The sequence below is a fragment of the Astyanax mexicanus genome, chromosome 1, assembly GCF_023375975.1.
Source record: "Astyanax mexicanus isolate ESR-SI-001 chromosome 1, AstMex3_surface, whole genome shotgun sequence".
Lineage (NCBI taxonomy): Eukaryota > Metazoa > Chordata > Actinopteri > Characiformes > Acestrorhamphidae > Astyanax > Astyanax mexicanus.
The window spans coordinates 132,748,295-132,820,383 of record NC_064408.1 but is presented as its reverse complement, the minus strand read 5'-3'; the positions used below and the strand labels follow the sequence as shown (position 1 = coordinate 132,820,383).

The 72,089-nt window shown below is 37.5% G+C and overlaps 1 protein-coding gene and 2 long non-coding RNA genes across 6 annotated transcripts; all 3 read right to left on the bottom strand.

The window, feature by feature from the left end:
* Positions 1–23,838: 23,838 nt before the first annotated feature.
* Positions 23,839–24,316, bottom strand: LOC125785763 (uncharacterized). Its single transcript, XR_007428116.1, has 3 exons — positions 24,204–24,316; positions 24,037–24,114; positions 23,839–23,917 (listed from the first exon to the last, which is right to left on the bottom strand). It is a non-coding gene; the product is annotated as an uncharacterized LOC125785763 (long non-coding RNA).
* Positions 24,317–29,924: 5,608 nt separating this feature from the next.
* LOC125785701 (uncharacterized) lies at positions 29,925–31,504 on the bottom strand. The gene is made up of 3 exons (XR_007428033.1): positions 31,332–31,504; positions 30,432–30,649; positions 29,925–30,320 (listed from the first exon to the last, which is right to left on the bottom strand). It is a non-coding gene; the product is annotated as an uncharacterized LOC125785701 (long non-coding RNA).
* A 200-nt stretch (positions 31,505–31,704) lies between these two features.
* LOC111188805 (uncharacterized) lies at positions 31,705–46,641 on the bottom strand. 4 transcript variants are annotated; one of them, XM_049469181.1, is made up of 12 exons: positions 46,340–46,641; positions 39,393–39,552; positions 36,398–36,516; positions 35,754–35,846; positions 34,260–34,436; positions 33,803–33,931; positions 33,623–33,670; positions 33,413–33,538; positions 33,155–33,325; positions 32,664–32,710; positions 32,060–32,370; positions 31,705–31,882 (listed from the first exon to the last, which is right to left on the bottom strand). In XM_049469181.1, the coding sequence occupies exons 5-12, from the start codon at positions 34,398–34,400 to the stop codon at positions 31,863–31,865; spliced, it is 993 nt and encodes a 330-aa protein (XP_049325138.1). In that variant the 5' UTR covers positions 34,401–34,436; positions 35,754–35,846; positions 36,398–36,516; positions 39,393–39,552; positions 46,340–46,641; the 3' UTR covers positions 31,705–31,862. The 4 variants fall into 4 exon arrangements, with proteins under 4 accessions (XP_049325138.1, XP_049325136.1, XP_049325137.1 ...); XM_049469179.1 differs by having other exon boundaries at positions 39,393–39,536; XM_049469180.1 differs by lacking the exon at positions 36,398–36,516 and having other exon boundaries at positions 39,393–39,536.
* Positions 46,642–72,089: the final 25,448 nt, after the last annotated feature.

Below are 72,089 nucleotides of genomic sequence, written 5' to 3'. Positions count from 1 at the left end.
AATGCCTGAATAAAAATACTCACAAAGCTCTTCTGGATATTTTAACTACTGGCAGCAGCCTCAGAAAACACTCCTCTGATGGGTGATATTTACTGAGGTTAAACTCCTCCAGCTCTTCTTCTGAATTCACCAACACAAACGCCAGAGCTGACCACTGAGCAAGAGAGAGTCTGGCCTGATGAAGACGACGGTCACCTCCTCTCAGGTATTTCTGCACTTCCTGCACTAGAGAATGATCATTCAGTTCATTCAGACAGTGGAACAGATTGATGGATTTCTCTGGAGATGAGTTCTCCTCAATCTTCTTCTTGATGTAGTCGATGGTTTCCTCATTGCTGTGAGAGCTCTTCTTTTTCTGTGTCAGTATGAATCGTAACAGAGTCTGGTTAGACTCCAGTGAGAGACCCAGAAGGAAGCGAAGGAACAGGTCCAGATGTCCACTCTCACTCTGTAAGGCTTTATCCACGGCACTGCTGAGGAAGTCATTCATCGATGTCCTGCTGAAAATCTCAGATAGTCCAGTGGTTTGCTGTTCGGGGGTTTGCATAGTCTGATCCTTTGTGTTGAAATAGAGAAATGCATATAAAGCAGCGAGGAACTCCTGAATACTCAGATGTACAAAGCTGAAGACCTTCCCCAGGTCCAGCAGTTCATGTTCCTGTCTGAAGATCTGGGTACACACTCCTGAGTACACTGACACTTCTGTAATATCGATGCCACTCTCTCTTAGATCTTCCTCATAGAAGATCAGGTTTCCTTTCTCCAGCTGCTGGAACGCCAGTTTCCCCAGAGCCAGGATACTTTCTGTCTGCTGAGGATCAGAGTCACTTTTCCCACTGTACTTCTGGCTCTTGTGTTTGATCTGAAAGATCAGGAAGCGTGTGAACATCTGCGTCAAGGTTTTGGGGATTTCTCCACTCTCAGCTTCACTCAGCATTCTCTCTAGAACAGTGGCTGTAATCCAGCAGAAGACCGGTATGTGGCACATGATGTAGAGGCTTCTTGAAGACCTGATGTGTGCGAAGATTTTTTTGGCCAGGTCCTGATTCCTGATCTTCTTCCTGAAGTACTCCTCTTTCTGAGGGTCATTGAAACCCCGCACTTCTGTTACCTGATCAACACACTCAGGAGGGATCTGACTGACCGCTGCTGGTCGAGAGGTGATCCAGAGGAGAGCAGAGGGAAGCAGATTCCCCTTGATGAGGTTCGTCAGCAGAACATCCACTGAGGTTTTCTCCTCTATTTCCACCAAGTTCTCATTGTTCTGGAAATCCAGAGGAAGTCGACACTCATCCAGACCATCAAAGATGAACAAAGTCTTGTAGCTCTTATAATGTCTTGGTTTTAAATCTTGTGTTTCTGGGAAGAAGCGCTGAAGAAGATTCACCAGACTGAGCTTTGTCTCCTTCATCAGATTCAGCTCTCTAAAAGGAAGTGGAAATATGAAGAGAACGTCCTGATTTACTTCTCCTACAGTCCAGTCCAGAATGAACTTCTGCACAGACACTGTTTTTCCAATTCCAGCAACTCCTTTAGTCAGTACAGTTTTGATGGGCTGGTTCTGTTCTGGTAAGGGTTTAAAAATGTCGTTACATTTGATTGGTCTTTCCTCTGTTGGCCTTTTCCTGGATGCAGCTTCAATCTGCTTCACCTCATGTTCCTGATTGATGTCTCCACCTCCTCCCTCTGTGATGTAGAGCTCTGTGTAGATCTCATTCAGAAGTGCTGACGTTACCTGACCTGAGATTCCTTCATTAATTCTCTGATATTTTTCCCTCAGTTTGGATTTGAGCTTTTGTTGACACGCTGGGGCCAATTCTGATTACAGGGAAAGACAATAAGGAAAATGTAATCAGCTGTAATCAAGCATTAAAGACACTGTAGAACAACTCTGTGATACAGTAAATAAATAATTTCATAATAAAGATTGCAGTATGTTGTCTTTTATACTGCAATACATTTTTTATTCTCTTTGAAAATCAGCTCTAAAGAAATAAATTAGCACCAGGTTGATACCAATAGTAACTCTTACGGCTCTCTAGTGTGTTGGCGAGGTCTGTCTGCTTCATGTTCCTCAGGATATGCAGTGTGATCTTCAGCACCCCCTCCCTTTGATCATCCTCCACCTCTCCCTCAGAGCATGCTGGGTAATCTGGACTCAGGAGTCTCTTGAATGTGTTCAGCTCGTTTTTCACTAGAGAGATAAACTTCTGCTGCAGCTTCTGATAAAGAACAAACATCACAGAATCACTAACGCTGTTACAGTGCAGAGACAGATGATCTGAACAATCTGAACATCAGAAAGAGATCAATCTGAGGAGGGGAGGAGTTATAGATGCTCTGGTCTTAATATTAACAATATTACAGTTATGATAGACCAATTACGAATGTTCACCTTAAAGTGAAAATAAACTGAAAAATAAAAGAAATCAGGGAGATCCCAGTTGTATATACGGTTTAGGACTAACCTCGAATATTTGTTCCAGTTTTTCCCTGTTTATTATTTTCTTCTTCTTTCTGTGGACAAATAGAAAATCCACACTGTAATCTACAGGAATAAATAAGCTGATATAGCAGCTCACATCTACACATACAACTGATATTTATTATAACAACTACAATAATAACAAAAGCATGAATTCTCATTATTATTTCTGGATGCATCTTAGAAACAAGACAAGATAAATCAAATAAAGAATACCAGACAGTAACTGATCAAATATATGAAGTTCATTTCCTAAAGGAAATGCAGAATGATGGCACAGATTACATGGTTTCATCTGATTTATAGGGTGTTGCTATAATATAGTTGTTGGTTGCTAAGGTGTTGCTATACTGCAGATGTTGGTTAAGCTGTTCCTAGAATGCTGATAGGCTGTTCCTAGATGTTGCTATGTTATAGTTGTTTGTTGATGAGGCGTTGCTGTGAGCTCCAAGTGTTTACTGGATTTTGTAAAAGATGAATGTTGTAAAGAATGAATGAGTGAATGGGTTAAGGAAGACAGCCTACAGAAAAAAATGTGATCATATGAGGACCCAGCTGGCACTTAATCGGCTTCAATGTTGAAATGTGGTTAAAATATGGTTGAAGTAATGTCTGTTTTTGTTTCAATGTTGAAACAACATTTGATGTTAAATAGTTCTGCAATCGTTAAAATTGTAATGTTGAATCAACATAATATCCTCAAACTTCTGCCTTTTGAATTAACATTTTACATTTCATTACCATACAATTTCAAAAAATGGTTAGATGGAGGGATGAAAAAGTGGTTTTACTTTCATTTGCAGCAACTGCTTTTTAATTTGGCACCAATTCTTCACCATATCTGGGGGAATGTTCATGTTTTATTAGTTTTACTGTTGGGTTTTTGAGATTAAATGTTGAATCAGATTGGTAGTGGTGGGTAACATTCTTTATACTCAGCTTTACTACAGTGATGTTTGTTTATTGTTAACACTGTTAACTAAAAGATTTTCTCATTTTAGTGAGCTATGGTTAATTAAAGGTTAAATTGCCATATCAACATTCATTCACTTTTCAAAATCAACACCAAATGATTGAATGCTGATTCAATATTGAAATGCCAGCTGGATGAAAATGAGTGAACATATCCAAATGTTCCAGACAAGAAGACATCACACAATCAGACCAAACAATCTGGACTTAGAACAAATGTTGATATCTCAAAAACTGCAGGACAAGTTATGCAATAAATATCCCAAAGTAAAATACAACCCCAAATTCAATAAAGTTGGAAAGTTGTGTGAAACATAAATTAAAACAGAATATGATGATTCACAAATCCTTTTTAACCTGTATTCAACTGAATTCACAACAAAGACAACATATTTAATGTTCGATCAGATAAAATTATTTTTAGCAAATTTGAATTTGGTGTTGCAACACGTTGTAAAGAAGTTGTACAGGATGATGTTTATCTCTGTGTTTCATCATCTTTTTTATTTAACACTCAATAAGAGTTTAGGAACTGAGGACACTGATAGCTGAACTTTGTAGGTGGAATTCTTTCTCATTCTTTCTTGATGTAGATCTTCAGCTGATCTACAGTCCGGGTCTCCGGCGTCGTATTTTGAGCTTCATGACGCTCCACAGGTTTTCAGTGGGAGGCGGTTCTAGACTGCAGGCGGGTCGATCTAGAACCCGCACTCTTTTACTATGAAGCCGAGCTGCTGCTGCTGTAACTCCTGCAGAATGTGGATCAGCATCGTCCTGCTGAAACAAGCAGCAGGACGTCCTGAAAAAGACGAAGCTCAGACGCAGCAGATGTTCCTCCAGAACCTGGATGAAGCTTTCAGCATTAATGGAGCTTCACAGATGTGACGGTTCTCCAGGTCATGGGTTCTAACTCACTAACTCACCCCCACACCATCAGATACGCTGCTTTAGAACTTTACTCTGAGAACAATCCGGACAGTCCTTTTCTTTGTCTCAGTCTTTGGTCCAGAGGACACGACGTCCATGATCTCCAAAAATCATGTTAAATAGTTCAGTAATAAAAAATCTGCTTTAATATTTTATTTTTGAGCCAATATTAAAAGCAAAAAAAAGAATCTCTTTCAAGTTACTAATTTGTGTTTTTATGAGTGTTACGGCATTTTTAGGCTGTAATGGTCATCTCTTTCTCTCTTTCTCTGGGAAGCAGGTTTAGAAATCCCAGTTTCAAACTAAATAGTCTATATCATGTTATTTGATGAAATCAGTTAAAACCGTTTTACACAATAGAGCTCTCTCTTATTTAGCTTTTAAAAGGCCATTTAAATGCTTAGTTATGGTTGTTCTGCTGTTTTCCTCGGGTTTTGAGTGTTCAGCTGACTCTAAAGCGCTGACTCAGCTCTCGGTCGGTCCGGGTCTCTGTGGTGAGACAGCGTGCGGGTGGGGGCGGGGCTTTTAGAACTAAAACAATGGAATGTAACATGTTTCCAATATCGTGCAGCCCTAGCCCCGTCTCAACTTCTCTGGAACATGTTGCAGCATCAAATTCAAAATGAGTGAATATTTGCAAAAAACAATAAAGTTTATCAGTCTGAACATTGTCTTTTTAGTGTATTCAGTTAAATATAGGTTGAAAAGGATTTTCAAATAATTGAATTCTGTTTATATTTATATTTTACACATCATCCAACTTGATTGGAATTGGGGTTGTAAGAAAAAGTATACAAAGCAGATAACAATATAGATATATAGTAATTTAGTGTATTTAAAAAACTAAACATCAATCTCAGAACACAGATCACCTTACTGTCTCTATAGACCAGGGGTATTCAAGAAAACTGTGAGGAGGTCCAGTTCAAATAAATTTCCTCAAGCAAAAGTCCACAACATCGTCTATTTGCAGTATGACTATATCTGAATAAATTGTGTTAAAAAAATACAGGTTAAAATCATTTGAAAGAAGTTTATTAGCACTGAAACACAGGATAACATTGTGTGGCTGCAGTTTAAAAAAAAAACTAAATTATGTATTCAAAAACAAAAAGTGCTTACTGAAAAATAGCAGCTTCACTTTCCTCTTGATTGAACAATCTCAACATTTCTCCTCGACAAAACATTCTCCTAACACCTTAACTATTTTATGTATTCAAAAACAAAGAAAGTGCTTAAGAAAAAATAGCAGCTTCAGTTTCCTTTTGATTGAACAATCTCAATATTTCTCCTCAACAAAACAACTCTCAAAACACCTGAACTATTTCTCTTACAGATTTCTCTTACATCTGTCTTCCCCCAATTTCCCCTGCTCAGTGTGAGAATTGAGCTTTGGCTTGCCCTGCCAACATTTTAGATTCGGTTCTTCGGTTTCGTGCTCGCGGGTGGAAGAATGAACATGTATGCATCAGTCCATTCCGTGTTGAACGCTCGATTTTGGCGTCTACTTTTCTCTTTTTTTGAAAGCGTCATAGTGTTTGCACCTCTTCTGACTGTAATTCACGTCCTGTCTTCCTGTATCATCTCCCTGCGTTTCTCGCTTCAATCGCTTTTCCTTGTATCACACTGCGTGGATGTCTTTGCCTGGCTACAAACCTCGGCTTCGGTTTGCTCATACAACTCGCTCTGAGTTCAAGCTGGCGATTTGATTCGCTAGTTGAACCACGTGGTTAGTATGACTCGCACGCGATTGGTTTGTAGCTTCCAATCCTTGCTCGGTGCAGTGCTGGTAAAAGCACTTGAGTCAGATAGGGAAAAAATAAATGCTCCGGTTTAAAATTAATTCTCCCTTCAAAGTTAAACAATATTTTAACAATTTATTCCGGGTCCGGATGGGATGGCATATGGGTCCGTATCCGGACCGAGGTCCGCTGGTTGCGGACCACGGCTATAGACCGTTTCAATGAGGAAAACAATAATAAAGCTCCTGCACATGTCTGTTCCTTCCACACTTCCGGTGGCGCTATTTTCAACTATACAGCTGTCAAAATGAGAGCGTATATTTCACAAATCTCCCAAAAACAGAGCAAATATACGATCAGAAATTAGTAAAAAGTGATCAGACCTCTTTTCCTGATCCTTTTGATAAGGATCTTTCCTCTGATTTAAAACGCTTGATAGAGGTGATCTATCCAGATCTGATCACTACCTTGTTGAAACGGAGGCAGTGAAAGAGCATTTAATTCATTTCTCAGTGTAAAAGTTGTGAATATTTGTTCCTGTAGTAGAGAAGCATCACTATGGTGAGGTTGCAGCGAGTCAGACTCTCTCCAGCACGAACTCTGCATGATTTATAGATCAGAAGGAGGGAGGAGTTGTGAGCGGACGCTGTAACTGCAGGCAGGTCAGCAGAGTGAAAAAACAAAGCAGGCGTGTTTACTATGGAGGACCAAAAATGACATAAATATAAATAAATAAATGTTGAAATAAATAAATTAATAAATAAATAAATACATGAATAAATACATGAATAAATAAATGTTGACATAAATAAATGCACATATAAATGAATAAATACATTTATAAATAAGAACTGTATTTATTAATTAATTTATTTACCTATACAATTATTTGTGCATGTATTTATTTATTTATTCACGTATATGTGCATTTATTTATATATTTATTAATTTCAACATTACTTTATTTATTCATTAATTTATTTATATCTTTCTACAGTTATATGTGTATTTATTTATACTTATGTAATGTTTGGTCCTCCATAGTTTACTGGTTTAAAGAACAATTTGACCTGATTTTCAGTGTTTGTGACTCTCAGATTAGGTGAAGTTTGAATTCATGTTAAATTAAAAAGTTTCGTCCACTGTTTTAAACGCTGTTTACCGCTGAACGGAAGTGTTCTAGGAACAGCGACGTCACTTCCTGTGCTCGTGAATATTCCTCTGAAACGGTCTATATACAGATATATGTGTAATTCTCCCCCCTGTAGCTGATCCTGTAGTTTAGAGCAGCGATTAAATAAATACATTGTTTTTTTTTAAGCGTAAAATAATTAACGCTCCTCTGATTTTGTTCTCGTATTTTATATTGGAAAAAAGAGACAGAGAGACGCGTGCAGCATTCTTGCTGCCATGGTAACCACCATTCGTTTGCCGGTGTTGTGCCGTATTTAGCACCCCCCCTCTCGAGAGCGCGCACTCACCTTTCTCTTGACTTTAACTTTACTTAGAAATACGTGGAAAAATGGAAATACCCAAGATGCACCAAGGGGTGGGGATTTCTTCACAGCTGTTGGAACATGCCCAACTGTCTCACTGACTTCCACAAAATACAGGTTAGATAAAAGCCTCTTGTTTTGTAGTTTTATTTAATTTATTGTATTTCCCTTTATACCTGCAGTCAGCACGGTCCTTCTCAGTTTCTCACTAATGTTCTCTGAATACAGAGATATGCTGACAAGTAAAATAGCAAATGATATTTAATTTTACTGTAGTAACTTTTATACATGTAGTTGCTTTAAATTCACTTTGCATGCATATGTATGTGCAAATGTGTTTTTGAGGGTATTTTTCAAAAATAAATTTGTTTGGTTTATATTCTATAAAAAGTGGGTTGTGATTTAATGACCATGAGAAAATTTGAATCTGTGAGGCTTTGATGTTTCACTCACTGTGGGTCAGAGGTCACGGCTTCACCGCTGAAGTTACGAGGATGACCCATGGAGGCGTCACTCTTCATAGACACTCCACTGGGTTCTGGAGAAGCTCCTCTCTGGGTTTCAGTTCTGTTAACATTAAACACAGTGAAACTCCAACACACAGCACATCTTTAATAAAGATCAGGAACTGAAGAGCTTCACTCTCAGAACAGAACAGTAGTTTAGTGCAGTGATGTACCGAGACCCAGAGCTTCCTCCTCCACTGCTGAACCCTGGAGGAGGTTCCATGGACCAATCACTCTTCATAGACACTCCACTGGGGGCTGGAGATGCTCCTCTCTTCTTCCTGTAAACAGATCTTCATGATGATCCATGATGAGAGTAAAGTGTGGAGTAAACTCATTCACAGGTTCCACACTAACTTTTTCATAACTGTTCCAGAAGCTTCCCAAAGCTTTCTGAAAATCCCTCGTCCAATAAACACACATCATTTTATTCTTTATCAAAACTGCTGCACAAATCTGTAACTTCATAAAGTCATCCTCCATCATGTCTGGATTATATTGAGGATGTGTTTTATATGTATTTATGACCAGCCATCCCATTAATTCTAATTATTACAGTATTATTACTTAAAACAATAATAATGAATAATATTACAGGTGCTCTTCAAGAGTTCAGTGGTTTTATTTAGTAATGCTTAGATTTGTTTTATTTCTGGTCTGTTTACAACCAAATATTTTCAACAAATTCCTGCAGTAATATCATTTTAAATTAAACATGATTAATAATATAATATGGAAAGTTGTTTCCTCTGATTTTCTTCTTTAATAAGACTTTAAATTGTGATCTATACATGAGGTAATGTTTAAATATAGTGGATTTAACCTGAAAACAGATGTATTATATGTTCAGTAAAAGAAAGGTCAGTATTGTCAGAATGTTACACTGTTCTACAGGTAGGTGTTTGTGTTTGTGGTGTAAATGTGTTGATTAGAGCTGGATAAATGATGTTTATTAAGAGTCACTCCTGATACGAACACTGTAGTTCAATGGACATACGCCTCCCCAGAACTACAATACCCAGCATGCACCTGACAACATCACGTGTTCAGACTCAGCCAATCGCTGCACTTTCTCACGCTCCTCATCTCCGGAATTTTAGAACTGAGTTCAGCTGTTAGTAATTTGTACGTGTATATAAACCCATTTGTTGGTATTATTTTTCTTTAAGTATTTCACTGTTGATCCAGCGACAGACTGAGCGTTTTCTTTCTGATTGTATTTCTGTAAATGTATCTTTTTTTCTCGTGTTGAACTTCGTCTCTTTTGCTCTGTTTTTACTGTGTTTTCTGGTGGTTTGGACTGTATTTCTGGATCAGGATTTCTCTTTTATTAGAGTTTATGTCTCTGATGTATGGGTTTATTCTTACTCTGGTTTTGAACACTGCTTGTATTACGACTACACGTTTTTTCCTTTAGTATTAAAGCCTCATCTACTTTTTACCACACTGATCTGAGTTCAGTCTGTAGAGTTACAAAAACTCTTGTGTTTATTTTCCATGTTCAGTTTCTCTGCAGTAAAAGCGAGCGCAGCTTTCTCCTCCAGCTCCGCTGTGCACACGGCTACCGTAATACACGGTTTATACTCTCACTAAAACTTTCACACAGATTCATCTTTCTTTTCTCCAGCAAATATGTTACTTTTATATTGTTTACATCTGTTAACATGCTTGACATATTTTTATTTTATATATATCGTTATTAAGATCACTATCATTATAATTATTTTACACAAGCCTGATTTTCTGGTGATCCCCCCTATGTGCAGATTATTAAATTAGTTCATTTTAATTAATTCACCTGAATTATTAATATTTATATAATTATTTACCATATACTTTTTTATAAAGAATGAACTGATCCGTAGGGACTGAAAGTTCTGATTAAACTAAATATTAATTATATTTATAATAACTGAGATAAAGATAACTGATGGAGAGGAATATTATTTGAACTATGTCAGGATTTCTGTATTAATCTGCAGGTGAGAGATTTTGTTTTTGCTAGTTTGTTAAATGATTTTCTATGTTTAAAAGCAGCACAGGGTTCTGACTCTGGTTCAGGAGAACCTCGGTTCTGTGTATTTAAATCAGTAAAATTTGTGGAACACAGGTCCAGGATCAGAGCTGCAACCATTAAAATATAAAAACTACTTTACTAATAAAATCTATCAGTTAATTTACTCACTTTAGGACAGAGGCTCCTCCTCCACTGCTGGAGTTCTGAGGATCCATCATTTACTCTTCTTCATTCACACACAGCTGGAACCCCTGAGAACAGATCAGCCATTACAATAAAACCACTATTCTTACAATAATAACATTATAATCAGAACTGCATTAAACAATTCCTGATAAACAAACAAAACCAACAAAAACAGGGAACATTTAATAACAGTGTGATGTAACCTCATTACAGATTAACTTAGATTACAGACATTTACTGTTTTATAATTACTATAATTTAATTATTACTAGTAATATAAAATAATATAAACATTATTTAAGTATAATATAAAACAGCAGGATTAAAAACTCTAACACTAAGTATTTATATTAATAATGATTAAAATATTACTATTAATAGTATTAAATAAATGTTATTTAAGTATAATATAAAACAGCAGGATTAAAAACTCTAACACACCACGTGATCTTGAGCTCCGTTGCTCCCCCTGCTGGTTGAACAGCGCTACTGCATATAAACACGCCTTTATAGCAGCTCCGTGTTTTTATCTCCCCAACAGATCAAAGCCCACATTAAGCAGTAATGCGCTTTAAACAGCATAAACTACACTGTGATCAATAAATATCGATCTATATCTGCGCATTTCTCTTCAGTTTACAGCATTATTGATCTGTTACAGCTGATTGTTCTCCAGCCGGTCTGATCTAGACCAGGTCCAGGTCTGATCCAGGCCCGGTTCAGATCTCCATGCTGATCCTGGTTCTTCCAGTGGAATCGGACACTGAGCTGAGCTTAAAGAACCGGTTCTGGATCTGAAGAACCTTTAGAACCGGTTCTGACTTTAAGCTACACGGTTCTGTTCTACATTCTCTTCAGTTCTGAACTTACCGAGTGAATCCGGACTTCTGTTCTCTTCTAATGGAGGAAACTGAACTTACTTTCACTTTCTCCTTCACTGCGTCACATCCCGCCTACTCTCTCTCTCTCTCTCTCTCTCTCTCTCTCTCTCTCTCTCTCTCTCTCTCTCTCACTCTCACTCTCTCTCTCTCACTCTCTCTCTCACTCTCTCTCTCTCTCTCTCTCTCTCCTCATGCGTCACTAACCCCCCCCCCCCCCTCTTTCACTCTTTTTATTTTTAATGAATTGTATAATAATAATAAACTGTGCACAAATAATACAATATACAAAACTCCAACAGTCGCTCTGTGTCGCTCGTGCAGCAGGCGATGAGTCGCTTGGGGGCGTGTCTCACTCAGAACGAGCTGTCGCTGGTGGGCGTTTTCCAAACACAGGCACTCAGACAGCAAGAATACAGAAACAGCCTGTCTACACAATTCTAAAACATTATACACTCGTACAAACGTTTCGCATTATTTAAAATGCACGTCATATACATAAAAATGATGATCTATTAATCTCCTTATGTGTTAAAACATTTATTCATGTAAAATGTGCTGTTAAACCTGGCTTTCAACGAATGAGGTAAGCCCTCTGCTCCGAACACAAAAAGCTGGCACTGAATCTGCTGATTTCTTTTAACCAATAAGCAGTGTTCCCTCAAAAAACGAAACAAATGGAGGGAAACTGTACTACATAAATACCAGAGCCATAGAGAGAGAGAGTCGCGACAACGGAAGTTCAAAATCCTTGATGGTCACGTGATTCATGGAGATTTCAGATAGTTCCAGGAAGTTCTTGGTGGGCAATTTGAGCCCATAAACACAGAGACAGAATTGCGATTTTGGGGCACTATATAAATAATAATATATAAATAATCCTCAATAAATTATCTATGTATAATGAAATTATATATATATACATATATATATATATATATATATATATATATATATATATATATATATATATATATATATGTATATATATATAATTTCATTATACATAGATAATTCATTGAGGATTATTGTGACCATATATTGACTTATTTAAGGCTTATGTTATTCTGTGTGAATCCAATATTGTAATCCATAAGAGAGTTTTTATAGGCTAAATTTTTATGTTAATTAATATTAATTTTATGACACTGTGCAAATGCAGTCGCTACAAGTAAAAGTTTAAGTTCAAAAGAAGATGGAGAAGTTTTGGCTTGCAGATATTAAGAGTTTACTGCAAAAATAATGAAATCAAAGGATACAAACATCAGCACATATTTTTAAGTCACCACCTGAATATTTCATGCAGAATTATTTGGATTAAGAAAGAGGAACCACATTATTTGCAACAGCTTTATTATTTTTACAACAAACATGAGATGATATATAACTTTAAAGACTGATATCAGAATATAGAGAGGCTACATACAGAAAAACAAAGTACAGAACACATGTAAATCAACTAAAGGAAAATAGTACATTGCACATGTAAATCAACCAAAGAATCAGCACAGATTACATAAAATGGGGTTTACTTGTGTAGTTCGGAAGAATGAACCCTGGGGAATACAAAAGCAGGAAGAGAATAAGAAAATTGAGACATGATTGCATTTAATACATGAATACAATTAAACATTTTGGAAAAAATTACCTACATTTTATTATTATTATTATTATTATTATTATTTATTTATTTATTTTTTTTTTTTTACATCCTGTTTAAGAAAATGAAGACAAGAAAGATGATTGTATTAAAGTTGTTATATTTTGTATTCATTATTTACTTATTTTATATTTATATAAAACAAACAATAACACACACTTATATTTATTGGGTTTGTTTTTGGCACACTATTACTAGTGCATCTCAGAAAACCTAAATATCATGAGAATTTTCTATCATAGTTTAATTTAAAAAAATCTGTCAAATTTTATAATCACTACATATAAAGAGACATATCCCAAAACTGTTTTTGTTTTACTTTTCTAAAAGCTCATGAAAAAAACAGAAATAATAAATCCCTAAAATATTTCATTTAAAACTTAAAATATAAATTGTTAGATGTGTCACTGTAAGCATAATTAATACAAAAGATGACTGTTAATTAAACAATATTAAACATTTCCTTTGAGATGCACTACTATTAAACAGAACTAATTATGCTATCTTAAATTATACATGCATTGGAAAAGTGTTTTTTCCCTACTGTTGACAATGTAGCCTATATCCTTAATCAAACATATATAATAAAATAAATATAGGTCATATCACCTTAAATCATATCTCTGTTAAATTAGTAGTTACTTAGACAAACAGTAAGATAGCTAGTTAGCGTTAGCTACCTGAGCAATAGGTAGCTATCATTTAGCTAAATTCTGCAGTACTACTTAGTACTTAGTTTCCACAGTAGTCTGTATTTACTAAGCATTTATCTCTTGTTAGTGTTTAATGTTCTTTCTGAAATGAATATAGTTAAGCTTTATTTACCTAGCTAGTTAGGTTAGCATGGTCTACCTGGATATATAAGATATTTATTTAGTTAGCTTAGCATGGTCTATTTGGACATATAAGATATTTGCAATATTTAGTTAGCTTAGCATGGTCTATCTGGATATATAAGATATTAAGGTATTTAATTAGTTTAGCATGGTCTATCTGGATATATAAGATATTTACAATATTTAATTAGCTTAGCATGGTCTACCTGGATATATAAGATATTAAGATATTTAATTAGCTTAGCATGGTCTATCTGGATATATAAGATATTAAGATATTTAATTAGCTTAGCATGGTCTATCTGGATATATAAGATATTAGGATATTTAATTAGTTTAGCATGGTCTATCTGGATATATAAGATATTGATATATTAGATATTAAGATGTTTACTTACTTAGGTTAGCATGGTCTATCTGGATATATAAGATATTGATATAAAAGATATTAAGATGTTTACTTACTTAGGTTAGCATGGTGTATCTGGATATATAATATATTTAATTAGTTAGTTTAGCATGATCTATCTGAATGTATAAGATATTGATATATAAGATATTAAGATATGTACTTAGTTAGGTTAGCATGGTCTATCTGAATATATAATGTAGCCCTGGCTAAAAATTAAAAACTCTAGTTCTAAAATAGAGATACTAATAAATACAGTAATAAATAAAGCCATATAAATTTATAGGGATGGTTTAAAAAAGTACTAAAACGGTTAAAAATAGTCATTATGTTGGTGTAAATAGTTTAAAAAGCATACGAAAGCAGTACAGAGTAGATATTTTATTTATTTTCTGTGTTTTTGCACTAAGGTCACTTAAAAGTGGTTAAGGGAGCTACTCAGGGAGAAGTGTACAGGTGAGGGGTGGAGTACTGGATTGGGAGGAGCCCGCCGACGGGCCAGAGCGAGAGAGCGAGAGAGAGGGAGAGAACGGCAGCGAGGCAGGAGTAGCAGGCGAGGAGGAAAAAGTTCCTCACTGGGTGAACTAATAATCAGTATTAATTGCTCACTCGGTAATTTTAAGGACAAAGACGTCCATACTGAGCGGGTTCTAGTAGATAAAGCTGGGAAAATCTCTCTAAGCAAGTTCTTCTGGCCCGGTTAGCTTAGCCAGCTCGGCTAAGTATCTAGGTAGCCTCGTGTATTAGCCTGCTCTGCGCTAGCTCCTAAAGACTGTTCTCTGGACTGGCTCTGGACTCTCTCCCGACTTCGCTGGACACCAGGACCAATAATCCTGCCACCAGATAGCGCTTTGAGTCCCCGCGCGGCTCAAAGTTCCTCTGGCTCCGAGGGAAAACGCTCCACGCGGCCGGACCCCGTGCTCTGCTCCCGTTCCGATTCACGGACTCTGAGGTACTCTGAAACCCTTTGTTTTGGCTCGTTAGAGTGAAGCGGCCATTAAGTTTTTAGGCCACAACGCACGCCAGCATCGAACCAGGCCTGCACCATTTTGTTTTGTTTCTTTATTCTGTGAATTTGAGTGTATTATTTATAAGTGGGCCCACATATTTAATTTAAGGTGGTAATTTATTTTATAAGCAAACTATTAAGGATACTAAGGTTAATTTCTGTTTAAGGGTGTAAATATATCACTCAGTGTATTTCTAAAAGAGAGAATAAGGGGTAAATTAACTAATTCTAAACTAACATCGAAAATCCTGTTCCTAAAATTAATCCTAAAATATAATTCTGAGCTACAATAATCATTAAATAATTGGTAATATTTGGTTATTGAAATAATTAATAGTAATTAAATAATTTGGGTACTGTATAAAATCTGACTTTATAATTGGTGGTTTAAAAGTTACACTTGGGTATTTTTACACTGCATATTTGTACTATTGTTTGTGAAGAAAGGTACTATCTAGCTCTGTTTAAAAAGGATATAACTATTGTCAGTTAAAGCCTGCTATTTATTTGTTTTTGGTTTAAAGCACCGAAAAGGACACTCAATTCTTAGACTATTTATCCTCTAATTTTATACACTCAGTAAAGTACTGGCTATTTTGTATACATCTGTGTGACTGTCCTTTTTGTTGTGTATTATACTTTTAATTATTTTATTTAATTTACATTTATTTACTTTATTTAATTTGACCAAAATAGAGACGGAAAGAATAGAAAGAACTCAGGCCCTTATTTCTTTAATTTAACTGGGGATAGGGGTTACATAGTCTAAAAGGAAACCTGTATTAATGTGTAAAGTACACAAACAGAGCATATTAGCAATTAGCAAGAGGAGTACCTTCAAAAAGGAAACTTGAAGACCAAAATGGGAAGTTATCGATTTAGTGTGAGAAATTTATGTTACTCACCGAAACACTTGTGTAGGTGGTTGAATTGAAGTTCTTGCCAAAGGCTTTCTTTTTCCCCACTTTTACATGAGTAATAAGGACAGTTTGCCCAATCACCAGTGGCACAGTCGCTGCCTCCCTCCAGAGGGATACTGTGGCGGTGTCACCATTTTCCTCAAGGACAATATCCCTCACAGGGATGCAGCCATCTATTTGGACCTGCCGGGGAGTAGTCAGCTAAATAGGAAAAAAGGGTGGGTAAAGTAAGAACAGAGTACAGATAAAAAGATATTTATACAGTATGTTTTCTCCTGAAAGGCTTTGTCAGTGTATTGATCATTTTTGTTTTTTTTTCCTAGAACATAATTCTGATCTGAAATGCATTTCAATATATTTTCTCATACATCTGTGTTTATATTCAATATAAATGTATAATTTTTTCATCTTTTTTCACAGTAAAAGTGAGTTTACATTAGGGAGCATGAGCAAACTAATAAACCAGGTAAAATCATGATACTTGCCGAAACAATTTTTCCTGATACGGTTAGGTATCCTTCTTTTTGGTACAGTCCCGGGTCTTTCAGGTCCCCTTTTTCAGAGGACGGCATGACGCTTTCTCTTGCGAGGCGAATTTAATGTTCTTGCACCGTCAATGGGGTTATTCGGAACACCCCTGCCCCATATCCAATGAACAATTTGGGGTAGAGGTGGTCCTGCTTTACTGTAGCGTTCTTTATAATGTACGTCTCCCCCTCCTTAAATTTTGAAATTTGGTCCTCTTTAAGAGGAACCAAAAAAACTGCTGTTCCATCAGTAACAGAACACATACACTTTTTTTCTGTATGTGTTATTTTTGCTGTGTCTTCAGCAAATTCAAATTGAGTGGCACGCTCTGATGTTCTAATTGAGATACATTGGACTTTCATCATTGAACAGGATGGGTAGGGTTGGAATTTTTTGTGCATTCTGTGGAAACAAAAAACATGAATTATCAATTAATGTAAATACGTTTTGTTTATATAAACAATATATACATGGTACATACACTGTGTGTGTGTCTGTGTGTGTATATATATATATAGATAGATAGATAGATAGATAGATAGATAGATAGATAGATAGATTTATATTTTGAAAGTGATAAGTTATAGAATGTTTTAAAAGAAGATATTTGTTTAATTGAACAAACTGTAAAATAATAAAATTATGTACATATCCAACTCAATGGTTTCTGTTAAAAAACATGTATATATATATATATATATATATATATATATATATATATATATAGAGAGAGAGGATTTTTTAAAGGATTGTTTTAACAGAAACCGTTATGAGTTGAATATGTACATATATATTTTTTTAAATAAACCGAATGTCTTCTTTTAAAATATTTGATAACTTATCACTTGTTGCAAGTTCAAGAACATAATTATAATTGCTTTTAGAAAATGTCCAAAGGGAGGAAACTCTACACTGTGCTGCAGCTAAAAAAACATACTAATACATGGTGGATCAATTATTATGACTTTTTTTATATAGTTTTGTTTGTATAAACAATATATACATAGTACATACATTGTGTGTGTGTGTGTGTGTGTATATATATATAGAATGTTTCAAAAGAAAACATTCGGTTTATTTACAAAAAAATGTACATATCCATCTCAATGGTTTCTGTTACAATATATATATATATATAGACAGAGAGTGAGATAGAGAGAGAGTACCATTATAAGTTGAATATATACATATTTTTTTAATAATATTCTATAACTTATCCCTTGTTGCAAAATATAATATTAGGATAAGTACTGACTACCATACAAGTTCAAGAACATAATTATAATTGCTTTTAGACCATGTCCAAAGGGAGAAGACGCTACACTGTGCTGCAGATTCTCATTATTAGCTTTAAACTAAAATGAAAATCGTACTAATATGTGGTGGATTACAGGAAAAAGACATTTAGCTAGCTTTATTCATCCCATTCATTTTGGACTCGCTGGCTCCATCTAGTGGCGGGCCTAATTTTATGCAGCGTCACAGATGAGCATGGGCAGGCCCAAGCTAGGTAGCGACAGCGACTGGATTGGCTTTCCTCTGACCAATCACAGCATTTTACAGACCCAGCCTGATCTATTTATAGCAACAGTGCTAGAAAATGGAGTCTTGTCAGAAATGTTCTGGTTAGCACAGATGCTAATAAGAAAAAAACTGACTAGTTTTTTAAGCTAAAGCTGTTAAAACATTCAGTGTAAATGACTTCATTTATTGAACATTACTGGCTAACACAACAATAATTCTAGTAAAATTAGTAGTAGGAAAATGGATGTGATAATGTTAAACTGACCCTTTTTTGGTATGACTTTTAAGTTGTTTGCCCGTGAGGTAAATTCATGGATCAATGTTAGCAACTAAGCTAATGGTCAGGGTCCCACATTTATTACAATAATAAGTTAGTAAAGCATTTATTTTTTATTATTTTATTTTACTTTATTATTATTATTATTATTATTATTATATATATTTTATTATATATATTTTTTATTTTACTCATAGATTTATTACAATATTTAGTTAGTAAAGCTATGTCTTCAAAAACAAAAATCACTATTTTTATACACAAATTGTCCTGTTGTATTGCTGTATTTATTAAGGCATTAGCTAACTATTTTAATATGGTTTAACAATAAATATTCTATTATATATTTTATTAAAATACTTGAAACAAATAAGCAAAAAGACTGACTTAACTTTTAATTTTCCCCTAAAACTTCCTCATTTAAACCAACACTTCAGTAACCTTCAACACAAATCTGAGCAATTAATGCATTTTCTTTAGTGTATGTCTTGTATGTCTTGGACTTGTTAGAGATGAGAGAACTTGACAGACTGACCCACTGACCCACTAACCAGAGGACTAAATGACTGAGGTAGAATCAGTTCTGCAATTCATAATGTATCTTAAGTGTTAGGGTAAGCACTCTAAACCCTATCCCTAAAACCCTAAGCAACATAAAATAATAAAAAATAAAAGAATAAAGTAAAATAATAAAAACTAAAAGCTTTACTAACTTTATATTGTAATATATATATATATATTTATATATATATTAGGGATGGGGGATATGGCCCTACAATAATATCACAATAATTCATGGTATTTTAGCGATAATATTCTTTGAGATATGACAAAATTGAAAAATTAAATTTTATTATTACATACAATATGATGGGGAACACCTTGAGATATTAAAAATACAAGAATTTTATCAGATTTGTAACAGAAGTCAATGATCCAGAATGTCATTACGCTAATAATGCACTCCAAATATCTCCATATATGCAGAATTAAAGTAAAATAAATGCTACTGGACAGACATAATCTGTCTCTAGTAGATATATAATGAGAAAATGAGACCAGTGTGAATTTTCTTTAGCTAAAAACAGCAAAAAAAAAAAAAGTAGAACCTTGATGTGATAATTAGGGGTGGGTGATATGGTACGATATTTCAGGGTATAATATTGTTCACGATATTCAAAAATATCGTACCTGTAAAAATAGTTGGTACCACTTTAAAATAAGACTACGTTTTTAAAGGGTTTATAACATGTTTACAATGAGTTTATTAATGGTCACTAATTAGGTTGTAAATGCTATACAAATCATTAATAATCAGTTATAACACATGCGTAGAAAGGGCAACAATATAGATGGCTGTGGGTTCACTATTCGGCAAACAACAGGTCATTGTAGCCCTTTCTATATATGTGTTATAACTGATTATCAATGATGTTTAAGACATTTACAACCTAGTCAGTAACCATTAATAAACTAATTGTAAACCATTTATAAACCCTTCATAAAGGTAGTCATATTTTAAAGTGGTACCAAATAGTTTTAGCATTACAGATATATATATATAAAAGGAACAAAAATTAATAAATATATATTAGAAAACAGTAAAAGTACATCAATGAGTCGACACATAGTGTACTAAAATCTCGATAGATCAACACATTCACAACCCAGAGAGAGAGAGAGAGAGAGAGAGAGAGAGAGAGAGAGAGAAAGAGAGAAAGAGAGAAAGAGAGAGAGATAGAGAGAAAGAGAGAGAGAGAGAGAGAGAGAGAGAAAGAGAGAAAGAGAGAGAGAGAGAGAGAGAGAGAGAGAAAGAGAGAGAGAGAGAAAGAGAGAGAGAGAGAGAAAAAGGCAGTTGAGGGAGTGAGGACCCTTCAGACTTCATCCAAGCAGTTATACATTTATGCAAATGACATGTGATTGCTGATGTAATCATATTGATAGATTGTGTCCAGAGTCCAGTTAACAGCTTGTTGTCCAGTTTTAATGACGTGATCAGCTCCAGCCTGTCTGAGCAACAGGTTCTCATCATGGTGTTGTTCAGCTCTGTGTCCTTCATGAACACAGCAGACAGTCCTTAAGTGTCCTAAAGTCTGTGAGAAGAGGAAACAGAGGAAAAGAGTGGATGGAAAGATCTTCTGGCCTGTGTAAGTCTTTACTCCGTGTAGAACAGGCATGCGCTGGATATCTGAGGAGAGGTTTCCAGCACTTCACTCAGAGAGCTTGTTGTCTCCTAGTTCATATGCACTGGTCCCAGAACAGCAGAACAGCAGTGAAGCTTCTCTGCCGCTCAGGGTCACGTTCTCCTCACAGCTCTCACTGTTGATGAAAACACTCTGACCTTCCTGATTCCTGAAAAAGTACAAACAACCTCCAAAGCCTTGTGTCACTGTGACACAGTTACAAATAGAGCAAAGATCGTAAAGCTAAATTATTAAGTGAACAGTAAAAATAATAACTGTATATATAAATGTATAAAACAATTAAGAATAAGAGTGTGAAGGTGTGGTTATCTCCAATCACACCCTTAAATATATATATTTATATAACCCACATATCACACCACATACCCCACCATTTAAACCCCACATACATGCCATACTACGTCACACACACACTACACCCCACACTGCACACCCCACACACATACCACACCACCCACACTAGCAACTGTCTGTGAAAACCTTAGCAACCAGTTTAGATAGCAACTGCCTAGAAAACACTTAACAACTTTTCAACGATATTAGCGTACTTTTCCAAGCCAACTTAAAGTTGGTTCAGGAACTTTGCCTTTTCTAGTTCTGGTTTTATTCTTGTTAATATTAGTTTAGGTCATATGTTCCATTCAGGTGCAGTTTTCAGCTCTGCTCTCTTCCTACAGAATAACTTAGTAAACCTTATTGCTATTCTGAGGTGAATCCATGTTCCTATTATCCACATACTTCTTCATTATACTTATTTAATGCCTTATTTACCTTGTTATGAGTATCCTGTCAATAATTGTGTGTTATTTTTGTGTTTCTTAATATTTGTGACAAACACGGGAGATCCCTGACCTCATGCAACCCTATGACCCATGGGATTCAAACAAGACTGTGTTTTTTACCACCTCTGATAATTAATTAACACAATTCATTGTCTTAGTTGACCAATTAATGAACTGAACACGATAGGGTTAATTTCCCCCTACAAAATACAGGTTAAAAAAGAATAATGACTTTGCTCCAGTTCCTGAAGTAAATCTTGCAGGTGGTTCATTAAGGTCACCTCCAGGTGTTCCTTATTTGACCCCTCCTCGCTGAACTCTGCCCGGCAAACTGACATGACAAAGTCTGCATCAGCCTGACACAATAAATCAGATGAATTAGTAAAACAAAAAATGTAGAGACTTGTTTTTCTACATGACTTTTTCTTGAATACACCGCAAGTTAAGAGTTAACCGATAGTAAAAACAATATTTAAACACATCTGTTGGTACCAGGCAGTACCAACATTTAGTGGTTCAATGAGTAAAATGTGTCAATTTAGAATAAAAAAACATGGACTTACAATCATTTCTACCCCAGGGGTGAAAAGTGGCTGGCAGATATCAGGGTATTTGGCCATTAGATCAGAAAGCCCATACAGCTGCAAACCATTCCTTACCTGCCGCAGTATTGGGAACAGCTTCAGGGTTGCATGGAGAATAACAGCACTGTTTTGAAGCAAAACACAAAAATCACTAAAGTAAATCTAGATATTTCCTGAAAGAAGCAATAAATGTAAAACCTTAACAAGTATTCAGAAACTATGCAACAAAAAATGATGTAGTGTAAAATGTGTGTGTGTGGGGGGGGGGGGGGGGAGTAAATAGTCAATCAGTTACTTTAAATTCAAATACTGACTTTAAATTGACAATTATAAATAAAATACACGGATTGCTTTGCAAGACTGCTACTGAATCTTCCATTTTTTTATCCGATTTTCGATTTAAATCTATTTTTTCCCTACTAAAAATAAAATAAAGATGATTCAAAAAATGGTTAAAAACGAAATACATATGGTCTGTAGAAAATCACTCTGATGGTCTTACCTTGGAAATAAGCTCAATATGTTGGTCATCTCCCAGAGCAGTTTTGTCCAGGTCTTCAAATTTCAAAGATCCACTGCACAGAAACTTGTAGCACCAAACCGCTAAAACATTTGGAGCCGGTCCACCTTGCGCCAGGCTGACAGCCATTATTTCTCCTATAGTCCTATAAAAAAAAGAAGAAGAAGACCAGGAACATTTAAACAATGACATCCTAGTGCTGTGTAGAATATATAAAATAAAAAATGTGTCTCCAAAACTATAATTGAAAAAAGAAAACATTAATGTAATTTAATTTAATTTAATTGGGTTTCAAACAATTATGGAGAATTTTATTGGCCCATTTACCATGACACCCAATGTAAAAGGCAACTGCTAATTTTAAAGATGGACATACATTTTTACAGCAATGATAATACAGTATGCATGAGTGTACAACACATACTTAAAGTGGTCTAAATCGGAGATTGAATACTTCGGCCTCTTGCCATGTCTGTCACCCTCGAAAAAGCGCTTTTCAATGCCTTCCATCATTCCTTCAACCAAAGAATACAGAGAATAATTACACATGATTACACATTCATTAAATCATCTATGTAACCTTTGCTCACCTGACAGAAGCTCTTTGCGGAGCGCCCCTGTGTCTATCCCAGCCTCACCTAAAAAGACAACTTTCAGTTGTTTTGCTGGATTTGACTTTTTTTGTCTTTGCCATTGAGAAAGGACTCTCTCTAACATATTATGCCGGGACACTGTGATGTCAAATGAGTAGCCATCTGTTGTGGACACTGCAGCTGTAATGGCCTGGAGAACCCCTTCAAGACTAACACACACACACACACACACACACACAAATACCATACCAATCTACCAATCATAAAAAAATAATCATGTTATGTAGTACAGATTAAAAAATTACAAATATACCTCTCACTTTCACTGTTACACTGTGATTCCCCTTCAGTGATAAGATGTGTGTCCTCCACCCTGTTACGTACATAATAGATAACCACTGGTTAGCTTTATTTAAATTATCACATCCCTGTGTTGTGTAGAAAATATACTATAAAAATATGTATCTTAAGAACTGAAATTTGTGTCCTCCACCCTGTTGTTTTATACGTTTGTAGAATTATTAAATCATCAACTAGAACCCTGAAAGGCCTGTGTAATCACAGTTTGGCAACATACCTGATTTAACACATGCTTTTAATTTCCAGAATTAGTGAACCACCAAACTGTAATGATTCTGATCCTCCGGGACCAGAGGCAAACAAATATTGCTATACTTAAACATTAAGAACTGGATAGTTCTTTACAAATATATAAACATAAAAAAATACTTAAAGGGATTTTCTTTTTTTAAGATTTATACATTAAACAAACATTTTTAATTTGTCACCTTTCACCACACAAGCTAGCATGGACTTCCAAATAATCCAATGGGAAAATCATGAGGCACACTGGACATGAGCCCTGAATAGAAGATATCAATATTACCTCCAGTGAAAAACAAGAAATGTACTACTTAAAATAGAATGAGTGTAATATCTATTAAGTAAGACCAATTGTAGGAATTGCATAAATGCCATTACCTTAGACACAGATGTACTGTTACTATTGGCTGCCACAGAAGAGTTCACTCCAGATAATTCAGACATATCACAGGAAGGCTAAAATGAACATACAGTAAAGAAACATAATTAAAAATAGATCACAGTGGTAAGTAGAGTATTAATAGCATTACTGAATTTATTCTTACCTTTCTGGATGTACTTGTACCAGTGGTTTCCACAGAGTTCACAGAGGAGAACTCCCCAACAATAGACACATCAGGGGAAGACTAAAAGGAACAGACAATACAAGTAAATATTTGTCAAAACAATAACATTGTGTCTAAAATAATTAACAAAAAAAATATTATTTATTGAACAAAGGCATCGCTCTTACACAACAATCATCGTAGAGAGAGTCGTACTCTGTGGATGACCTGCCAATGCAACATGATTTAACATGAACAGACAAAATTTGCAAAGGCGTAGACAACCCGCAGGCTTGGCAAGTTGCCTTTGGCATCTTCTGGAATTCATGGGCATCAACAGGAAGAGGCAATGTGTCTAGTTCCTCCTGGAGTGGAACTATGTACAAAGTGTTTTTACCCCCTCCACTCACAGATCTTAAATACTGAGTATTATATCCCTCAGCTTCTGGGGGACGACTGTAAGTTTTCTTTGTCCAGATCCACCTATGAGGAGCAATTAAGAATAATTAAAAGATTGGAAATAAAAAGTAATAAGAAATAAAATCCGTGAGAGCGCACCTATATTTTACACCTGAGCAAATAAAATCCGTGAGAGCGCACCTATATTTCACACCTGAGCAAATAAAATCCGTGAGCGCGCACCTATATTTCACACCTGAGCAAATAAAATCCGAGAGAGCGCACCTATATTTTACACCTGAGCAAATAAATCCGTGAGAGCGCACCTATATTTCACACCTGAGCAAATAAAATCCGTGAGAGCGCACCTATATTTTACACCTGAGCAAATAAAATCCGTGAGAGCGCACCTATATTTTACACCTGAGCAAATAAAATCCGTGAGAGCGCACCTATATTTCACACCTGAGCAAATAAAATCCGTGAGCGCGCACCTATATTTCACACCTGAGCAAATAAAATCCGAGAGAGCGCACCTATATTTTACACCTGAGCAAATAAAATCCGTGAGAGCGCACCTATATTTTACACCTGAGCAAATAAAATCCGTGAGAGCGCACCTATATTTTACACCTGAGCAAATAAAATCCGTGAGAGCGCACCTATATTTTATGGAACGCCCTTTGGGTCTTAACGTCTACATTGACGTCCGTGTTAACACGTCCAATTTGAACGTCTTAAGACGGCAAATCTTACCATGTTAACACGTTACTTTTGGACGTCTTAAGACGTTTAGATGATAGTACTTCCATACTATTGGTTGCCTCAAATGTACCCACCCCTTGTTGATGTTTGCGTTGTGGTCACGTGGGCTCTACGCTGTGGTCACATGTGCTTTATGTTGTGGTCACATGGGCTCTACGCTGTGGTCACATGGGCTCTACGTAGGCTGTTTCTGAGGATACGTATCCATCTCGTGTCTTATACGCAGCTGTGAAGTTGTAATCGGAATGGTCCATGTGTGCCGGGTGGGTTTAATGTGAGAGTAATTTGGTGGAGTACAGAACGAGATGGCGTCCCGGAATTTTTTGAACGACTGTCGTAGAACGTTTTTAGAATGTACCCGAGTTTTATCGTCGGATGACCAGCAACTTGATAATGTTCAGCCTGTTATAACCAGGTAACTTATTCTATCAATTATTAAGTTATTTGCTATAGTCTGGTGTCTTCACATAAATGTAGTGAGCGATTAGCAAGGCGAGAACTAAGGTTAGCAGGGAGATAAATAATGATGATAAACGGACACTGATAATAATTTGTAGAGAAGATACTTTAATTATTATTTTTGTATTATTCTTAATGACGTTCATTGGTTTCTCTTGTTAAGAGGCATGTAAAAACATTTGTGTTTTGCTGTTTTGTACATTCCTATTCAACTTAAGTAAGTACTTGGGACAGGCTTTTAATTTTGAGCTAGTCTGAGTCTGTTTTAAGTGTTTCATTATTCTTTATTGTTCTTGTTGTTTATTGTAATGCAACTTGCACGTTATGTTGGCTCTGTATTGCATCACATTACAAAATTGTAAAAAAAAAAGGGAAACGTTAATTTTTGATTTCCAATACATTATATTATTTTCTACAAAATAAATTATGATTGATTTTTGGTCTTATGTTTGATGAGGTCTTAAAAAGGTCTTTTACTATTTGTGCGCCGGACTTTTAGAATGATTCAAGAACCCAGTTTTAAAGTTAATAATTTTCAATTCTGAACCAAGTTCATCAACACACAAACAGAAAGAAAATTATTCATATTAAAACAGTGAAATTGCATCTCTTTTTATTATGTGACTAACAGATTGGAGACAATGGCCTCGAGCATTCGCTGGGCCAGTGGGCGACTCATTGAAGCCGAAGTGGCTGATGAAATGATTGGGCTCATCAATGAGTTAATTCAGGAAGCCAGCAATCAACATCAACCTTGTAAGTTTAATTGTCAAATAAAACAGTTGCTATTTAATTAGGTTTTAACAGTGTTGTGTTAAAATACTCTCCAGCTGATTTCATATTTTTTTTCCAAGATCAGTTTTCAGGTTATAAAATACTAAAAGACAATTTAAGTAAACACAAATGCAGCTTTTACATGATTATTATATTTACCATATATAAAAGTTTATTTAAAATGTATAAAATGTGAAAAGGCTACTTCAAACTTTAAATGAAAAGGCTAATTTAAACTGTTTGTGATACCATTTGCAGTAACATTTGTTTGCAAAAAGTATTTGTGTATAAATTATTCAAGCAATATTCAAGGCATTCCCATACATCCCACAGTTGGGTATATGAAATGTCAAAGCAAATCATTTTACTTAGGCTCATTGTTTATTTAATTTGTTCAATTATGTTTAATTTAAAAGTTCTGAAGATATTTTTTTAACTTTTCTATGTTTTTATTAATTCTATACTATTTTGTCTTGGACTACAGCTTTTCCTGGTTTCACTGTACCTCGAAGGGCAGGACATGTGGGAAGATCAGTGTGTCAAATAACACAACAGCAGCTGCAGATGTTCCTATCATTTAACTTTTCTGGCAAACAGATTGCAAACATATTGGGTGTATCAAGAAGCACAGTGAAGCGACGGTTAAGGTATGTCAATTGGTTATGTTCTTGATAAAGCACTGAAAGGAAAATATGTGGTCAAGAAACATTTTGTGAATTGTTTTGTCTACAAATTACACAACACAATGAACACAACATTTTGGAACTGCATATAGAATTGCTCACTGGTGGGTGGGGGTGTAGAATAACATGCTTCCTCCGATATATATGAAGACAGCCACTGTCTTGAACTATGACTGATGCAGCATCATGTAATGCTAATTTTTATTCATATAACAGCACATTTACTAGCCATTTTTTGTAAATGCATTTAAAATATGTGAATGAGTTCTGTTTGTTTTGGTAAATGATTCATTATTTGTTCACTGTAAAGCAGTTTATTGTATTGACTTTTTTTTTTTTACTGCAGCACAGTATTAAAATATGTCTTTTCCTTATCATAAATCCAATCTGCATTCTTCTGCACTTTGTGTTTGTAGACAGTACAATCTATCATTTCGGGGTCGTTACACAACTCTATCAGATGAAGCACTTGACAGCAGTGTGCTGGAGATTGTCTCTGCCAATGACGAAATAGGACCTGAAGCTGTTAGGGCTCGGCTTGCTGGTGAAGGCATCCTAGTCCAGAGACGACGTGTGCGGCAAAGTGTAATCAGGACTAATCCTGAAGGTGCTGCTCTTCGGACAATGTCCCACAGGCTTCACAGAAGAACATACAAAGTGGCAGGACCAAATTCACTGTGGCATGTAGATGGAAATCATAAACTCATTAGTAAGTAGCAATAGAAACTTTTTTTTTTACTTACTGTGATTTGTTGGCACCAACTGTGTCAATACCCAATGTAAAGCTACCTATTTATTTATGAAGATTAAGTTCAATTGAGCAATAATACATTCAAGGTTCATGCTACAACGTGTAATATTGGCACTGCTGTGCCACGGTCATAGTTTATATTACATGTTATAGCATGATCCTTGAGTGTATTATTGCGATTATACTACAGTTCCATTATCTCTGTTTATTAAAAATTTTTTTGACTTAAACAGGACGAAAAGAGGTTATAAACACTCCATGAGTTAAAATAGTTCTATTGCTGTGCTGTTTGGCTTGTAAGCGTTGAATTGTTGCTAGGTTACCTGTATGTGCCGTATTAATACATGCAGAGCTTCGGTTTCAGTGCATTACAGGCTGATCATGGCACTCATAAAACGCTTCTCAGCCAATCACACTGCATGGTCGAAATTAACTGTGGTATAAATTGAACGTTAAAAATATCCTAAAGGAATAAAATCACAACTGTTTACCCTTTGCACTTACAATGCTTTCCATGTTGATTGGGTGTAAAAATGTGTTCGTCTTAAGTGATCTTGGGGGACTGATAAGGGCATTATTTTAAGTGTGAATTCAATGCACTTTGTGGTTAACTCTTAATTTAATGTGTTTTTTTCTGTCATTCTCCTGATCTTTTTTAGGTGGAGAATTGTGATCCATGGAGGTGTTGATGGGTACAGCAGACTTGTGGTTTTCCTACAAGCTTCAAACAACAATAGAAGTGACACTGTTATGGACCTGTTTATTGGAGCAGTCAGCCAGTATGGTGTCCCTTCAAGGGTCAGATGTGACCATGGAGGGGAAAACAATGGAATGTGTCTCTTCATGGATATCTTCCGAGGCTCAAGCAGGGGAAGTGCTTTACGAGGGAGGAGCACTCATAACCAGCGCATTGAGGGACTATGGAGTGATGTGTGGAGAGGTGTTACAAACGTCTATTATTCATTGTTTGCATGGCTGGAGAATGAAGGAAAATTGGACTCCAGTAATGAAATGCACATGTGGGCTCTTCATTTTGTTTATCTCCCTCGGATAAACCGTGATCTCAGATTGTTCATTAATCAGTGGAACCACCACAAGCTGAGAACTGCCCACATGTCACCGCATCAGATTTTTGTGCAAGCTTGTTTGTCACAACATTTGCAACATCACACTGGCATTCAAGGCCTCTTTGGAGCAGATGAACAGCCAGAAGCGGAGGGCGGCGAGGCAGGGGCAGCCGCAGCGGAGGGCGGCGAGGCAGGGGCAGCCGCAGCGGAGGGCGGCGAGGCAGGGGCAACCGCAGCGGAGGGCGGCGAGGCAGGGGCAGCCGCAGCGGAGGGCGGCGAGGCAGGGGCAGCCGCAGCGGCGAGGCAGGGGCAGCCGCAGCGGAGGGCGGCGAGGCAGGGGCAACCGCAGCGGAGGGCGGCGAGGCAGGGGCAGCCGCAGCGGAGGGTGCCTGCCTTTGACTGGCATCGAACAGTGGATGTCCCTGTGAATCGGTTTATACTCAATGGAGAACAATTGGAACACATCAGGCAAAACATAAATCCTTTGGGGGGTGCAAGAGACAGTTTAGGAACTGATATTTTTGAACAGATACTTAACTACCTGTCTTGAATACAAATGCCAATTGCTCTGATCCAGTATTTTTAACTTTTTGCAGACAGACTTCAAAATGTTAAATACCCATGTTTGTGAATAAACACGCTCATATCTTGATTAATGATAACTTTTAAGAATTAAACAAATTCAAAACTGTTAATTGTGTAACTTATTTCAGGGTGCCAGGGTATTGAGAGATTTAATATCAATTTGTTCTATGATTGTCATGGTAATTCTTTGTAGATGGCTATAGGAAATTCACATAAATGAATAAAGTCATTACACACGTTTTAGAATAAGCAAGCACTCGTAAGGTTTATTACTGACAAACAAACCAAATACAATTTAATATATAAAATACTTCAAAAGCATTCTGTAAACAAAAACAAGTTTTAGAATCACTTGGAATTATCAAAAAAATTATTTTAAAACTTCAGGCCTCCCCAAACTGGGAAGCACAGCCTAGTCCAAGCTCCATGTTATTTTTGAATTCAGTGTAAGTCTGGCCTACAGGTAAGTGAAGAACCAGTGAACATGTGTTGGCCTTTGGAAACCTCGCTAGTCCATCATCTGGGTGCAAAAATGCCAGCTCTGGCTGCATTGGAAAACCCACTGCTGGGATTCGTTGAAGGCCAGTGGCAAAAATGAGCACATGCTCAAGAGTTATTGGATGGGCAAGTCCACCTGTATAGCAATACCAAAAGAATGCATCATAGCAAATAGTTGACTTTATGAAAATAATTTTATACACACAAAAAACACATTTTCTGTATCATCTGGCAGAGATACTCCTACCTTCAACCTCTAGGAGCCAATCTTTCCAGAAGGCAATGGTCCTGGCTTCCAACCGCCTTCGGTTTGATGCTGGCAAAGATCGACACCTGGCATGGAAAAGTTCCACAATATCGCTGGCCTTCAGTGGCGTTGGGTCGTAAAGAAAGACTTTTTCAAAAGCTTGAGGGTGTGAGGTTACCATCTAAAGGACCCCAAGTGTAGTCAGTCCATCTTTAAATCTGACACCAAAAAAGAAATAAGATTACAATCTGAATTGAAGTATTTACATTTTTACTCTGGTACTGATTTTTATCATTCATAATTAGAGTAAATGAGTTGTTAAAATTATGTAATCATTTCAAATATTAACAGAAGGTGAAATGCATTCCAAGGCTCATATGAACTTGGTAGTTGTCGACTAACCTTTTCTGCTTATTATCAAATATTGTGAACTTGATTTTTACCCATTATTGTCTAGCCTATTCTATAATTTTATAAATTATTAAAAATCATTCATTGTGATTTCCAGATATTTTTTTTGCATATGTGGAACAAACCACCATTAAAAGATTTTGGAAAATCTGGAGAAATCTCTGTATGTTAAACAAAGCCGTAAGCTATCCAAACCATTGTTTACATTCACACCCTTCTGCATCCCCAAAGGCAAGTTAAAATTAACAGCCAATGCAGCCTTTCAGTGTGATTAATTCCGCTCTGTCTTTAATTCTGAAAGACACTCATCCCAGTCTCTCTGTGGCTACCCAATCATCTAACTCACTCTTTACAAATTAAACAAAAAATATTGCAGCATTAGATCTCTTAATAAATAATATATATAATTATATAGTATAATATACACTATGCTATCCAAATACTATACAACCTCAGTTTCAACATGTGAAATGAATACTGAGTACTTACTGTGTGAGGGCTGCATTGATTCGGCCTTCACAGTAAAACTGAAGAACAGCTTCCATCAACTCCTTCCTGTGCTCCAAGGATCTGAGGTGCCGTAGAGCTCCCATCAGCGCCAACTCTTCAGCAGTTTCACTAACAGCCTCCCTGGCATCATCAAGCGTATCTGCACTGTTTATCTGGGGGTAAAAATTAACACTAGCTTTGATATAGTAAATTAGCATCCATGTTAAAGCAAGAACTGTTAGCCAACAATGTTCTTCATTAAATAACTTTTACCAATTGAGGACTGATCTCCACGGCAGAACCTTGGACACTAAGTATTATAAAACAAAAGATAAAAATATGTTACATGTGTTTACTGATCCGTAAACTTGCCTTCTCCAGTTTAGCTCTGAGACCATGGTCTACCACGTCCTCAATGGTTGCTGGGCCAGATGGTAAACCAAAGACTTGGCTGAAAAGCCTTTTTGAAAAGAAGTTAGGTGACACTCCCCCGTGGATCAGGCAAACAGACAACATCTGTCCCACGTTTTTCTAGGTGTTGGTGTGAAGTGCTGCATGAGAAAAGTACACTGAATGATCAACCACAACAATTGTGAAAAAGTCGTGATACGCATGCGTAATTTCAAGAGGCTTAATTTTCTAAAAAGTTAAAAACCATTAACTGAATTATACAAGGAACTTTTAAATAAATGTACGGATTTGGTTATTTTGCTTGCATTTAAACTTACCAATGCTGTCAAGTGCAAGGGTGCGTTCTTCTGGAGGCCCTTCAAATATTTGGTGCCCTTGTAGTTTTCCCATAAGCAGTCTGCAAAACTCTCTGGTAGGCCCACCATCATCTACGGCCCCTTCTCCTCGACCATCCTCATCAATGAAGACGATGTCTAGTTTTGACTCAGGGTCAAAGGTTGGCCTGTTGAAAGCTCTTAGAGCACATTCAAACTCTTCATCACGAAGAACGTTTATTTGATTGGCAGTAGGAGCAAGATGGTGAACCCTTGCCTTCAGAGTCTGCAGTGCAGCAGCAATGTCAAAAGCTCTGCATAGGGGGTGGGGAGTGGGGGCGCAGAAGAAATGTCTCTTTTAATACATACAAACAATGTAAAATGCAATATCAATTTAATGCAGGCATTATATATTTATTGTAAAAATTGTTTTTCCATACAGCTATGAATTACATGTAAAGTGGCACATAATAAAGGATGTGATTTTTAATAGCAGCAGGAGTGGGTAATATGAAAATATATACTGCTATACTATTATAATTGTTAATGCTAAATGAAATCAAACTCTGAAAATTAATATACAAGATGTTTGTGTTCAAGTACTTACTCTTCAATATCCTCCTGGTCTGGGCTTGATGGACTGAATGAAGGACTCTGGGATGGAGAAGGAGCAGGAGAAAATATGGGGGCTGGGATGGGTGAAGAGGGGGCAGGAGAACAGGTGGTGATCGTGGTGGGTGGAGAAGGAGCAGGAGAAAATATGGGGGCTGGGATGGGTGAAGAGGGGGCAGGAGAACAGGTGGTGATCGTGGTGGGCGGAGAAGGAGCAGGAGAAAATATGGGGGCTGGGATGGGTGAAGAGGGAGCAGGAGAACAGGTGGTGATCGTGGTGGGCGGAGAAGGAGCAGGAGAAAAGGTGGTAGATGGTGCAACTGGGTATGGGCCACATGCTATGGATGAATTTGATATAATATTCTGAAATGAATTGATAAACAGAGTTAACATATGAAGGCTTACTTAAAATGGCTAAAAACGATACAACGAATACAGTAAACATAACGATCCCCTCGCAGAGAATTACATACAATGGGAACTCACCTCCACTTCATCCCCTGACATCCACAGAATGTACAAAGTACACTGTGCAGTGATTCCATTGTCTGCTAGTGAACCTCTTTGGGTACTCAGGATTGAGATAGGAGACATAGCTTTCTGGAGTGAAAATATTTCACTGGCCATGTCTACATTACCTGCAAAGGCAACTAAATCCTGCAAATTCAAAGTATATACATTTATTACTTATAAGCATGCAGACAGCTGTGATCTCTGAGGAGAAATATAATAAGGGGAACACACCTGAAATAGCTGACTTGGTAGGAAGCGCCTCCTTTTTAAGCCACCATCAGGATATTTAAACTGAATGACCATCCCATTTTCAGGCTCTGGTATGGAATCAATCCATTCATTTCTTGTATTTATTACCTAGACACAAATAATTGTAAATGTAAGTGATTGATTTAAGGTTTTAGTCTTTATAGGGCAATACCTATTACTTAACTAACTTACGTGTACTCTTCTTAGTTCACGCTCCAGGAGTTGCCTTCGCCTTCTCTCCTAATGTAAAATGAAACTTAAGTTTAAGTGCTAAACAAGAAGGGATTCTCACTGTCTAAACTTAATTTTGCACATTTAGAAAGTGTAAGTTAAGTGCGCAAGTTGGTTATATGATTGTCTGCATTTTCTTACCCTTTCTCTGTCTATTTGCAGAGAAACTTGATACTCTTCATCCTGTTGGCAACGCAGGGCACGCCACTGCAGCAAGACTGTACTTTCTCTTGCAACAGACTGGTTGTCATCCGGATCTATGAAAATGTCCTGAAATTATAGAGGATATAGCTTATGTACAGAAAAGCAAGAATTATACTGTTATGCTGTTTGATCCCCAATTCACAAAATAAGGCTTCAAACTGATTTAGACAAAAAGCATTACTAAATGCTTTTTAGTAATATTAATTACTTAATATGTTTAATATATTATTGGTTTAAAATAAGCATTAGATAGAGGTCATGATTTGGGAAAATGTTTTGATGTCATTACCTTATTATGCCTGAACATTGAAAGAACCCCCTCTTATTGATGTTAACTGTGAAAGAACTGACAGTCTGTCATAGTATGGATTTTAACCAAATACCCTTCACATACCTTCCCTGATCTGTCTTGCTCCTCTTCATCAAACCCATTTTGCTTATCCTCCTCCACCACCTCCAAGTTTTGTTCCTCTTCCTCCAACCTGTTTTGTTCTTCCAAAATGTTCTGGTTTTCCTCCAGCATTCCATCCCCCATGCCGTGGATATTCCTGACCTCTTCTTCCCCATTTTCCTGTTGGATTAACAATGAAAAAACGCAATCCAAAATAATACAAGTCAAATGTGTTTTTACTTTTTTACTTTTATATTAATGCAGACAATGCAAAACATTGCACACATTTCAAAAGGCATGGCTGCAGAAAAGAGGGTATAAGCACTTGACTGGCCTGTCTACAATCCTGATCTGTCCCCATCAGACAATGTTGCACACATTAGGAGGTGTTTGCAGAAAGAATGGGACAGTACAACACATGAAACAATTTCATTACTTTTATCCTCAGGTACAAAGACATCATTTAAGTGTTGTGATAACAAATAGCACCACTACAAAGTGGTTAATAAGGTCAAACAAAAAAGATCATTCATCGTGTATGTTTAAGGTGGCAGTAAATTCAGGATTTTGTAGATAAAATTATATGAGGACAAATTTAAATGCCTGCAGGTGTGAGGTTTTGTAGATTGAAAAGAGGCAGTACAGTGTACAATGCATCTTATATGATGTGTGTAAAATAGTTCACAAAGCAGATGTAGAGTATGGCACGATGCAGTGGCAAAAATCCCAATCTGCAGGGAATTTTGGTCAGGTCTGTGGCCAAAACACCAAACTGATGGACAGGGACTACTGACAGATTTAACGGCTTGTGGACCAAAACTGCCGTACTTCCAGGCAATAATTGCTTCAAGAAGTAAATGCAGATCCTTCACAACCAATTTCTGAAAGAACACTGTAGAGAAATGCATACCATGTAGCAAGCTTAAAACTCACTAATGGACCCTGTCAGTCAGTTTCATGTTTTGGCCGCAGTTCTGACAGGAATTTCCAGTAAACTGGATTTTTTTGCCACTTCTGGGAGACCCATATTATTGATTTAAACAAGACATTCACATGTACCACCTCTTCTCAATGTACAATGTATAGCCTGATCATTTTAGTACAATGCCTTCTGCAATGGCCTGAAATAACTATTACCCTCAACAAGCAAGGTGACAATTTTTTTTAGTGTCCCTATCGTTTTTAAAATGTGTTGCAGAGTTGAGGTGCAGAAATGGTGTGTATTAAAAATTAAATGAATTTGACAAAAACATGAAATTAGGTTAGTTCTTTCTACACTAAAACAAAAAACAAAGTAAGCATAGTATTTTAAACTGCATGTTTCATTTAAGTATAAAGCATTTAAAATGCCCTGGAATTTGACTCAAGTGACAGTATCATACCATTTTTCTGATCTTCTTAGCACAGAACAGGCTTTTATAGCAGCCGGACAGACTGAAGTAAGCTCCAGTCGGTGGATTCTCCTCTGTCTGTCAACTCTGAAAAGGCAAAAGTCACCTTGTACAGCAGGAAATTCTTCTCTTATTTTTTCAATAAAAGCAGCTTCTGGCATGGAGAGTGGCACTACAACTTTTTTCACTGTTGATCCCGCTGTTGAGGAAAAGATAAAAACATAAAGGTTGAAAACATTTTACATTTAATTCATTCATTATACTGTATATTGTCTCCTGCATATTAGAAAGCTGAAATTTGAGACAACAAGCTAATACACGATTTCATTGTTTCTAAATAAATCTATAAACATAGTAGCAATTGTGAACACATTCGTTTGGAGAATCCGGTCATAGTCTTCAGAAATGCAGCATTTCTTTGTGATAAAGCTCCTTAAAAATAAAAAAGCTACCTTCCTATGCTAAAGAGACTCATGTCTGTTGAGTCTCAAAGCATTACATATGTCCAATTATCAAAATGTGAAATGCAAAAAAGGGGAATGCTGAATAAATGGAAATGAAACAAGTAACATTTTTTCTAAATAAAGATGCTATTCCTTACTTGAACAGCTTGTCAGTTAATTCAACATGTCTGACAGGTATAAAACATGTTATACTATATGGAGCCCATCTCAACATTCAGGTTCCCTTTTAAACAATTTTAAATTAATCTTGTCTTTACCCCTGTCTAAGTCTGATCCCTCAACTTACGCCTTGGTATAAACAGTGTGTCTTGGCCACTTGGAAGAACAGCCAATCTTATTGTCGTCAGCCGCTGTTTGGCTGGTCCTGTCCTCCTGGGCTCCTGATCTCTTCTAAACTCCCTGAGTCTTTATGAGAAAAATCACTCAAGTTAGATCATTGGAAATAAAACTATTTTCACCAAGTTTTTACATGACGCATAACGGAGGCTTTTTATGAAATTATTTCTTCACTAATGTAAAAACTGAGCTAAACTTTGTAAGTTTGTCACATTTGGGGTACAAGCCAGCACTTAACTGAAAACAAATGCAGCTGCATAAAATATGAAGAACAACATTTTGTAATATGGATTTGACTAGGCTCCCCATCCCCAAGCACATGTTGCACCCACAAGGACGTGTTAGCTTGCTATGCTAAGGCTCAGAAAAGTGGCTAGGTTAGAAGGTCTATTTACTTTACATTATTGTGCTTTATAACTCCATGAATAATATACATATATTATTTGTTCTGCTTAATGTATTCTTTTTTGCAAACAAATAGTAAAATTCTTACATTTAATATTAACAATAAATAAATAAATTATATTTCAGTAAGATTAGATTTGTTTTCTACAGGAACAAATAATACCTGCCCTTGCCTATGTCACATTTAGGATTAAACTTGCACTTGCATTTCATGTCAAACCTATCCACCAAACCTGTGTATTTTATTTTGACAATATATTGAAATGTATTGTATCTTTTGCATCTGTGAAATCATACAGATGGAACACTGTATTCAAACTAATATTGTCTATATAGAATCTCACAATACATCGATTACAGCAACTTCAGTCTGTTCTTAAATATTGCCAATGACTTAATGACTGGCTTTTAAATCCCATAAAACATCCATAATCACAACTTCATTCTGATCTAAGACACGTGTATCTACCTGTTACAACACCTGCCAACTGGTACTAACACAGTTTAAATCTAGTATATTGTGGACATTTAGAGTTCTATTGTGGTATATGAATTTAAATCATATTACATCAATCTGATTCCAGTGTAACCCCTGTCTGTAGCATTTGATCCATATGTATGAATTGATTTGATGTAATCTAATATTTCAAGAATGGAATTAACTTAGAATGAATATTATGAAATTTAATAAATAGATTAAAATGGATTAAAGTAGGAGATAACTCAATGTCATAATACCACCAAAACTGCCTGCACTATTTATTGGTGCTATTTGGCCTGACTGTAGTATTTATCTGTCTAAACGAAAAAACTAATCTTACAAATGAATCTTCAGCCTTTCTAGGGACTATGACTGAACACATGATTCATTAGTGCAAATTTGTTTACTTTTAACAAACTAAGCCTACATAGTGCAGCCTCCACCCAATGAAACTACCAGTTTAGATGGTGGGAGATTTAAAAAAATATATACACATATATTTTTTTTCAATTTGAAGATAAGACCTAATGTTAGCAAAATTTTAGTTTACAAACCTTAGATTTAGATTAATTCATTATGCCTATTCCCACTTTATAGGTAATCTCAATCCTTGAAACACAGGTTAGTGATTCATGAGGGATATCAATAAGCTTTTTTCACGCAAGGAGAAGGGGTCAAGTTCCGGGCGAGGTGATGGGTAAACCAATTTCCGGTTTGGAGCACCGCTACGAAAATAAATGGGTTTTATCACTCCTATTTTTTCCCCTGCAAGACGATGTTGCCAGAACCGTCGTGGAACTATCGAGGAACTATCGAGCAAAACTCCTTAAGGGATATAAGTTCTTTTTCGAGCAGTTTAATTTTGATTATAAAGGTAAATGGCTCCAGTTCTGTAGTTGAGGTTAACCAAGTTAGCCTCTTAGCTCCGTGCTCACTTAACCTTCTAAGTTATCATTTAAGCCTTCATCAAACTGTTTGTATATCTTATTGTTAAATAAAGTATATAGTTTATTGTACTATTACAGGTGCCTGCATTTATTGTGTCTAATGATTTTGTGTGTTTAGTGTCCAATGTTGGTGATAAGGAGATCCTTGTCTAGGTTAGGTCTAGGTGCTACTGGTGTTCTGTCGAGATGTGCTACCCATCCGATATATGCTTCTTACAACCAGCGCGCCCGCACAGACCTATTTTTTTTTTTTTTTTTTACGATTTTTCAGTTTATGTTTATCTACAACTCAGTCATCTTTTGTCAAAAGTGTGAATAGCAATTAACACCAAAAATAGCAATAATAAGCATTTAAAATACAAAACATATTTATCTAATCATGTCTAGTTACCTAAACATTACTTTTGGATACATTAAGTTATTCAGTTGTTTAGCTTATCCAAATATCCTTTTGGAAGCATATTTATAAAAGTGTGCTTATGTTTGTATTTGTAAATATATGTTAATGGGAAATATAGACTAAAGTAGCACGATTAGACAGGGTAGCACAACCGGTCATAACACCAGTCCTTAAAGAAAAGCGAGGAACCACATAAGATATTTCGGATAGAACAGGTCAGCTGGCTCACGGTTACAGCACTGCAGTTCGCCATTTTAATTTCCCCAAATATATTTTTAATACAACCTGATGGTCTGTTGATTTTTATATAGTCCACAACACACACATTTTGCCGTCACGTGGATGAAAGGAAAGTCATGTTTTAGAAGAATACACGTATGATGTGCAGGATTAAGCTAAATAAAGTGGAATTAAACTGGATGCGGACTACAGCTGATGTTTCTGAGTACTCTGGGGTACATTTTTGTTGAAGTATTTTGCGACACTATATCCTCCTTATTAGAGTAAGCCAAGTATCCTCTTTAATAAAACCCTTAAATTGTGGTACCAAACTACACTCCGTGATTTACCTTCTGATGCTGCAGTTCGGTTTGTTTAGTTCAGTAGTAAACATCCTATTCATCTTATTCTACTTTAACAAAGAGATAATGTTTACCTAAGGTAACGTTAAAGGATATTGTTCCTAGTAAGTTAACCCACAAACTTAACCAACCTGTCGACCATTGTCCCAGAAGTGGAAGGCCTGCCTTCAGTTGCAGATGCTCGATTAACAAGCTGTTGAAATCGATCAGCTATTGCTTGAAGCCTCTGCTGATTCATTTCTTCTGCGCCAACGCTGCGGCCAGGGTTGCCAGATCTTGAAACACAAACAACTAGAGCTTTAAATGAGCACAACTCTGAAATATTTACTGGCAAATGTAATAACTACAAATAACACGCTGCTTCAGTTAAAGGAATATTGAAAACTACATGCACTGTAAAAAGTTTCCACAATATTGTGATTTTCTATTACAGTGAATTATTGTAAATTTACAATCTCTTATTGGCAACTTTTTTGCCATTAACTTGCTGTAATAAATACATTATAACACTGTAATCCATCTTAACAATAACCAGCTGTAATAAACATTTTTTACAGTCTTTACCTGGCAACTCGAGTTGCCAATAAAAGATTGTACATTTACAGCAATTCACTGTAGGAGAATATTACAACATAATACTTTTTTTGAACAGTCAATTACTGTAAAATAACTTACAGTACATTACCACTTTTTCCAGTAGGTAATGGTATGAATGCATATAAATACTGTAATTATTCTTTACAATAACTAGCTGCAACTCTTTTTTTCCCCCTGTCTTTCCCTGGCAACCCAAGTTGCCAATAAAATACTGTAAAATTGTTAATAATATAAATCTTGAAAAAAAACAGCTTTTTTCCATATAGTTAGAAGAAATTTAAAAGTACAAATAGTATTTCAAAAGATAAAACATACAACATTTGTTCCCATCAAGTATTTATTATAAAAAAAGTCTGTCACAATATGTACCACTTTTAGTTTCATTCAAATTTCACAGTAATCTGTATTAGAACATTGTCAAATGATATATATTTTCCAAAATACATTTGTTTTCCCATATATAAAATATTCTATGTACTGCTTCAAAACAACTCAGGTTACATCTATATATTCAGGTTACATCTATATATCCTAATCTGGATCTGGGATCACACAGGGGAGTATAGGAAAGAACAGAAATCTGTTGAAGAATCACTCCACAGGAACAATAAGAATAACAGGCTGCTAATTTACATTAACATAACCAAAGAGGAAATACACTGTATTTTGGTATAAAAAAATAAAAAATAAACTGCAACAAACACAATAAAAATAAAAAGTGTTAAATAAACCATATGTTTTAGATTTTAGATTCTTTAGGTTGTTGCAAGAGTTACCAGACCCAAAAAACAAAAGTTCACAGCACCCCAGATAAGAGATACATATTTTGCTTTGTTGAACAATTAAAATAAATACCATTAAAATAAAAAATGAAGTCATTCAGACCATGAATGAACACTTAAGTACTAAACTTAAGTGTTCATTCATGGTCTGAATGACTTCAGTATTACAATGTAAGAAAAATAAATAAATAAAAATAAATAAATGAATGAAAAGGTGCATCAACTTGTGACAAGTACTGTATGCTATTAGATTTACAACCAACTTACACGCAGTCAATAGGCAAACATATCTACTAGTACATACCAAAACTACAAAAAATGTTAAACATAAATTTGACATTTTGTCTTTTTGTAATAATCATGAAGATAAATAAACATTTTCACATTATGCAGTAGTATGCTGAAGACAACATTTACACCGACATGCAAAGCCAGTCGAAGTCCATTAATTTCCTTAGAAGGCTGCAAACTTTGACATTCATGGAGTGTTTTTTCTTCTCCACTACCTTTCCACTTCTTTTGCTCAGGACCTGCTCAGTAGATGTCTTAGAGCCAGTGGTTGTGTTGATTCCCACAAAACATCTGCACAGTCAGAAAAAGAGCTGTATTAGAACATTTTAAGACAGCGTCTATAGGGCAGTTGTAATCTGTAATGTTCTATTTTCAAATGAATTCCCTCTATATACATTTCTAATCTCAATTGCAACAGTTTATTTAGGTGCTATCCTTTTAAAATGCTACAATAATATATTACTTAAGTTATGTGTTTAGTGGGATATAAACAAATAATTGTTTTTGTTGGGCTATGTATTTTAAAAAGTCCTAAAATTAAAATTTTATTCCATCATACACAAGAATGTGAGGCATTTGACCTTTTTTTGCACATTTCTAAAGGAAATTAAAATACAGTTAATTAAAAATGACTTCATATTTAGTACATGCAAATGACTGACTCATGACCAATATGTTTTGGCTGCGAGGTCTTATTGAAATTTTTTTGTGTGTGTTGAAGTTGGCTCATGATTACTGTGTGATACTGATGTACATTCAATCATGTTAGAAATCCAAATACAGCTTTAATCATTTTAACATATTTAAACAAATATGCGGCTCAACTTTTTTAAACTAACATTAAAAAAAAACAAAGAAAAAATGTACCCAAGTAAACCATTTACCAAATTAAAGGGATGAATTATACTGAAAGAAAAGGGGAAAAAAAAAAACACCACACCACACCCCTAAACAAAATCACACCCAAAGCGAAAGTGTTGGACTTTTAAGTAACCAAATAAATAATGTGGAACTATTTTTTGAATAACACTCATTTACCTTTGGATAAAGTCTAGAGTGCATGAGGCCTCTTTTTGGTATTCCAAATTAAAGTTGTAGAATGAGGCAAACAAAGCTGCCAAGCCTGCAGCAAAGTTGGGATGTGAAGACAAGACCACCTGACCTTCTATACTCATCATCCAATTTGCTGAGGTCAGTGTCTCACCTTAAATAGTTAAACATTTATTCATTAATATAAATGTCTCTGACCAACCCAAGTTGCAATAGTAAACTAATTTAGTACCTTGAACAATCAATCTTGGAGAGTCTGGTAAAACTGATTCCTCCACATCTGCTGGTGTGGCTGTGGCCTAAAGCACAAACATATATACAATAGACTAATATAAAAGACATAATTTCAGATTCACTCTAACAAATAACCCCACAAGTTTTGGAAACTGAAAGCAGAAGTCAAATAATAAGAGTAATTATTTAAATGCAGATTAAATTTACTTACATCAACATGGTGCCAGTATGGTAGCTCGACCTTGACAGAATTTGCTGGACTTCATTTGTTGGTTTTTGGTGAAAAAAGTTAACGATCATCTTCCCTCTGTGCTCAATTGCATCAGTAATTTTTTCAAGGATAGAGATGTCAGTTAACAGCTTAAAGTGATTATAAATTTCTTTTGGTGTAAAAAGAAATGGCCAGCCAGTTTTGAGCTCCACAATAGATGGGGCTGGACTTGCATTGATGGTTTTTCGTTGCAAGTAGTAGGTCCTCTCCATGAGCTGAGTAATGTGCCCGCTCTCTGCTGCTGCTGGACCCTCACGAGCATAAAGCTCTTTCATTTCCTCCTGCTTCTCTTTCAGAATTGACTCAGTTTCCCCTTGAGGACAATCAGGTTGCCATCTGATGCACCCATATTGGTCCGATGGCCCTTTTGCTCGGTTTGTAGTTGGTGAACTGGAGTGTCCTTTCATCCTTCTGCGCCTTCCTATTACACTGTTACGGTTGAGGTGTTCAACTCGCGTTTTTAGCTGGTTCACCAGTGAAGCAAACCCACTTCCAATTCTGGTGCCATCTTTTAGAATGTCTGCAAAACTTTCTGGATATTCCTTAACAACCATCTTGGCGACTGTAACGCAGTCTGATCTAGTAGGATTGGGCTCAATAAGTCTTATTTCGTCTACAATGACTTATCATCTCCCGACGGTCTCGAGGAGTAGGCCGCTGTTGTGCATTTATCGAGAGTTTTATTCCTTGGGGCATCTTGCTCCATGGGACCTTAAACTTGTCGAGCCAAGTACTAAGATCTATTACTCTGGATCTGTCATTTGGGCTGGATGTACTTGGTGTACTGATGGTGGGTTGGCTATTCCTTAGACTTCTTGATACGTCTGCAGGTGTTGGACTTTGGACATCTGAACGAAGAACAGAACTTAATTCTTCTGAAAACAATAAAGAAATGCAGAATTGTTACATTAGATAAAGAGTTTCAAAAGAACACTTGGGGGACCAAACTAACAATTAGTATTTACCATGCTTTGAGAGATACTCTTTTTTGCTACTCATTTATTTAGATGCAGAAAGTCTGCCAGAATCAATATACTGTAGAATGAGTTTTCCAGTTATAGTTTCTATTTCTATTTATCCCGATATACTTTTTAGTACTTTCAGAGGTGTGAAGCTTGTTACCAAAAAGTTAGGTTGTGCCTGGATATAAGCCACAATAGTGACATTCTGTTTAATACTCTCCAGGGAGAACACTATAGTCTAGATGGAAACAGGGGTCCACGAGCACATAGTGGATTTTTTTTCGTCACCTGTTTTTCCTAAACTTTGAAGTGTCTATTTTAAGATTCTGACAGGTAACAGGATGAAATAATGTCCCATGATATTTATTTTTAACCCTTTAATGCATCTATGGCAATTCTGAACCTGAAAAAAATGATGAAGAAATTGGCATATCTCCTTGAGTTCACAAACTTTACAGATAAATGAGCACACTTTTCCATACAATTCTGGGCCAAGGAAGTCAATAGAATGGTTATTTCTAAGTTTTTTAAACATTTTGACTCTTATCTGGGACAAAGAAAAAGCAGAAAATGTTAAATGTGACTGTATGTTTTCACATTATACTAATTCCTGCACACTAAATAAAAACATCCTGAGATTGTACTTAATCCTTAAAGTGTGTAATTTGAGATTCTGACGGGTAACAGGACAAAACATGTCCTGTGGGGCGTATTTTAAATTTTTTACTACATCTATCCCAGTGCCAAACCTAAAAAATGAAATTGGCATAGCTCATTCAGTTAAAACCCTACACAACCAAATGAACACACTTTTCCATACAATTGACACATGTTGACTTAATTCTGGGACAAAAAAGATACAAAAATTAGCAGAAAATGTTATGATCGCCTGTATGTTTTCACATTATATTCCCATTATAACCCTAGTCTATTTTTAGATCCTGACAGGTACCAGGACGAAAAAAGTAATTAGCTGCAGAACTAATTGATGATAAAATTCAACAATGTACTAAAAATAAAATATTAGTATAGTGGGGTACTAACATTTTTTATCCTCATTATCACCATTGAAGAGATCATAAAAGTCTCTTTTAAATCTCAGTCCCTTCCTCCAGATCATCGGTCCCCTCTCCAATCAATTCTGTCTCTTCTGCTCTTGCAAAAATGTCAACAAGAGAAGGAGGGAAGATGGGGCAAACTGACCAGACCGGCTCCAACACCCCCTCTTCCATTGTCTTCTCCCAACTCATGCACTGATCGTAAGGGTTTGGCCTTTCAGGTTTTGGCTGATCTGTCCTTTCTTAGAAGCCAACCCTGTAGTTTACTCTGTCTACATTAAAACTTGCATCCAGGGCTCTGTTAACACCCACCATCTTTTGCAGCATCTTGGTTCTCACAGCATCAATGGAGGTCAGTTGACCATGGACATACATAACATTATCTCCTGTTGGAGCTCATTGCTGTCCTGCCACAATGTACCAAGCTGCAGCTTCTTCAAGAGAGCTACTTTTCCCTTGCCCTTGAGAGCACTGGTGCAGCATAGTATCCCAGAAGAGTGCTGCAGTATTTAGATCCCAGAGCTCCAGCTAGCTCAGAGACATTCACTACATGCTAAGGTTGACACTGCTGACATGGTAAAGGAGGTTCAGTAATGTGTCTGTGTTCGGGGTCCTCATCACACTGGACTTGTACCCCCACTTTACAGCTTGATGGAGGTACAGGAAAACACGGGTGTCTGTCTCCTCCTGGTTTAACTGCATGGCGTGGATCTCTGAAACCTAAACCCTTAACAAAATGTACAATTTTTAACACATACCTGTATATTGAACACACTACAATTCTAGCGCTCCATTCAAATGTTTTTATAGCGTTTGATATGTGATGACAGCCACAGTTAAGCACCGATAACTATGGTCTAGCTAGTTGCCGAGCTACCCACTGTCTTATAGAATTACTACAAACCTAGCTAGCCAGCTAACACTAAGTAACTATAGTGTATGTCAGCTAAATAAACTGTAGTTAGCTCGCTAGCTAGCGAGGTAACGTTAGCTACATTTAGCTGATATACACCACAGTTAATTAATTAGTGCTAGCTAGCTAGCTAGGTTGGTAGTCATTCCATTAGACAGCAGTTAGCTCGCTAGCTAGCTACATTTAGCTGACATACACCACAGTAACTTGCTGCTAACTAGCTTGACTGTAGTTAGTTAGCTGGCTAGCTAGCTAACCTAGATAACCTAGCTGCATGGCACACCTTTAAACCAAATAAAGAGTTAAACTAAGTAGTTAGATGTTTTATCAACTGATCATACTTAGGTTAATAAAACACACATTCCAATACAACACTCCAAATAACTTCAATATGTTCCATCTAACCAATAACCAATGAACAGAACCAACAAAGCTAACAAATGCTACTCTAACAACAACTAGCTAGCAAACTCTCTAAATAAACCAGGTTTGGCTTGCTAATAAGCCTCACGTAGCACCACGTGAATCTAGTCTAATTTAAAAAGATTCCTAAAACAAAGGTTAATTCTTACTCACAAATGCAGGTGTTCTTGGAGTTTTCCTCAGGTGGGTGATCTCAAGAACAGCAGTAAATCCTGAGGAAACTTCTTCTTTCCAGGGGAAAACCGAACTGCCTCTTTGCCCCCAGTAGGTTGTGGTTAAATACACAGGTGGCAGTTGTATTTGTAGGGCATCCCATGATGCATTGCGTTCTACAGTTTTACAATGGAAAATCGTTAAACAGTTATTTACTGTATGGTTTTACTGTAAAAAAATACAGCAATTGGTTACAGTGTGCATATAATCACTACTAAATAGATTTTACAGATTAAAATAAAATACATTTAAACATTAGGTGTTTAAAGCTTCCCAGTACTTACAAGGAGCATCACAGGTGCTACGGTCAGCGTTGCGCGCCAAAGAATGGGGGCGAGGTCAGGGTGGGTCTTTGGAGGGGCTTTTTTGCAGTGTTTGGATTCCCCCCCTCAGATGTGAGTGCAGTGGTAGCACCCAATTTTAAAGTTACGTGTTAACGCGGCACATTTTGCCGTCTTAAGACGTTGTTACGTGTTAAGACGTCCAAAAGTAACGTGTTAACACGGTAAGATTTGCCGTCTTAAGACGTTCAAATTGGACGTGTTAACGCGGACGTCAATGTAGACGTTAAGACCCAAAGGGCGTACCATAATATTTTACACCTGAGCAAATAAAATCCGTGAGCGCTGAATGAAGTAGGCTCTTGCATTCAAAAACTCCGCTCTCGACTTTTGGCAGTAAAATGACGCCATATTAGTGGTGTTTGTACCGGAGATGGAGTCGCTCCACACGGTTTACACGTTATCTTGTTTTTTCGCGACGTCAAAGGAGAAATATATCACCTCTCCCCTCTCGCTCTCCCTGCTGCTGAACACTGTGGAGTTAATATCTAGCTCCGTAAGTAACGGCAGGTTAATTCCCGGGTTTTGTATTTAACCGTGCAGCGGTTTCGTCTCGTTTTTATTTTTTTAATACTGTTTTTATTTAGTTATCGTCTCGTTTTTGTCTTGAAAAAAAGCTTAGTTGACGAAGACTATGACGAAAATTATTCCTCAACGAAATGAACACTGATTCTAAAGCAGTGATTGGTTGATCTCCTCTGATTTACTCTCTTAGATCTCTGAGATCATCACCCCACAATTTGCTGGCTGGATCTCAGACTCTTCTTTATTCTAAAGGGGAACTCTGGTGTGAAATTAAATAATACAGCGCTTTTAGCCAAAGCTCCCAACAGGCCACAATGCTAGGAGCATAAAGTTACCTGTGGAAAGAAATCACTATTTTTACACCATTAATAAGCCTAAAGCTGTTTCACACTTCATGAGTAGAATTCAGACAGCCCTGATGTTTAAAAAAATAGGCACAGAGAAATTTTAAAGTGATCAGAAAGTTTACTAACTGTGATTTTTAGTGTTGATAATGCTGAGTTCCCTTTCACTCACAGGGTCTCGCATCACTAATCTACTCATCAATGATGTTCATAAACATCAGGACCTCAGAGCATCTAAGAGCTGTGTGGAAGGAAGAACCTGGATTAGAACTTTCAGAAGAAGAGTGGAATCATGCACTGTGAAAAGGTCCATCACTGTTTACATTTCAGTAGAAACAGAACAGCTTACTTTTATCTAAGTGTTGATAATCTTGTAATAGGTGTTGTTATAAAGCTCTATGAAATTAGAACATGTATGTTTGGAAAGTTCTGTGTTTATCCCTGCATTCAGTCATTTTATTTACTTTTTGTTATTTCTTCTTCTTTATGTAATTGTGTAAAATTCATGCATTGTATTGTTGCATGTATTTGTAAATTCAGACCTGAAAATGTATAAATCAAGTAAAAAAAAGACTCAGGACTCAAATACTGCAACTCAAATACTTTATTAAATACGTAGGGGTACAGTGGGTTCTCTAAACGAGCAGATTCAACACCAGTAAACAGCAGCCAGAGAAAATCAACATACCATAAACGATAGATATATAGTACATATTACAATATATATATATATATATATATATATATATATATATATATATATATATATATATATATATATATATATATATATATACTAGGGGTGTCACGATGGAAATGATGTCATGGTCTCGAGCCTCGAAGTGAAAAAGAGGATGGACGATCCCTCCCTCTAAGCTACGCTAATGGTGCAGCACACTGTAGCCGACGCCGCGGACATTGTGACTGCTCAAAGAGCAGCTCTTTCTCCAGAGAATGTGAACATTCTCATCTTCTTAAAGAAAAACTTAAAAAATATATAAAAATAACAGCTGTTTTGTCTAGCCTCAAATATGTTAATAGTTTTGGTACCTTAAGGAGCATCTTTCTCTCAGATAAAGTTAATAATATATCTTTATTAAAGAAAAAGTCTTAAAGTCTTATTTTTCATGTGTAACTGTTATAGTAGGATAGAGTTCAGTTTGTTAAGGCTCTAATTGTTCTATTATTTTGTACATGACTGTTCCTGTATTTTTGTATTATTTATTTTGTTATGTTGCACATTGCTGTTTTAATAGTGCACACTGCTGCTACCAAAAAAAGCCACTAGATGGCATTACATATATATCTTAATTAAATTATTTAAATTTGAGCATTAGTGCCTAATGTGGTGTATTACAGATCACTTGTATCACTTTGCATCACTTATATCAAGCCCACCTTTTGAAATAAGATATTGTAAATTTGATGAATCAAACCAATGACTGACCATAGACTAATCTAAAACTGGCATAGGCCTCTCTGCTGTAAAAAAAAGAACAAAGAAAATCGAGAATCGAATCGAATCGTGATCCTAAAATCAGAAATAAAATGGAATCGAGGATTTAGAGAATCGTGATATATATATATATATATTACAATAATCACTAACAGTGTGCTGAATGATAAAGGAATAAGGACTTTTTTGTGATTATATATATTTATTATTGAAAGAATGTAAAATACAGTTTATCATATACAGATAAAGAATAGATGAAACAAAGCGGTTAAAAAATTAAGAAGAGCAAAAGAGAAAAACAAAAAAACAAAAAGTGACGTTTAAAATTTAACCCACAGCAATGGTGACATCACACACACACACACACACACACACACACACACACTACACACACATTACACACACACACACACACTACACACACACACACACACTCACTATACACACACACTATACACACACACTATACACACTATACACACACACACACTCACTATACACACACACACACACACACACTACACACACACACTATACACACACACTATACACACTATACACACACACACACACACTACACACACTATACACACACACAATACACACACACACACACACACACACAGGGTTATTCTATTTTACACAGAGTCACTGAGGAGCCAGAACCATAAAACCCAATCCCTGCATAGAGGGGCTGAGTAAAGGTGGTGTAGAATGTGTGTAAGTGTGTGAGAGTGTGTGAGTGTGTATCAGAGGAGACTCTGTAGAAGGACAGAGTGCCGGAGGGACAGTCCACATACACTCCTACTCTCCTACAGCCGGAGGGAGGAGTGGAGATTTCAGTTCTGTTATTATTGTGTTCAACAGAGTAACTGTTATTAGTGCAGATCAGACTCCAGGAGTTTATATTCCGTCCAAACTCACAGTCTGATCCTAATCCTTTCCTGCTGATGGTTTTATAACTCAGAGCTACAACAGCTCCTCCTCCTCTCCCGCTCCTCCACTCAGCCTCCCAGTAACAGCGTCCAGTATCACCAGTTACACCAGTATCACCAGTTACACCAGTATCACCAGTTACACCAGTATCACCAGTAACACCAGTAACACCAGTTACACCAGTATCACCAGTTACACCAGTATCACCAGTAACACCAGTATCACCAGTATCACCAGTATCACCAGTTACACCAGTATCACCAGTATCACCAGTTACACCAGTTACACCAGTAACACCAGTTACACCAGTAACACCAGTTACACCAGTTACACCAGTATCACCAGTTACACCAGTATCACCAGTTACACCAGTATCACCAGTAACACCAGTAACACCAGTTACACCAGTATCACCAGTTACACCAGTATCACCAGTAACACCAGTATCACCAGTATCACCAGTATCACCAGTTACACCAGTATCACCAGTAACACCAGTAACACCAGTTACACCAGTAACACCAGTTACACCAGTAACACCAGTATCACCAGTATCACCAGTTACACCAGTAACACCAGTTACACCAGTTACACCAGTATCACCAGTTACACCAGTATCACCAGTAACACCAGTAACACCAGTTACACCAGTAACACCAGTTACACCAGTTACACCAGTTACACCAGTATCACCAGTTACACCAGTATCACCAGTAACACCAGTTACACCAGTAACACCAGTAACACCAGTTACACCAGTAACACCAGTATCACCAGTATCACCAGTTACACCAGTAACACCAGTTACACCAGTTACACCAGTATCACCAGTAACACCAGTAACACCAGTTACACCAGTAACACCAGTATCACCAGTATCACCAGTTACACCAGTTACACCAGTTACTCTCTCTCTACTCAGAACCTGCTGATAATAATCAAATCTCTCTGGATGATCAGGATACGACTGCAGCTCCCATCTCCTCCTCTCCACCCTCCTGTTCTCCTCACTCAGAGAGAGACCAGGGTTTACTGTGTTTAGATCCAGTGTGAAATCACAGCCGTCTGAAAACAAGAACACACACATTACACACACATTACACACACACTACACACACACACACTACACACACATTACACACACATTATACACACATTACTCACACATTACACACACTACACACATTACACACACACTACACACACTACACACATTACACACACTACACACACATTACACACACACTACACACACTACACACATTACACACACATTACACACACTACACACATTACACACACTACACACATTACACACACACTACACACACATTACACACACACACACTACACACACACTACACACATTACACCGCACGTGGAGAGACGGAGAGAAGTTAACCAAACAAACCTTTACAGCCGCTAGCTACGGCGAAGCCTGTGAATTACGAGCCACAGTCCGCTTTCTAAGATCAGCACCTGAACGCAGCAAATCATGGAAGCCATTGGGAGCAATGAACTTGTGATCATTAAAAATGAGCTGCAACGTTTGGAACAGGAAATCAGGGCACTGCTGGACCAGCAGACTAAACTCCAGCAAAGAAGAATTCACCTGGAAACGGCGCAGAGTTTCTCCCACTCTGCCAGTGTGAGCGTTTCATCTGGAGCTGGCGTGGTAACATCAACACCGGCTAGGAAACCGCCACCCCCACGACCTCTTCAGAAACTTCGTCCAGGAATTATCTCCTACACCCCAGCATCGACTGAGGGAGTTTGGGAGTTTCAGCGTCGTAAAGGTAGAAGATCTTCACCTAGACCTCCACTACCGGACTTCACCACCAGCAACCGCTTCGAATCCCTCAGCTCTCTCTCCTCGCCGGGAGCACCGTCTTCTCTGGAGAACGTCCTGGTCATTGGAGACTCCATTGTGCGGCACCTGAAACCAGCTCCAGCTAGAGGTTCGGCATCAGTTTCGTGCTTTCCCGGAGCTCGTGTTGAGGAGATAGCCAGAAGAATCCCGGCTGCGCTGAGGGAGAATAAAAGCATCGGAACTGTGATCGTTCACGCCGGAGTTAACGATATGCCGGCGCGGAGGAGCGAGATGCTGAAGAAACACTTCGAGTCTTTAGCGGAAACAGTGAAGAAGACGACGTCCACGACGAAACTGGTTTTCTCTGGACCGCTGCCCACTTACAGGAGAGGAAGTGAAGTCTTCAGCCGACTTTCTGGACTAAACTCGTTCCTGAAGAACTGGTGCATGAAGAATCATTTTGGATTCATTGACAACTGGGATCACTTCTGGGAGAGGCCAGCGTTCTACCGGAGAGACGGACTGCATCCAAGTCGGAAAGGCTCGCAGGTTTTGTCAGATAACATCACAGCGTTTCTACACCAGGTATGACTCGGAGAAACGGGGGTGGATCACGAACGACTCCCCCCTCCTCCCCCTCCATATACATCTATTCCTCTAGTTATTAATAATCGGAAAATAACTCAGGTTAAGCGTAAATGTAGAAATGTGTCTAACCTAATTACTGTGGAAGTTAAATCTGAGAGTCGAAGTTCTGAAAGGCCAGAAGAAAGTTTTAAGATGGCTCTTTTAAATGTTAGAGCTCTGTCCAAGAAGACTCTTATTATAAATGATCTGATCTGTGAGCGAGAGTTAGATTTTCAGATGACTGAAACTTGGCTTGATTCAAATGGAGCTTCCTCTCTTATTGAAGCTGCTCCAGATTGTTATAACATTTTTTCACTCTGTGCGAGAAGGTAGGAAAGGGGGTGGCTTAGCAAGTGTCTTCAAAAATGTATTTAACTGCAGAATTGTATCTTTTGATAGTTTCCAATCATTTGAATATTTAGCAATTATATTAAAAGGTCAAGAGTCAGTCCTTCTGCTGACTGTTTACAGACCTCCTAAACATTCACCCTCCTTCCTCCCTGAATTCTCAGAACTACTGTCTATCTGTGTTACCCAATATGATCAGATTCTTCTTATTGGTGATTTTAATTTTCACATTGATGATGTTTCAGATAGAAAAGCTTGGGATTTTATACAACTTGTAGAAACGTTTAATTTTAATCAGTATGTTACTAACCCCACCCACAATAGAGGGCATTCTTTAGACCTAGTAATGTCAAGAAATCTGTGTTTAGATATTAATGAAATTTTAGATGTTGCAGTCTCAGATCACTATTGTGTATTTTTTACAGTATCAATCTATTTAAATAAGAGGGTTAGAAATAACAATCTTACAAAGAAAAGATACATCAAAGCATCAACTGCTAATGACTTCATTAACATTTTAAACAACACACCAATTCTTTATGAAGACCTTGATGTAAATGAAATGGTCGACATTTTTAACTCAAAAATAAGATCAGTTCTAGATTTAGTTGCTCCCGAAAGAGAAAAAAGAATCTCTTTGACTAAGAAAACACCATGGAAAACTGAACAACTGCAACAACTAAAAAGAAAATGTCGTAAAGCTGAGAGAGTGTATAGAAAAACAAAACTGCATGTACATTATGACATTTTAAAAAATTGCATAGAAGAGTACAATAAGGGCATGCGCACACAGAGGCAGCTACATTTCTCAAAGATCATAGATGAGAATAGCAACAACCCAAAGTTTTTATTTTCAATCATAGACCGCCTTTTAAACCCCACTACCACGAAATATTGGCTATTAGAAGCATCTCCAAGCAAATGTGAATCATTTGCACAATTTTTTAATGATAAAATCTATAATATTAGATCAAATCTGATGAGCTTAAAACCTGAAGCTCTGATCATCTTTAAACCACAATCTGTAATGCAGGATTTTAGAAAGATCTCACTTACAGAACTGCATAAGATAATAACTCAGCTAAGTTCTGCTACCTGTACCTTAGATCCAATACCAACCTCTTTCTTTAAACAGATTCTAGAAAGTGTTATTCAGAATGTTTTGGAAATCATTAACTGTTCCTTAGACACCGGCACTGTACCAGATGCCCTCAAGGTTGCTGTGGTAAAGCCCCTACTAAAAAAGCATAACCTTGATTCATCAGTTTTTAATAACTTCAGACCCATTTCAAATTTACCCTTCCTCAGTAAAATCCTAGAAAAAGTTGTATTTGCACAAGTAAATGAATTCTTAAAAAATAATGATGTGTTTGATAAATTCCAGTCAGGCTTCAGATCGGGCCACAGCACTGAAACAGCTCTGGTCAGAATAGTAAATGATCTCAGAGTAAATTCTGACAGAAGCCAGGTCTCTGTCCTTCTTCTCTTAGATCTCAGTGCAGCTTTTGACACTGTAGACCTTGACATTTTAATAGATCGACTTGAAAATTGGGTTGGCCTCTCAGGAACAGTCCTACAGTGGTTTAAATCATATCTTAAAGGCAGAAAGTTCTTTGTTAGTCTAGCCGAGCATAGATCTAATGATTATAATATAAATTATGGTGTCCCTCAGGGTTCAGTTCTAGGTCCTCTACTGTTCTCTCTTTATATGCTTCCTTTAGGACATATTATAAAAAAACATGGAGTCAGCTATCACAGTTATGCAGATGACACACAGCTTTATATTTCTGTTGAGCAAAATGATACAAGAGCTCTAGACAGACTAACGTCCTGCTTGACCAACATCATTAACTGGATGAATAGAAATTTCCTCAAATTAAATGAAGAAAAAACTGAAATTCTTATAATTGGCAACACAACAGAAAAATCTATAGTTTTAGGCCAACTTGGAAATTTGGCTCCACAAGTTAAAGATGAAATTAGAAATCTGGGTGTAATTCTAGACTCAAGTTTAACTTTTAAACCTCATATTGGAAATGTTACAAGAACAGCTTTCTATCACTTAAGAAATATTACACGAGTTAGACCTTTCCTCAAACAGATGGATGCTGAGAAATTAATCCATGCTTTTGTTTTCTCTAGACTAGATTACTGTAATGCGTTATTTACTGGGCTCCCAAAATCTACTACTGACAGATTACAGCTGGTTCAGAACGCTGCAGCTAGAGTCCTAACTCGCACTAAAAAGAGAGAACACATCACACCTGTTCTAGCTTCACTGCACTGGCTGCCAGTGCCATTTAGAATAGATTTTAAGATTCTCTTACTGGTTTTTAAATGTCTGACTGGATCAGCTCCTCAGTACATTTCTGAACTACTGACAGAATATGTTCCAGATCGAGCTCTAAGATCATCAGGAGCTGCTTTATTAGATATTCCTAAAATGCAATATAAAAAGACGGGTGAAGCTGCCTTCTGTTTTTATGCACCAAAAATCTGGAACTCTCTACCGATACACATTCGACAGTCACCAGATATTACACAATTTAAAAAACAGCTTAAAACACATCTATACACCCTCGCTTTCTACTAGCTTTATAAATTATATTTTATATTTATTGTTTCTATGTTTTGCTGATAATTTTTTTTTTTTTTTTTCCCTACTTTTTCTTTTTTGGTATTCACTTTTCCTATTATTTTGTTTACCTTGTTATAATGTACCTCTGGTAATTATCTTGTATATTGATCTTATATTGAAAAGCACTTTGAGCTACATCTTATGTATGAAAGGTGCTATATAAATAAAATTATTATTATTATTATTATTACACACACACATTACACACACATTACACACACATTACACACACATTACACACACTACACACACACTACACACACACATTACACACACATTACACACACTACACACATTACACACACACTACACACACATTACACACACTACACACACATTACACACAACACTACACACACATTACACACATTACACACACATTACACACACACATTACACACACTCTACACACACATTACACACACACTACACACATTACACACACTACACACACACACTACACACACTACACACACACACTACACACACATTACACACACATTACAGACATCAAACACACATTACACACAGACGACACACATTAAACACATGTGTGTATGTGAGTGTTTAGTGTGTGTAGAGTGTGTAGTGTGTGTATGTGAGTGTTTAGTGTGTGTAGAGTAGAGCTGGGCGATATGGGAAAAAATCTTATCACGATATAGTTTTCCATATCAGTCGATATCGATATGTATCACGATATAAATCAAATCACTTTGTGTCACACTTAAAGGTTTGTTTTTATTAGTGAGAGAATAAGGGAGTGATGGAAGTTTTATCACAATATTTTTTTCTGTATCTCCATAATTATTAGGGCTGGCCCGAATAGCATTTTTTGAGCTCCGGATATTTGGCAGTAATTGGTAGCGAATATTCCAATATTAGTTTTTAAAAAAAACAAATTAATCATGAACGCGAGCCAGAACCCGAGCTTGAACGTCAGCCTGACTCAGGCGCTGCATGAACTCGGGCTTTTTTCCAATTTTTTCCAATTTTCCATGACTGAAAAAAAAAAACTTGGGCTATAAGCTCAATATTAAATATTTCGTTTGTTTAGAAATTATTTTATATTCTTAAACCATGTTAAATTATATTAGATTAGTAGGGCTGGCCCGAATAGCGTTTTTTGAGCTCAGAATATTGGGCACTGATTGGCAGCCAATATTGGAATATTTGTTTTTAAAAAGACGGATTAAAAACTGATTAAAGTAAAACAAAAATTGCAACTCGGCCCCTTTAATTCACCACAAAGTTTTCCAAGACCCAGCCGAAAAAAAAAGATTTCCCACCTTTTCCTCAGCTGGGTCGGGCTCAAAAAATGATTTGTGATAGGCTGTTTTTTGGTTTGTTTGTTTAAGCACTTAGGCTTTTGTACTGCTGCAGTGCAATATTTAGATTTTATATTCTGAAATTCGTTAGGTTTTATTTCTTTTAGCATTTTGAACTTTTTTTCCAATTTCAAATTTATTTTTTTCTGTTCGTTATGTTCTATCGGTCCTTGCGTTTTTTGTAGTTGAAGTTGAATTTAATATTGAAGTTCAATATTTCTAATTTATATTTTGAAATTCGTTAGATTATATTTATTATTGTATTTTGAGCTCACTTTAGTTGGTTATTTTCCAAATTCATATCTATTTTTCTGTTATTATTAAATGTTATTAGCTTATTAGCTTAGCTTGTCATTTAGCATACAGAACTTCTCACGGATTTTTAATGAATGTTGATTTATTAATTTAAAAGCTGTACCTTATTAAAAGTATTTTAAGCCAGACAGACACTGTGTGATTTTTTAATGAGTTTATCTGCACTTTTAAATGGTTTGTCCTGTAGGAAACGCACACGATTTGTATGCTGACACTGTGGTCTGACTGAGGAGCTGCTTTCCGTCAAATGCAGCCTGTAGGCAGGAAAAAATCCAGCCAGAACCGACCATATCATGAGCCAGTTTTAAAGCCAGTAATTTAGTAGAGCATTAAACTACAAATCTGAGATGTACCTGCTGTACTTCTTAATCTCTGCCCCCAAAACGGTCCATTAACTTGCTTGACAGACGCGTCAAATCCCCCGCGAGCACGCGCGGCGCGCAGCGCACCGATTAATTCATGCGTTGAGCTTTAAACGCGCAGCTGAGCTGTAATTGGGGAAATATCACAAAAATCACAGTGTGATTTGTTACATAAAAAAAAAGACCATTTTCTTCCGCCTAATCTGAGAGGAAAGCGGTGTTCTCGACCAGCCCGAGTTCATGCAGCGCCTGAGTCAGGCTGGCGTTCAAGCTCGGGTTCGGGCTCGCGTTCAGGCAGATAATCTAAATGATAAATGATTTTGTGTTTTTGCACTTGGGCCATAAGCTCAATATTAAAAAGTTCGTTTGTTTAGAAATTATTTTATATCCTTAAACCATGTTAAATTATATTAGATTAGAGGAAAGTCATTTAGACATCATTCTTAAGGTGTTTTTGTCCTGTTACCGCTCCGCAAAAAAACCTCTTCCTTTAATCCGTGCCCCACATACACATTTTTGCAGCACCTGCCCCGAGGTCCTAATATAAATTGAATTAATTACATTTAGTGCTTAAAATTTACTTAAAATTTATTTAAAACGTGCTGAACAGTGCGGCCGTTTATTCCCAAAGTACAAACACTATGGTTGTTTGCGTGTGTCGGGCCATACTCCACTATTCTTTAGGGTTTTTTGTTGCATGCATGAGAATAACCATTACAATTTTCTTAACTATTTATTAATTTGCTCCAGCGTCTTCTGGATTGATTACACGTTGTGTTTTCGTTGTTTGCCGCGCCACTTAGACGGAAATGGAAATGAATGTTTATCGAATTCTATTGCACAGGCTTATCATCGTCATCGAGGGAAAAATTATCGCGAAACAAATCGATATCGTTATATCGCCCAGCACTAGTGTAGAGTGTGTAGTGTGTGTATGTGAGTGTGTGTAGTGTGTGTATGTGAGTGTGTAGTGTGTGTATGTGAGTGTGTAGTGTGTGTAGTGTGTGTATCTGAGTGTGTAGTGTAAGTGTAGTGTGTGTATGTGAGTGTGAAGTGTGTGTATGTGAGTGCGTAGTGTGTAGTGTGTGTATGTGAGTGTGTAGTGTGTGTAGTGTGTGTATGTGAGTGTGTAGAGTGTGTATGTGAGTGTGTACAGTGTGTATGTGAGTGTGAAGTGTGTGTGTGTGTATGTGAGTGTGTAGTGTGTGTATGTGAGTGTGTAGTGTGTGTATGTGAGTGTGTAGTGTGTGTAGTGTGTGTATGTGAGTGTGTAGAGTGTGTATGTGAGTGTGTACAGTGTGTATGTGAGTGTGAAGTGTGTGTGTGTGTGTATGTGAGTGTGTAGTGTGTGTAGTGTGTGTATGTGAGTGTGTAGTGTGTGTGTGTGTGTGTATGTGAGTGTGTAGTGTGTAGTGTGTGTAGTGTGTGTATGTGTGTGTGTAGTGTGTGTAGTGCGTAGTGTGTGTATGTGAGTGTGTGCAGTGTGTATGTGAGTGTGTAGTGTGTGTAGTGTGTATGTGAGTGTGTAGTGTGTGTAGTGTGTGTATGTGAGTGTGTAGAGTGTGTAGTGTGTGTATGTAGAGTGTAGTGTGTGTAGTGTGTAGTGTGTGTGTAGTGTGTGTGTAGTGTGTGTATGTGAGTGTGTAGTGTGTGTGTAGTGTGTGTAGTGTGTGTAGTGTGTGTAGTGTGTGTAGTGTGTGTAGTGTGTGTGTAGTGTGTGTATGTGAGTGTGTAGTGTGTGTGTGTGTAGTGTGTGTAGTGTGTGTAGTGTGTGAGTGTGTAGTGTGTGTAGTGTGTAGTGTGTGTGTAGTGTGTGTGTGTAGTGTGTGTGTAGTGTGTGTGTAGTGTGTGTGTAGTGTGTGTATGTGAGTGTGTAGTGTGTAGTGTGTGTGTAGTGTGTGTAGTGTGTGTAGTGTGTAGTGTGTAGTGTGTGTACTAGGGCTACACGATATGTAAAATGTTACATTGTATTGTTTTAGTTTTCTGAGATGTATATTGTGATATTACACAATGCAGGACCCGTGATGTCACCGGCCCCGCCCCCACCCGCACGCTGTCTCACCACAGAGACCCGGACCGTTTCCCAATACACAAGAACACAAGTCTGGACTCCTGTACTTGGTGAGTACGGACTTGGGAAGTTGGGATGGCGAGTGTGTACTCCGAGGACGGGAGGAGCTGAAAACACAGGAGCACATTTTCACCTAGCCGCTTTCTTAACAAATAAACACATATCTGAAGTCTAAAGCCCTACATTCTCCCTAAAAATAACTTCAAACATTATTTTACCACACAGCAGTACTGTTTTAAAAACATACAGGTGCTTCTCCTCCTGCATTACACTGATACTGCTGAGAGGTGCATTCTGGGATATCGGGCTGTGAGAACTTCACACAAGTCACCTTCCATGCATCCTCTATGAAGTGGGAGGAGCAAGAACACATCCGGGTATTAGTTGTGTGCTTGGCTAACTGTGATCTTCTGAATTGGAACAGTTCTTGGGCTGCGACTGATGACGTTTCCCGAGTCCACAAGAACACAAGTACTGACAAGAACCGGACCGGCCGAGAGCTGAGTCAGCGCTTTAGAGTCAGCTAATCACTCAAAACCCGAGAAAAACAGCAGAACAGCCATAACTAAGCATTTAAATGGCCTTTTAAAAGGTAAATAAGAGCGTTTATTTTTCTGGGATTAAAAGCATGAATTCAGCTTTAACTGGAAATATCTGCACTGCTAAACTGTGCGGAACTGAGGTGCACAGCTTTATACTCGCTGTCTCAGGCCGTTACAGGTTCATACGCTTTTCAACTAAAACATTTCCACGACTTTTCTAAACGTTTTGTTGGAATTTAAACATGTACAAAAATACACTAGTGTATGAAGATCTGCCAGAGACAAAGAATTCTTGGTGTACAGACACAGCTGTCACAAAGCAGCAGAGACGGCCGAGTGAGTAAACAAAGCTGACCTATGACCTAGGTGATCTAACTATGGAGAAACAACATGGTCAGTCCTTATAAGGAAAAAACCAAAAGGGTCTGTCCTAACGTAGAAGTAGAGTCAAAAGGTAAAGATAGATTTGTGCATTCAAATCACCAGGTATGTACGTACTATGCTGTACAAGATTGTAGAAATGTTCCTGTTTCAGTTCGTAACAGACGGTCAGGGGTTACGTGCTCACTGCAATAAAGCCTGCATCTCTTTGTTCCTGAACTCTGCTTACTTTTTGTTTGGTAAAGACTAGTTTTTGATAAAGAAGGAAAACAAAAAACCCAACAGTTTTCATGACCGTCTTTAAAATATCAGTGCAGACATGAACAATAAAACTAAAAATGTCAAAACTGATTATAGAAGGCCTATATCTTACTTAAAATGTATTTAAATAAAAAAACATTTCTTTCAGCAATGCTGACAATTTTCTATAATAAAATGTGTGTTAAATCCTGAGAGCTCTATTGTGTACAACTGAGTTAACTCTGAGCTGATTCCAACACCAGGAGAACTGAACAGTTTACAGTATAATAATCACTATTAGAAGCAACCAGCTAATCATTTATTTATTTTTCCTTTTAAAATGGGCACAAAAATAAAATATTAAAGCAGATTTTTTTGGTCACAGAGATTTTTTTTTCTATTGAACTATTTAACATGTAATACGTTTAATATAAAAACTCACTTATCAATTAGTAGAATGAAGCAAAAGTAATCAAATGTCACTTACTTTTAGAGCCACTCTAAAATATTAGTAAAGAAAACTACACTGTTGCATCGAGCTCTCAGGTTATGTTGTAACAGAAACTAAAACAGAACTAGTCATTTTCCTTTTAATTTTAACATTTATTTTTTAATGTACACGATGGAAACTGATCTACACTGAATAAGATAACCCTCCTTCAAACACACCTCTGATATCTCTCAGTCTCAGTGCTATAGGCAGCGGCGGGCGCGCGGGGTCTCGCTGTGTTTTGGAGAAGTTAAATCCGGACAGTCTGTATCACAGTTTAAAGGAACAGAGAGATTTCTGCGCTTTAGCGCTGCAGGGTAACCATGCTGTTCCCGGAGGTAAACACCGGGGCGTGTTTAGTTAGCTAACGCTAGCTAGCTCCGTGCTGCTTCTCCTGTGTAACGTTACAAATATCCCATTCCTGCAGTTGGGGTCCTCGCGTCTCTGCCTTTCTTTAGTCTGAATGAAGCCGGACAGCATTAAATCAGCATGTTTCTCTCACTGAGTGAATTACAGTTACAGTGCAGCAGCTGAAGCTCCGCTCAGATTTGCTGTTTTCAAATTCCGTGACTTTTCCAGGTTTCATGACCGTATGAACCCTGCGGTTACCTCGTGTTTACACCCCCTCCCCCTCCACCTCCACCTCCCCTCACCATCAATCCCCCCGCCTTTTTCAGCAGCAGCCAGAGGCGGCGCTGTTCACTCAGAACGCTGTGTATCTACTTCTTGTGTCAAGAATCAAAACACTGCAACATGAGTTTTTATTGCCTTACGTGACATCACAGATCCCGCCATGTGACTATTGCACATGCGCACATCGCTATGTTGATGCTTAAACGATATATCGTGCAGCGCTAGTGTGTACTGTGTGTATGTGAGTGTGTAGTGTGTGTACTGTGTGTATGTGAGTGTGTAGTGTGTGTATGTGAGTGTGTAGTGTGTGTACTGTGTGTATGTGAGTGTGTAGTGTGTGTATGTGAGTGTGTACTGTGTAGTGTGTGTAGTGTGTGTATATGAGTGTGTATTGTGTGTAGTGTGTGTATGTGAGTGTGTACTGTGTGTATGTGAGTGTGTACTGTGTGTATGTGAGTGTGTGAGTGTGTAGTGTGTGTATGTGAGTGTGTAGTGTGTGTAGTGTGTGTATGTGAGTGTGTAGTGTGTGTATGTGAGTGTGTAGTGTGTGTAGTGTGTGTATGTGAGTGTGTAGTGTGTGTACTGTGTGTATGTGAGTGTGTACTGTGTGTACTGTGTGTATGTGAGTGTGTACTGTGTGTATGTGAGTGTGTAGTGTGTGTAGTGTGTGTATGTGAGTGTGTAGTGTGTGTAGTGTGTGTATGTGAGTGTGTAGTGTGTTTATGTGAGTGTGTGAGTGTGTAGTGTGTGTACTGTGTGTATGTGAGTGTGTACTGTGTGTATGTGAGTGTGTAGTGTGTGTAGTGTGTGTATGTGAGTGTGTAGTGTGTGAACTGTGTGTATGTGAGTGTGTAGTGTGTGTATGTGAGTATATACTGTGTGTAGTGTGTGTATGTGAGTGTGTACTGTGTGTATGTGAGTGTGTACTGTGTGTACTGTGTGTATGTGAGTGTGTAGTGTGTGTAGTGTGTGTATGTGAGTGTGTAGTGTGTATGTGAGTGTGTTGTGTGTGTAGTGTGTGTATGTGAGTGTGTAGTGTGTGTATGTGAGTGTGTACTGTGTGTAGTGTGTATGTGAGTGTGTGTATGTGAGTGTGTAGTGTGTGTACTGTGTGTATGTAAGTGTGTAGTGTGTGTATGTGAGTGTGTAGTGTGTGTATGTGAGTGTGTACTGTGTGTATGTGAGTGTGTAGTGTGTGTATGTGAGTGTGTAGTGTGTGTAGTGTGTGTATGTGAGTGTGTAGTGTGTGTAGTGTGTTTATGTGAGTGTGTGAGTGTGTAGTGTGTGTACTGTGTGTATGTGAGTGTGTACTGTGTGTATGTGAGTGTGTAGTGTGTGTATGTGAGTGTGTAGTGTGTGTACTGTGTGTATGTGAGTGTGTAGTGTGTGTATGTGAGTGTGTAGTGTGTGTATGTGAGTGTGTACTGTGTGTATGTGAGTGTGTAGTGTGTGTATGTGAGTATATACTGTGTGTAGTGTGTGTATGTGAGTGTGTAGTGTGTGGTGTGTGTATGTGAGTGTGTACTGTGTGTAGTGTGTATATGTGAGTGTGTAGTGTGTGTATGTGAGTGTGTAGTGTGTGTACTGTGTGTATGTGAGTGTGTAGTGTGTGTAGTGTGTATGTGAGTGTGTAGTGTGTGTATGTGAGTGTGTAGTTTGTGTAGTGTGTGTATGTGAGTGTGTACTGTGTGTACTGTGTGTAGTGTGTGTAGTGTGTGTATGTGAGTGTGTAGTGTGTGTAGTGTGTTTATGTGAGTGTGTGAGTGTGTAGTGTGTGTACTGTGTGTATGTGAGTGTGTACTGTGTGTATGTGAGTGTGTAGTGTGTGTAGTGTGTGTGAGTGTGTAGTGTGTGTACTGTGTGTATGTGAGTGTGTACTGTGTGTATGTGAGTGTGTAGTGTGTGTATGTGAGTGTGTAGTGTGTGTAGTGTGTGTGTAGTGTGTATATGTGAGTGTGTAGTGTGTGTATGTGAGTGTGTAGTGTGTGTACTGTGTGTATGTGAGTGTGTAGTGTGTATGTGAGTGTGTAGTGTGTGTAGTGTGTGTAGTGTGTATATGTGAGTGTGTAGTGTGTGTATGTGAGTGTGTAGTGTGTGTACTGTGTGTATGTGAGTGTGTAGTGTGTGTAGTGTGTATGTGAGTGTGTAGTGTGTGTATGTGAGTGTGTAGTTTGTGTAGTGTGTGTATGTGAGTGTGTAGTGTGTGTACTGTGTGTAGTGTGTGTAGTGTGTGTATGTGAGTGTGTAGTGTGTGTAGTGTGTTTATGTGAGTGTGTGAGTGTGTAGTGTGTGTACTGTGTGTATGTGAGTGTGTAGTGTGTGTATGTGAGTGTGTAGTGTGTGTAGTGTGTGTATGTGAGTGTGTACTGTGTGTACTGTGTGTATGTGAGTGTGTTCTGTGTGTATGTGAGTGTGTAGTGTGTGTACTGTGTGTATGTGAGTGTGTAGTGTGTGTAGTGTGTGTATGTGAGTGTGTAGTGTGTATGTGAGTGTGTTGTGTGTGTAGTGTGTGTATGTGAGTGTGTAGTGTGTGTATGTGAGTGTGTACTGTGTGTAGTGTGTATGTGAGTGTGTGTATGTGAGTGTGTAGTGTGTGTATGTGAGTGTGTAGTGTGTGTACTGTGTGTATGTAAGTGTGTAGTGTGTGTATGTGAGTGTGTAGTGTGTGTATGTGAGTGTGTACTGTGTGTATGTGAGTGTGTACTGTGTGTATGTGAGTGTGTAGTGTGTGTATGTGAGTATATACTGTGTGTAGTGTGTGTATGTGAGTGTGTAGTGTGTGGTGTGTGTATGTGAGTGTGTACTGTGTGTAGTGTGTATATGTGAGTGTGTAGTGTGTATGTGAGTGTGTAGTGTGTGTACTGTGTGTATGTGAGTGTGTAGTGTGTGTATGTTAGTGTGTAGTTTGTGTAGTGTGTGTATGTGAGTGTGTAGTGTGTGTACTGTGTGTAGTGTGTGTAGTGTGTGTATGTTAGTGTGTACTGTGTGTATTGTGTGTATGCGAGTGTGTAGTGTGTGTATGTGAGTGTTTAGTGTGTGTAGTGTGTGTATGTGAGTGTGTAGTGTGTGTATGTGTAGTGTGTGTAGTGTGTAGTGTGTGAGTGTGTAGTGTGTATTTGTAGTGTGTGTAGTGTGAGTGTGCAGTGTGTATGTGTAGTGTGTGTAGTGTGAGTGTGTAGTGTGTGTAGTGTGTGTATGTGAGTGTGTAGTGTGTGTATGTGAGTGTGTAGTGTGTGTAGTGTGTGTATGTGAGTGTGTAGTGTGTGTACTGTGTGTAGTGTGTGTAGTGTGTATGTGTAGTGTGTGTAGTGTGTGAGTGTGTAGTGTGTATGTGTAGTGTGTGTAGTGTGTAGTGTTTGTAGTGTGAGTGTGCAGTGTGTATGTGTAGTGTGTGTAGTGTGTGTGTAGTGTGTGTAGTGTGTGTAGTGTGTGTATGTGAGTGTGTAGTGTGTGTACTGTGTGTATGTGAGTGTGTAGTGTGTGTATGTGAGTGTGTAGTGTGTGTATGTGAGTGTGTAGTGTGTGTACTGTGTGTAGTGTGTGTAGTGTGTGTATGTGAGTGTGTACTGTGTGTAGTGTGTGTATGTGAGTGTGTAGTGTGTGTAGTGTGTATGTGTAGTGTGTGTAGTGTGTGAGTGTGTAGTGTGTGTATGTGAGTGTTTAGTGTGTGTAGTGTGTGTAGTGTGTGTATGTGAGTGTGTAGTGTGTGTAGTGTGTATGTGTAGTGTGTGTAGTGTGTAGTGTGTGTAGTGTGAGTGTGTAGTGTGTATGTGTAGTGTGTGTAGTGTGAGTGTGTAGTGTGTGTAGTGTGTGTAGTGTGTAGTGTGTGTAGTGTGTGTATGTGAGTGTGTAGTGTGTGTAGTGTGTGTATGTGAGTGTGTAGTGTGTGTATGTGAGTGTGTAGTGTGTGTAGTGTGTAGTGTGTGTATGTGAGTGTGTAGTGTGTGTATGTGAGTGTGTAGTGTGTGTATGTGAGTGTGTAGTGTGTGTATGTGAGTGTGTAGTGTGTGTAGTGTGTGTATGTGAGTGTGTAGTGTGTGTAGTGTGTGTATGTGAGTGTGTAGTGTGTGTAGTGTGTGTATGTGAGTGTGTAGTGTGTGTAGTGTGTGTATGTGAGTGTGTAGTGTGTGTAGTGTGTGTATGTGAGTGTGTAGTGTGTGTAGTGTGTGTATGTGAGTGTGTACTGTGTGTAGTGTGTGTATGTGAGTGTGTAGTGTGTGTAGTAAGTGTATGTGAGTGTGTAGTGTGTGTATGTGAGTGTGTACAGTGTGTAGTGTGTGTATGTGAGTGTGTACTGTGTGTACTGTGTGTAGTGTGCGTATGTGAGTGTGTAGTGTGTGTAGTGTGCGTATGTGAGTGTGTAGTGTGTGTAGTGTGTGTATGTGAGTGTGTAGTGTGTGTATGTGAGTGTGTAGTGTGTGTACTGTGTGTATGTGAGTGTGTAGTGTGTGTAGTGTGTGTATGTGAGTGTGTAGTGTGTGTATGTGAGTGTGTGTATGTGAGTGTGTAGTGTGTATATGTGAGTGTGTAGTGTATGTATGTGAGTGTGTAGTGTGTGTATGTGAGTGTGTAGTGTGTGTAGTGTGTGTAGTGTGTGTATGTGAGTGTGTAGAGTGTGTAGTGTGTATGTGTAGTGTGTGTAGTGTGTGAGTGTGTAGTGTGTGTATGTGAGTGTTTAGTGTGTGTAGTGTGTGTAGTGTGTGTATGTGAGTGTGTAGTGTGTGTAGTGTGTATGTGTAGTGTGTGTAGTGTGTAGTGTGTGTAGTGTGAGTGTGTAGTGTGTGTAGTTTGTATGTGTAGTGTGTGTAGTGTGAGTGTGTAGTGTGTGTAGTGTGTGTAGTGTGTGTAGTGTGTAGTGTGTGTAGTGTGTGTATGTGAGTGTGTAGTGTGTGTAGTGTGTGTATGTGAGTGTGTAGTGTGTGTATGTGAGTGTGTAGTGTGTGTAGTGTGTAGTGTGTGTATGTGAGTGTGTAGTGTGTGTATGTGAGTGTGTAGTGTGTGTATGTGAGTGTGTAGTGTGTGTAGTGTGTGTATGTGAGTGTGTAGTGTGTGTAGTGTGTGTATGTGAGTGTGTAGTGTGTGTATGTGAGTGTGTAGTGTGTGTAGTGTGTGTATGTGAGTGTGTAGTGTGTGTAGTGTGTGTATGTGAGTGTGTAGTGTGTGTAGTGTGTGTATGTGAGTGTGTGTGTGTGTAGTGTGTATATGTGAGTGTGTAGTGTATGTATGTGAGTGTGTAGTGTGTGTAGTGTGTGTATGTGAGTGTGTAGTGTGTGTAGTGTGTGTAGTGTGTAGTGTGTGTAGTGTGTGTATGTTATTAATAAACATTGTTATTTATTAATAGGTCTTTGCTTCTTCAGTGTTGTAATGTTAATTTACATAATTCTGAACAGATTTCGCTCATTTAAAAAGCCTGAAAAAGTTTTTAAAACGCTCAGTTTTAACTTTTTACTCATGAAGAAATGTGGGGTTTAAATCAGGCTCGGGTTCATAATGACAGTTTATGGGTCGGGCTGGATTCTTTGGGTCTGATCTTAACTCTAGCGTACACTGTGTGATTATTTTAATGGAGAGCGTTGTGGATAACTCACACTGCACGTTTGAATGGTTTGTTGTGTTTGAACAGCGACAGATGCAGCTGAAGCTCATTCTCACTCATTCTCTCTCTCATCGTACAGTTTTAGAAATAAAAAATCACATCGAGAAACTGAGTTCAGACAGAGATAAAACTCAGTTCAGTTCAATAAACCTAAGATGAGTTCATCAAATATTGTAGAAGATAAAGAAGAGGATGAGCTTTTGCTGATTCCATCATTTAAAAGTGAAATGCAATGTAATGTACGTATAGTGTGTGTGTGTGAGTGTAGTGTGTGTGAGTGTAGTGTGTGTGAGTGTAGTGTGTGTGTGAGTGTAGTGTGTGTGTGTATGAGTGTAGTGTGTGTGTGTGTAGTGTGTGTGTGTGTGTGTGTGTGTGTGTGTAGTGTGTGTGTGTGAGAGAAAACTTACATTTCTTTAATCCAGGTTTGATTCTTATTTCGCCTCCATGTTCCATTCTAAACACACACACACACACACACACACAGATCAGCAGGGTGTGAGAGTGAAGTGCAGAGTTTCTCTCTCTGGGTTTATATTAGTGAACATGGTGAAGGAATATAAAGTTCTGGATTTTCCTGATACACAATAATTAACGTTAATCCTTAAGAAGAAACACCCACTCCTTTATAACACCATTAACACAATTAGAGGAAACCAGAGCCTCAGATTTAAATTTTAATATCTAATAACAGATTCAATATGCTGTCACACTTTAGCTTGTTCTTTTATTCCCAGCCTCTAGGGGGCGTGAGGGAGAATTATAGGGTCTCTGTTTAGAACAGGTGAAGAAGTAAAGGCTGAACCATAAAGATCCAGCTACAAAGGAAACATGGAGTCTTCAACTTTTAACCAACAAACATGTGGACTTCACTTTACTCTAAACTCTGATGAGCTCAATCAATTTTATTAACACCTGAAACGCTGTGATTTATGAATAACGTACATTGAGGGTTCATCACGCTACGAAATCTGTAGTCCAGAACCCTAATCTTTATGTTCTGTTTATGGGCAAATTCTGATCCTGAACTTGGATTATTATTATTCCTGTGTTGATCTGAAGCTGGATGATATGAGTTGCTTTCACCTTATAAAATAATTTCAGTTTATAATAGAAAATTCACAACAAAAGGCTGAATACACCACATCTGTATATGCACTGTGCACTTTATTATTAAAATATATTAATTTAACTGAGAAAATGTAGCTCATTCTAACAAAGGGTAACACTGGACTCTCTTTTTTATCTCTAACTGACCCTCATCACTCTATCTAACATCTGCAGCACACCTGAATCTTCCCCCTGAGTATTTCTTCAAACCTGAGTGTCTCCAGTGAGCAGTGTGGATCCTCCAGTCTGGCAGAAAGCAGCTTCTCTCCAGACTCTCCTGGGTGGTTGTAGGTCAGATCCAGCTCTTTCAGGTGGGAGGGGTTTGAATTAAGAGCTGAAGCAAGAGAAGAACAGCCTTTTTCTGTGATCATACACCCAGATAATCTAAAGAGAGAGGAAATTAGAGTAAGTTATTAACAGAGAGAGAAAGAGTGACAGAGGCAGACTGAGAGAGAGATTATACACTTCTGTATTAAACAGAACACACAACAAACTACTCTAGTCTCTAGGAACACTGGAAAATTAGTCATGAATCCTCTTAAACTTTGTAAATATTGTAATTAGTAATATAATACAGGAAATTGTCAAATCCTGCACCTAACAGCTGGGGTTATGCATAGGGCTCCGCCAGGATCTACTACTCACTCAACTAACAACAATAGCCAAAACCACCACAATCTGATACTGGCTCGACAAGGATCCAGAAGCACAGCCTAACACTATGTTCATGGTTCATCGCCTCAACTGCCAAGTAACAGACCTACCGAAAAATAACCAATGAACAAACAGAATCCCTCCTTAATCTAAGCTCACTTCCTTAATCTATGGTAACAACACACTAACCACAGCACCCTACCTAAGCACAATCACACACAATAAATGACATAAGTTGCGTGAGCAGAACACAGCAACCACTACCGTCTGATTCTGGCTCGTCAAGAATCCAGAAGCATAGCGAACTATGTTCATGGTCCGTGCCTCAACTGCCAAGTACTCAGACGTCTGCAAAAACTCATGAGACAAATTACTACAAGAACAGCAGGACCACACCAATCCCCTTCATCCAAACTCTAACACAAACTTCAGTGCAAGCTCTTCTCAGGGGTCTTCAGGTAGGCACCTTCCTTCGTCAGTGTTTCGCTTAATTAGGCCCACGACACCTCCAGAAGGCTCAACAGTGAAGTCTGGCGTCCCAGACCCACCCCCCTCCAAGCCTGCTGTAGAAGCACAAACTCATTCCCTTCCCCACGTAGCCTCAGCCCTTCTGAACCACAACCACTGACTAGATCTTTCAGCTACATCTGACAACTCCTTCACTACAGTCCTTAGCACACGACCTCTAATTCCGAATTCAGACAGCAGTCTTGTGACAGACTTCGCAACAAAGCCTCTAGTACCTACCTCCACCGGTCTAATATACGCTTGCTAGGGTTGTCACGATACCAAAATTTTGACTTCGATACCGATACCAACTGTAGTATCACGATTCTCGATACCAAAACGATACTTGGAAGAAAAAAAAAAACAATAAAAATATCTGAACATAAAATGTTTATTTTTGACTGAACTGGATTGAACACTGAACAATCGGTGCAAACGTTTTTATTCTAAAATGAAACATTTGAACAAAAAACAAGTTTCGTTATTATAACCTTAACTATAACATAATTATCTAAACACTTCCTTTTTATATTTTTTCATATTTTATTTAAAAATATGAATAAAAAACAGATGCCTACATCTCAAACTATTTTCCCACACTTCACTCCTCGCGCCCGTTTTGTCCACAAGTCTGACATCTGTTATTTTAGCCGTCGCCATTCTACACTCGCTGCTCCTCTGCTGGCTTGCGCATGAATCGATTCATTTGTTCAGAAGTTTATCTGAATCCTGCCACACCGACTGCTGCGGTGTGAATCAGTTTTCTTATGAACTGAATCAAATCACGCCTACTAATTTGACTCATTTGAAGCTAGTGACTGGGCTATATACAGTATCGAAAGCATCGAACGCTAAAGAACCGAATCGTTTTTGATGACGTAGTATCGAAAAAGAATCGAACATTCGGTACACCGTGCAACTCTAACGCTTGCCACCCATGCTCTCTTACCTCAGCCACCAAGTCTGTATACTTCAGCCTTTTCCTTTCATAAGCTCCATCTACCTCGTCTTCAAACGGAACAGTCAGCTCTATAAAATACACTATCCGCTTACTTTCAGAGTACAGCAGTGTTATTGATGTGGAAAACAGAATCTTTAAAGTAATTTAGTTTATGTTCATCTCACCCCTTTTTCTTAAATTGTTTTGCTTTTTGCGTGAAATTTCAGTACATTTAAAGCTAAATTTTTTCTGAGGACAGATCTTAAAAATCAATGGCACTGGTCAGTTTAAAGAGTGAAAAGCCCTTATTTTACTTTATAAATTAAGCTGCTAGCAATTAACTGGTGACTGGTCAAGACAAGTTAATTTGTATTGTATCTTTCATACATGCCATCAGTTTTATGTTTTACAGAAACATTTCACACGCAATGCAGAACAATTATAAAAAAAGTTTCTTAGAATTTATAAGAAAACTGAGAACAAAAACTAATAAAATAATTAATAAGGAATTTGAATAAAAAAAATAATAAAACAAAAGGACATTTGTGCTGGTTTGAATCCTAGTGTTGGGGCATTACTAGTGTGGATGGGGTATCTGGTCTCCCAAACTGGGGAGGACATAGGAGAAAAAAAAAGAACAATCATGTACTAAGAGTTTACCAGAATGCACAAAGATAAAACGTTTTGGCGCAGGTAAATAGATACGTTTTCAGTTTTTTTAGAGGTTATAGTCTACGCAGAACATCTCACAGCTTCTGGGAGTTTATTCCAACTGCAGCATAATGTCTCGTCATTGGTTCTGGTTCAAGGTAGTGTTAACAGATCTGCCTCTACTGATCTGAGGAGCCTAACAGGGCAGTATTTCTCCAGCATATCAGAGCTTTACGTTGGTAAAAACCTTTTTAGTGCTTCATAGAAAAGGAGCAGTATTTTAAACTTTATTCTCCAGCTGATTGTATGATATGAGCACTGGAGTTACACGTCCCTGCCTCTTTGTCCTGGTTAGTATTCTGGCAGCAGCGTACTGAATAAGCTGCAGTTGTCTGACAGATGTTTGGGGAGGCCAGTGAGGAAGCTGTTACAGTAATCTTATCTACTAGAAATAAAGGCGTGAATGAGTTTTTCTAGATTTGCCTTCATAAAGTCTTTAAATCTTACTGTTTTTCAGGTGGTATAAAGCTGAATTGATAATTGATTTGATATGGCTGTTAAAACTGAGCTCTGAGCCAATTTCGATTAGGGATAGGTGTTAAAATTCAATACTGAAAAGGCACTGACTGAAATGTCTCAGTACTACAGAGTACAGAAAAGTCAAAGGAAACAGGTGCTTTTAATTTGTGGAGGCGGACTAACAGGTCTTCGAGGCCCAGAATTTTTTGGTGATTGACAGATGTTAATTAAAAAAATTATACATTGTTATTTTTTTTTTAGATTATATCTCACACAGTGGACGTGCACCTAAGATGAAAGTTTCAGACCCCTCCATGATTTCTAATTTGGAGAAGTCGCATTCAATTATTATTTTACCTTTTTATACATAAAAGAGCACTTTTAAATAATAAAACATCCGAATTAATCTAACCCTGTGTGAAAAAGTGTTTGCTGCTTTAAATCTAATACCTTAGTGGTTGCCCTTGGCGGCAACAAATGAAGTCAAGTTCAGCCACATTGGACGGTTTTTGAGCATAAATGTCCTGTTTAATATTATCCAGAGCATCTCAATCAGCTTAGCCACTTAGCCACTCCAAAACCTCCAAAGCCATGTCCTGCTGTCGAACCTGAAAACATCTGAGCTTGAGGTCACGAACAGATGGCCAGATATTCTTTCAGGATTGTCTCTTACAGC

What these genes read in the sequence shown, in the direction of transcription:
- LOC111188805 (XM_049469181.1), bottom strand. Translation starts at nt 34,400, where the DNA reads ATGGGGGATGGAATGCTGGAGGAAAACCAGAACATTTTGGAAGAACAA. An exon ending in GTGAACTAAGAAGAGTACAC is followed by an intron (nt 33,539 to 33,622) that starts GTAAGTTAGTTA and finishes ATTTGTGTCTAG; the next exon opens with GTAATAAATACAAGAAATGA. An exon ending in TGTCAGGGGATGAAGTGGAG is followed by an intron (nt 32,711 to 33,154) that starts GTGAGTTCCCAT and finishes TCTCCATCCCAG; the next exon opens with AGTCCTTCATTCAGTCCATC.